The 72,089-nt window shown below is 27.0% G+C and overlaps 8 protein-coding genes across 8 annotated transcripts; all 8 read right to left on the bottom strand.

Moving 5' to 3' along the window:
- Nucleotides 1-6,148: 6,148 nt before the first annotated feature.
- Nucleotides 6,149-11,464, bottom strand: LOC124429002 (gustatory and pheromone receptor 32a-like). The gene is made up of 8 exons (XM_046973703.1): nucleotides 11,328-11,464; nucleotides 11,234-11,257; nucleotides 11,141-11,150; nucleotides 7,440-7,519; nucleotides 6,992-7,174; nucleotides 6,675-6,921; nucleotides 6,342-6,431; nucleotides 6,149-6,250 (listed from the first exon to the last, which is right to left on the bottom strand). The coding sequence occupies exons 1-8, from the start codon at nucleotides 11,462-11,464 to the stop codon at nucleotides 6,149-6,151; spliced, it is 873 nt and encodes a 290-aa protein (XP_046829659.1).
- Nucleotides 11,465-17,327: 5,863 nt separating this feature from the next.
- On the bottom strand, nucleotides 17,328-18,305 carry LOC124428940 (putative gustatory receptor 28b). Its single transcript, XM_046973573.1, has 5 exons — nucleotides 18,169-18,305; nucleotides 17,879-18,092; nucleotides 17,664-17,735; nucleotides 17,513-17,602; nucleotides 17,328-17,429 (listed from the first exon to the last, which is right to left on the bottom strand). The coding sequence occupies exons 1-5, from the start codon at nucleotides 18,303-18,305 to the stop codon at nucleotides 17,328-17,330; spliced, it is 615 nt and encodes a 204-aa protein (XP_046829529.1).
- A 15,809-nt stretch (nucleotides 18,306-34,114) lies between these two features.
- Nucleotides 34,115-37,599, bottom strand: LOC124428858 (putative gustatory receptor 28b). Its single transcript, XM_046973476.1, has 3 exons — nucleotides 37,507-37,599; nucleotides 37,354-37,443; nucleotides 34,115-34,219 (listed from the first exon to the last, which is right to left on the bottom strand). Exons 1-3 carry the CDS (start codon nucleotides 37,597-37,599, stop codon nucleotides 34,115-34,117), a joined length of 288 nt encoding a protein of 95 aa, XP_046829432.1.
- Nucleotides 37,600-39,413: 1,814 nt separating this feature from the next.
- On the bottom strand, nucleotides 39,414-43,104 carry LOC124428803 (putative gustatory receptor 28a). Its single transcript, XM_046973347.1, has 9 exons — nucleotides 43,097-43,104; nucleotides 42,774-42,878; nucleotides 40,943-41,068; nucleotides 40,718-40,827; nucleotides 40,296-40,481; nucleotides 39,969-40,215; nucleotides 39,759-39,821; nucleotides 39,600-39,689; nucleotides 39,414-39,518 (listed from the first exon to the last, which is right to left on the bottom strand). Exons 2-9 carry the CDS (start codon nucleotides 42,846-42,848, stop codon nucleotides 39,414-39,416), a joined length of 1,002 nt encoding a protein of 333 aa, XP_046829303.1. The 5' UTR covers nucleotides 42,849-42,878; nucleotides 43,097-43,104.
- Nucleotides 43,105-43,620: 516 nt separating this feature from the next.
- LOC124428428 (putative gustatory receptor 2a) lies at nucleotides 43,621-45,054 on the bottom strand. The gene is made up of 7 exons (XM_046972480.1): nucleotides 45,034-45,054; nucleotides 44,813-44,940; nucleotides 44,350-44,598; nucleotides 44,040-44,292; nucleotides 43,917-43,985; nucleotides 43,768-43,857; nucleotides 43,621-43,689 (listed from the first exon to the last, which is right to left on the bottom strand). Exons 1-7 carry the CDS (start codon nucleotides 45,052-45,054, stop codon nucleotides 43,621-43,623), a joined length of 879 nt encoding a protein of 292 aa, XP_046828436.1.
- Nucleotides 45,055-47,890: 2,836 nt separating this feature from the next.
- Nucleotides 47,891-49,901, bottom strand: LOC124428370. Its single transcript, XM_046972357.1, has 7 exons — nucleotides 49,844-49,901; nucleotides 49,301-49,404; nucleotides 48,933-49,210; nucleotides 48,620-48,868; nucleotides 48,310-48,562; nucleotides 48,033-48,122; nucleotides 47,891-47,962 (listed from the first exon to the last, which is right to left on the bottom strand). The coding sequence occupies exons 1-7, from the start codon at nucleotides 49,899-49,901 to the stop codon at nucleotides 47,891-47,893; spliced, it is 1,104 nt and encodes a 367-aa protein (XP_046828313.1).
- A 3,309-nt stretch (nucleotides 49,902-53,210) lies between these two features.
- LOC124428294 (putative gustatory receptor 28b) lies at nucleotides 53,211-54,198 on the bottom strand. Its single transcript, XM_046972249.1, has 5 exons — nucleotides 54,059-54,198; nucleotides 53,753-53,976; nucleotides 53,548-53,645; nucleotides 53,393-53,482; nucleotides 53,211-53,312 (listed from the first exon to the last, which is right to left on the bottom strand). Exons 1-5 carry the CDS (start codon nucleotides 54,196-54,198, stop codon nucleotides 53,211-53,213), a joined length of 654 nt encoding a protein of 217 aa, XP_046828205.1.
- A 16,162-nt stretch (nucleotides 54,199-70,360) lies between these two features.
- LOC124428229 (putative gustatory receptor 28b) lies at nucleotides 70,361-71,463 on the bottom strand. The gene is made up of 6 exons (XM_046972134.1): nucleotides 71,420-71,463; nucleotides 71,100-71,348; nucleotides 70,790-71,042; nucleotides 70,662-70,730; nucleotides 70,513-70,602; nucleotides 70,361-70,432 (listed from the first exon to the last, which is right to left on the bottom strand). The coding sequence occupies exons 1-6, from the start codon at nucleotides 71,461-71,463 to the stop codon at nucleotides 70,361-70,363; spliced, it is 777 nt and encodes a 258-aa protein (XP_046828090.1).
- Nucleotides 71,464-72,089: the final 626 nt, after the last annotated feature.

Here is a 72,089-nt window from a genome sequence, read left to right as displayed (position 1 = left end):
TAACGGATCTAATGTTTTAATATCATTCCAATTAACTAAAAAGGATCAGAGGAGATAATAGAATTATTGATAGTTATGATAATGCTTATTTTTTTTTTATTTTCTGCACTAATCGAGTAGTTTCATTTCCATTTAATATAAACCAAAAGTGCACATGTGTATCAGCAATGTGCTATATAGAGAGTATACTTTTTACCTGCGAAAGAGGATTTCTATTGTGACAATTTGTTAAGTACCAGAAATTTTTCAGAACGAAATGAAAGAATCTTGTATTACACAATTCATACTTTTAATGTAAAACGTATAAATAACTTCATCGAATTAGTCCACCTAAAAGAGAAATTATTGTATGTATAATTATACTAATATCTATTGAAAAACTTACTTTTCAAATTGCCTTATCGCAAGTGCAATTAATAAAAATTACTGTGTAAATAATATAAAAGAAGAAATAAAAGACACACACCATCTAGTCCGTAAAAATGTCCTTAGTATTTTTTTAGTGTCCTTAGTTAATATACAAACACACAACTTTACAGTAATAATTTTTTTATTCAATATTCCGATTTTTTATATATACCGGTTAAAATTCTGTTGAGCTCATAGCTGAACTTACAACTATCGAATCCCTAATATATAATAATTGCATCTGTCGTACGTCTCATGACGCTTGCCTGTTTTGATAGCGTGACAGATCATTGCGTGTTTCTACTAATACATAATACTAATATAATTGCTTTAATCATGTATGTAATTTCTTAAAAATTTCCATTATTTACATCCAATTTAGATAAATTTTTCGGTAATTACTCTTTGTAATTGAATGGAAAGTTGAGAATATTTGATGAGAAATATTAGCTATAAAGCAACTTATAAAACTTTAAATACGATAGAGAGGAAGAGAGAGAGAAGAAAATTATGAAATTGATTACACTAGATTTTAATTGATCGAATGATTTGTGATTGTGTTCCGTATTGTGAATTCTTTGAATACTCTTCTGTGTTTTGTGTATACGAATGGCACGGTGGTAACATGTTTTTTACTGGCTTTTCCTGTCTGCTGGCATAGATTCGACAGTATATTATATTTCTACAGGTTTTCTCTCTTCTGTCGTTTGGATGGTATCTTAAGCACACTTATACATTAACAATCGATCCAGAAAAGCGGAAAATTTTTTTTTTAAATATGAAATTACAAATACATAGGATCTGAAGTAATGCGAATATTTATCATATATATTATTTATATATCAATTGTTTTATACATCGTATATAACAAAATATATTATGATAGTATTCATACTTTTTAGCATCAATACGTGTGCTATAAAACCAGCACGTGCCACGCAAAGGTAGTATAAACTAATTATTATAAATTTCATAGTGCTATTAAATTTCTCACAAATGATTAGTGGAATTATCAAAAAAAACTTGTTGTGTTGTGTTCTCAATTTGTATGAGAATAACGAGGTAGGTCGTTACAGTACCGATGAGCTAAAAATAATTAATATTAGTTGTTTATAATATAAATATAAATCTAAATATCGATTATACTAAAATTATGCTTTGAATTTACACTCTGTATCAATGAATAGCCGAGATCAAAGAAGCCGTATGTTGTAAATGACAATGGGTTTTGAATAAGTTGTAGAGTAAAGTCAAGAATCTAGAAGTATGATAAAATATTGAGATTAATTTCTAGTTAATTTGATTTTATTAATTATTACCTCGACACGATATTCATTGCTAGTTGATGGTTCGTACAATTCACATAGAATATCTCAGATGTATTTCCCTACAGAAAATGAAAAAAAGAAAAAAATCAAAGAAATCTTTTTGTATACTTTTACTATATATGTTTACCTGGCTTTTTTTATTTTGATTACGTCTTCATTTGATCTATACTTTCGACGGGTTTCAAATGACGGAGAATCATTCTTCCTCATTCGAAGGACTCTTTTATGTTGAGGTGAATCGATAGTTGTCGTAAGCATACTTCTCAATAATTCATTCAATTGACTAAATTTTATCTTTATACATCTATTTTAAATTTATGATTCGATAATTTAAATTAGATAAATATTGAGGTTTTGTATGACAAACTAAATGATTTACTTGCCTGATCCAGAATACAAAAGTAAAATCAACTAATAACCATGCGAAGTAGGGATAACGTTCGACGTAAAAGAAAATTAATATCCAGTATTTTGTCCTGATCAATATTAACCATTGATAATCAAATACTATCATAATTATAAATATGAAAACCAAGAATAATATTAGATAACATTGTTGCAAAAAACATTTAGACAAATTCATTGGGATATTAAGTTGATTCATAGATCGAATGCAAGTTTCTATTTGTAACGTAAAACGTCTCACTTTCTGTAAAAGATAAAAATGGATAGATTATGATAGCAATTTGGACGAAATCGGTTAATTAAAAGGACAAAAAAATTCACCTTTCTTCTAAGTATTCCAGCGATAATGTTAACAATGTGAAACACATGGCAGGTAAAAATATATAACTGGCCCGTTAATTGTATTAGTAATGGTCGTTCATCTCTAAAAACTTGCGCGGAAGACGGAAATATACTGGCAATCGAAGTGTAGAAAATAATAGAGAAGAAAACGTAAACCATACCAATCACGTTAATATTATTTTCAATGAAATATTCTATCAGACCAGTGGTGAAAATCGAATTCATTATTATCAGTGGCTTGATGCTATGTCGAAATTCCGATGAAATTGACATTTCTAAAATATTCTTCAAGAAAATAACTTATTTGTTACACTTTCTTTTTCGTTTAAAGCACTAATTATTTCAAATAAACCGTTCGATAAACCAGGCGTTTGAAGTTCGCAGAAATTTAATGTATGTAGAACATTCTTTGCAGAGTTTTAATGTGATACATTATTTCCGTTACTACATTCGGATTAGGAGAGGTGGAAACTTTACGCGATATTTCAATAAAATAAATTACAGATATTATCTTTTCATATTACTATAGAAATTAATAAGAAATTATTCATTACGCAGATGTTATCATTTCATATTCATCTTTCTATTATTTCCTTTTTCGTTTCTTTTCTTTATTGACCCAAAAAGATGAAAGGTGTGAGGTAAAACAAAATATAATACTGATTAAAATAATATCGACTACATGCCATGCATTTTTCGCCTAAAGAAACATATTTCTTCATTCCTTATTTATTATGGACGTTGAATTATAGTCTGTGTCGTTGGAGAATACTTTTGGTTTATCTCCCATTTGTATAAGAATAACAAGATAAGTAGTAATCGAACCAATTGCCTATAATATGCACAAAAATACCAAAATTCTCATAAAATCAAAAATATAAGTAACCAAAGGAATTTACACATTTTCAACTTACACTATATAAAAATGAATGACCTAAATCGTAAAATCCACATGCGGTGAATGTCAGACGATTTTGGATTAATTGATAAGTAAAATCGCGAATCTAAAACAAATAATTATACATTTAGTATATATTGTAATTTGATATTATTCACTAACAGGCATTGTCTCTTACTTCATCGCGAAACGTCTTGCTGGTTGAAGGTTCGTATAATTCGCAAAGAATGTCTCCAGTATCCATGACATATAGAAAAATAAATAAAATCAATATGTAATTCTATGAAATTCTCTTCAAGAGTTGTACATTTTGCAAATATTAAATATATGATTAAACAAAAAAGAAAGAAAAAATAAATTGTAAAAGAAACATACTTCTGTCATCGATGTCTCGCATATATTGCTTATTGCAAAAATTTGAATGATGAAATAAAAAATCCAACAGAAACTCTGAAAAAGTTCTCTTATCCATGATTCATATCCATTTGAAATTAATCTGTCGTATAAACTGTGCAATATTATAATAATATATAATACTGATATAGCCGTGGATATAAGAATATGTAATCCGTATGCATCAATTATAGTTCTCCCACATTTTATCAACTCTAAATGGATTTGTCTATAATAGAAAGAATAAAGAGACAATTGTTAAAAATTGAAGAAAAATAATAAATCGTTTTGGGCTAATTATCCATAACTTACTTAACTTTTTTTAATTTCACAATATTCTCATTCGTTTTGTACGTTCCACAAATAGTTGATAACGAAGATTCTTCTTCCCAATTATCTTTCATTCGGAGGACTCTTTTATGTTGTGGTGAATCAGCAGTTGTTGTCAACATATTTAAGAGTGCTGCATTCAATTGACCAAATTTGATCTTTACGTACCTACGTAAGATCATTCGTTAAATTCAGTAACATTAATTTCTTCTTTTACAAAATAGAAAGATTAACTTGCCTGATCCAAAAGACGAAAGTAAAATTAATGACCATCATTACAATGTAAGAATAATTGTCGAAATAATAAAATTGTAACATTAAACTGTTGCCAAATGATAAATTCATGTCGGAGTACCAATACATATCTTCAATTATTAAGCCTGATATAAGAAAAATAACAAGTATGCCTACGATACACTGATACCGTATAAGAGAGGAATAATTTTTCGGTATGTTCAATTCATCAATTCTTTGTATACAAGTTTCTAGTTGTTTTATAAACAATTTTACCCGCTGTGATAATCAATATACCCAATTATTCAACTGTCTTTTTATTTACAATATATTAGTCTTAATAATAGAAAAATCACTAAAATAAAAACTTATCGATTAATAGAAGACATTTTACCTCTGTTCTTATTAATCCAACGGAAATTGTTATGATATAGAGAAGAGGGTTTCCAATGAATGTAATTGCCGATATTATTCTTGCTAGTTTTGACGGTTGAGCATTCTTAAAAATATCAAACGTATTCATAAACGTACAAGATAAGGTAACGTAGTAAACTAAACAACATATGATATAAACTAAACCAATCGTACGTATCGTACGATTAACGAAGTATTCTAATAAGCCAGTGCAAACGATTGAATTCACGATAATCAATGGCAATACTGAACGTTGAAACTTATTTGGTCGAAACATTTAAATTGTTTTTTTAATTTTCTTATTAAATATATCACTTTTCACTTGCAAAATATACTTCAGAGTTACTTTTTTTAGAATTTCAAACCTTTTCTGCTGCTCTTTTAAAATGATACTAATTCGTACAATTGCTTTCCTATTCTTTTTATTATCGAACTGTTTTCGTATTAAATATTATCCTATCTTGTATTTAGCTTGGAATTAAAACTGTCATTTTCATACTCCCATCTTGTCAAATTCGTCCTTGCCTTTTTGATAAATGGAATACATACATATTCATATACTTTACCTTCTTATCAATCAATGAAAATCAATAAGACATTATTTAGGTACATTACCTAGGTTTTAATTTTCATTGTCAGTAATGATCAAATGAAAATATTCATCCTCCTTTTGCCCTATTATTTCATATAGAATTTATTTCTTATTTATTATTAGAACTTTATAACATATAAAAATAAAAAATTTTTTGAATATTTTCACAAATTATTGTTAACATTTTATAATAATACTTTTATAATTTCTGCCATAGATAGAACAAAAGTCAAACTTAGTTATTGATGAACCTTACTTTATTGAATCGTTTGTAATTAATATTATATAAACTGAATGTAAAAAATGCGAATAATTTCACTGCATTTCTGCAACTAGAAAATGAATTACTCTATCTATTATTACAGTTCTGTTTATCTAAATTCTTACATTCTGGGTTGTTTCGAAATATAATTTATAGAAAAAAAATTATTTTGAGAATATCACCAAAGAAGAAATAAAAGATTCAAGCTACAAAGATTGTGAAAGTGTCCTGAGTATATTACCAATATTTTTCGTTAATACACAGACACAGTATTTATTCAATTTTCGGATTAACGTCTATTATATTATTACATATCTAGAAAGTTTGATTCTCTTTCTTCGGATCTACCCTTCGGATCTACATAGCAAACATAATATTTATAATTTCTTGTAATAATATATGAGGTATAAAGGATGTGCAAACATGCTGCAAAAGAAACAAATAAACAGACCACTATTTAAATAATATAAAGATTACTAAGATATTTCGACTCTGCAGATTCTTAGATTAATATGAAGATAACATAGATCTTAAATTTCTCTTTAATCATTAGATGATAACGTTGAATTTGTAGCGGAAAATTCTGGTGGTACGTTTCCAACTTGAATGAGAATAACAAGGTATGTTGTGACAGTACCGATGACCTAAAAATAATTCATGTTAATCGTCTATAATATAAAAATAAATTTAAAAATAAATTTAAAACGAATAATAAAAATTATGCGTTTGACATACAGTACGTATCAATGTATAATCCAGATCAACAAGGCCATATATTGTAAATGACAGTGGATTTTGGATAAGTTGTAGAGTAAAGTCACGGATCTAGAAGTATCATAAAATATTAATAATAATTTGTAGTACATTAGTTTTCATCAATTATTACCTCGGCACGATATTCATTGCTGGTTGATGGTTCGTACAATTCACATAGAATATCTCCGGTGTTCGTCGCATGTAAAGAAATTCAATATATATCAATACCTGTTTTGCTCAATATATCGTTGATATATGAGAAAATAAATTTTATAACAAAAGAAACAAATAATGAATACTTAAAAAACATACCTCCATTACAGTTTCTGCACATACGTGACTTATAATGATGATCTTGATTCCAAAGTAAAAAATCCAAAATAAATAAATCAAGAAATTTGATTTATTCGTACGGTACGAATTAGTTAATAAGTAATAATATATATGGTAAGCTGTACTAGTGATCAAAAAGAAAGCTGTTGATATAGAGAATAACATATGTAAGGCGTAGGCATCGTTTATATTCCTAGCACATTTGATCAATTCTAAATGTATCTCCCTGCGATAAGAAAAAAATATAAAAATAGAGATAAATTTTTTATGAATTTATGGTACATAATGGCAATTACTTGACTTTTTTAATAGTGATAACGTCTTTGCTCGGTTTATCCGTTCGATGAATAATGGATAATGGAGAATTACTGTTCCTGTTCCTCATCCAGAGTACTCTTTTATGTTGCGGGGAATCAATGGTAGTTGTAAGCGTACCTTTCAGTAGTTCGTTTAATTGACAAAATTTTGTTTTTATAATTCTATTTTTGATTTAGGGATCGTTAAAATTTCTTAAATGTTAACTTAGTCATGATAAATAATAAACTTTATACTTGCCTTATCCAAAATGCGAAAGTAACATCGCTTATTAACAATATGATAATGGGATAAATTTCGAGATAGAAGAAATTAAAAATTATTGTGGGATTAATTCCGAATATTTTTATCCAATTATAATCGGCTATTATTACAGTTATTAAGATGAAGGTCAAATATAACATTATATAACATTGTTGTAAAAAATACTTTGACAAATTCATCGGTATATTCAGTTGATGCATAGTTCGAGTACAAATTTCCATTTGCAATATGAAACGTCTAACTTTCTGCAAAAAAATATTGAGATTGTCATAAACTAGAAATCTTAATGAATTGAGTAAATTAGAAGAAAGAACTAAGTTACCTTTCTTCTGATAAATCCAATGATAATGGTTGCCACGTATGTTACATAACCGTTGTAAACATAAAATAGATACATAAGTTGTAAGAGAAGTGATTGTTTAAAGACAGCAGAAAGTATAAAAATCTTAGAAAATACAAAGGTCATGGAAACGTAAAAAATGATAGAGAAGAAGGCATAAATCATGCCAATCGCGTTGATCTTATCACAGACGAAATATTCTATCAGACCAGTGGTAAAAATCGAATTCATTATTATCAACGGTTTGATGCTACGACGAAATTCAACCGAGAGAGCCATTTTTAAAGTATTCTTTAAGAAAACAGCTGTATTTATTTTCTTCCTTTTTCCCAAAAAGAACTAATTATATCAATACAGATTGAAAAACTTGGTATGCCAAACTAGTAGAAAAAGAAAAGAATGTAGAACATTCTCTGCGAAATTTTGATGCGAGACTATGACTATTAGGATTATATCATATACTTTATTCTGACCTACATTCGCCGGAGTTAGTAACTATTTTTTCTATGTGTGCGACAGTTCGATTAAACCCACTTATAGATATTACCTTTTGATCACAAGAGAATTAATTTATTAAAATGTTATCTTTGTTGTTTTTTCCTATCCTTCAATATTTTTCGTTTTATTTTCTTCTTTTAGTGATATATAGAAGGTAAATTACACTTTATAAAACAAAGTATAGTATTAATTAATTTTAATAGCCAACTATGTAATATATATTTATCAAATGAAGAATAATTTTTATTCGTTATTTACATCGTCAATATTAAAATATTCTTTATATTAGGTACATTGAATACATTAAGTTTACCTCAAAGTTGAATTAGAATAACTAGAACGATAGTAATCATACCGATCATACTGAACATGCACAGGGATATTACATTATCATAAAATTAAAGATAATAGAAATCTTTGATTGTATTTTCAATTTACATTATATAGAAACGTATGATTTAAATCGTAGAATCTTCTGGAGGTCAACATCAATTGGTTTTTGAATGAATTGAAACATAAATCATGAAATTGAAGGAAACAATTTTAGATTTTATATAATTTGTAAGCATTCCAATACCAAAAATTGATAAAAATTGTTTCTTACTTTTTCCGATTGGCCGAAGTTTCATAGAATTAGTAATGAATTTCTCCAGGGTTCGCGGTATACAACAAAGCAAGGAAAATTAATATGTGCTTCGATTAACATTTTTAACAGTTGCAATGCATTGTACGTTTTGTAAATATCTGATAGATAATTAAACAAGAAAAAAATAGAATATATATTGTTAATAGTAGCATACTTCCGTTATCGTTTTCTGGTATATGTTGTTTATTGCGAAATTATTGACAGTAAAACAAAAAATCCAATAGATTTTGCATAAGTATCTTTTATCTAATTGTCATATTTTTTCGTAATTCTTATAGCACATAGGTTGTATATGAATATAATGACAATCAATACAGATGAAGATATGGATAAAGTAATTTGTAATCCATAAGTCATGTATATAATTCTGACACACTTTATCAATTTCAAATGAATATATCTTTAATGAGAAGAATAAGAAAAAGTTGTTTAAAAATCGAAGAAGAATAATAAATAGTTTTGGGCTAATTATCAATAACTTACTTGACTTTGTTCAATTTCATATAGTTCTCAGTTGTTTTGTATGTTCGATAAATAGTAGATAATGAAGAGTTATTTTTCTAGTTATTTATTTGAAGTTTTCACTTGTCTTGTGAAAAATCGATAGTTATTGTTAGCATGATTTGGAGGGCAGTATTTAATTGACCAAATAAGATTTTCACATATCTACTAAAGATTATTCGTTATAAATTAACTAATAGTTATTTCATTCGGTAATGAATAAGACAATTAACTTTCTTGATGTAAAGTATAATTGTGAATCAAGTGATCATCATTATTAAAAAATCAATAAAAATTTATCTGTTTTATAATACATTATTTAGGCGTTAGTTTTTATCGTTAGTAGTCAATAAATGAGAACATTTATTCTACTTTGGCCATATTATTTCATATAAAAAATTTCTCATATAAATTAATAAATTATTATTGAAAATTACATTCTTTAATTAAATATCTCTCGTAAATCTTTACAATTTATTATTAATATTTTATAATATCACTTTTATGATTTCTAGGATAGATAAAAAAAAGTCCACCATACTTATTCATTATCCTAACATTATTGTATCGCTTACAAGCATCATGATAATTATGTATGTATGATGTGCATACACTACAGAATAAAACGTCAGTTATGATTCTCGTTATTCTATACTTTTTTATAATATTTCTTACGTTATATGAATAAATAATTGTACATATCGAGCAACTTTGTTTTTAATCATTATGATATAATCCGAATTCGGGAAATGAGAATAATTCCACTAAATTTCTATAACTAAAAAATGAGTTACTCTATCTATAATTACAATCCACCCAAAATTTTGAGTCGTTTCGAAATGTAATTAAATAATGTAATTAAATAATGTAAAAAAACTACTTTGAAAATATCTCCAAAGAATAAATGAAAGATTCAAGCTATAAAATTTGTGAAAGGTTCCTGAGTATATTTTCAATGCTCTTCATTAATACACAGATATGGAATTTATTCAATATTCCGATTAACATCTATTTAATTATTATATGTTGAGAAAGTTTGTTTCGCTTTTTTCAGATGAATTCCACATATAGCATATATAATATTCATTTGAGCAAAAATAATAAAACTATAAAGCATGTGCAAGCTTGCAAAGAAAATATAAACTGGCCACTATTTAAATGCTAAAAAGATTACTACGATTTCCCGACTCTGCAGACTTCTATATTTATATGAAGATAACATTGATCTTAAATTTCTTTCGAATCATTAATTGATAACGTTGAATTTGTAGCGGAAAATTCTGGTGGTACGTTTCCAACTTGAAGGAGAATAACAAGGTATATTGTGACGGTACCGATGACCTAAAAATAATTCATTGTAATCGTCTGTAATAAAAAAATAAATTTAAAAATCAATAATAAAAATTATGCGTTTGACATACAGTACGAATCAATGTATAATCCAGATCAACAAGGCCATATATTGTAAATGACAATGGAATTTGGATAAGTTGTAGAGTAAAGTCACGGATCTAGCAGTATCATAAAATATTGATAATAATTTGTAGTACATTAGTTTTCATCAATTATTACCTCAGCACGATATTCATTGCTGGTTGATGGTTCGTACAATTCACATAGAATATCTCCGGTGTTCGTCGCATGTAAAGAAATTCAATATATATCAATACTTGTTTCGTTCAATATATCGTTGGAATATGAGAAAAAATTTATTACATAAGAAACAAATAATGAATACTTAAAAAACATACCTGCGTTACAGTTTCTTCACATACGTGACTTATAATGATGATTTTGATCCCGAAGTAAAAAAACCAAAATAAATAAATAAAGGAATTTAGAGGTTGCGTACGATACGAATTAGTTAAAAAATAATAATACACATGGTAAGCTGTAATAGTGATTAAAACAAAAACTAGTGATATAGAAAACAAAATGTGTAAGGCGAACGCATCGTTTATATTCTTAGCACACTTGATTAATTCCAAATGTATCTCCCTGCGATTAGAAAAAAATATAAAAATTGAGAGAAATTTTTTATAAATTTGTGGTACATAATAATAATTACCTTGCTTTTTTAATAGTGATAACATCTTTGCTTGGTTTATCCGTTCGATGAATAATGGATAATGGCGAATTACTGTTCCTGTTCCTTATCCAGAGTACTCTTTTATGTTGCGGGGAATCGATGGTAGTTGTAAGCATACCTTTCAGTAGTTCGTTCAATTGACAAAATTTTGTTTTTATAATCCTATTTTTCGTTTAGGGATCGTTAAAATTTCTTAAATGTTAACTTAGTTATGATAAATAATAAACTTTATACTTGCCTTATCCAAAATGCGAAAGTAACATCGGGTATTAACCATGTTACAAAGGGATAAATTTCGAGATAGAAAAAACCAAAAATTATTGCGGGATTATTTCCAAACATTTTTATCCATTTATAATCCATTATTATTATCCCAATTAAAATTAAGACCAAAAATAACATTATATAATATTGCTGTAAAAAATGCTTTGACAAATTCATCGGTATATTCAGTTGTTGCATAGTTCGAATACAAGTTTCCATTTGCAATATGAAACGTCTAACTTTCTGCAAAAAAATTTTGAGATTGTCATAAAGTAGAAATCTTAATGAATTGAGTAAATTAGAAGATCAAACTAAGTTACCTTTCTTCTGATAAATCCAATGATAATGGTTGCTACGTATGTTATGAAACCGTTGTAAACATAAAATAGATACATAAGTTGTAAGAGAAGCGATTGTTTAAAGACTACAACATGTGCAAAAAACTTAAAAAATACAAAGGACATGGAAACGTAAAAAATGATAGAGAAGAAGGCATAAACCATGCCAATCGCGTTGATCTTATCACAGATGAAATATTCTATTAGACCAGTGGAAAAAATCGAATTAATTATTATCAATGTTTTGATGCTGCGTCGAAATTCAGCCGAGAGAGACATTTTTAAAGTATTCTTCGAGAAAACAGCAGTATTTATTTTCTTCCTTTTCCCCAAATGCACTGATTATATCAACACAGATTGAAAAACTTGGTATACTAAGCTTTTAGAAAAGAAAAGAATGTAGAACTTTCTCCGTGAAATTGTGATGCGACACTATGACCATTTGGATTTTATCATATTACGTTCATTCTTTATTCTGACCTACATTCGCCAATGGTAGTAATTTTTCTTTTCCATGTGTGATTGTTCGATTAAATCTACTTATAGATATTACTACTTTTAAATTATTGATTTTCCTTTGATCATAAGAAAAGTAATTTATTAAATTGTTATCTTTGTTATTTTTTTCTATCCTTCAGTAATTTTCGTTTTATTTTCTTGTTTCAATGGTACATAAAAGGTAAAATCCATTTTATAAAAGAAAATATAATATTGTTTAATTTTAATTTCCAGCTATGTACGATATATTTATCGAATGAAGAATAATTTTTACTTATTATTTACATCGTGAACGTTGAAATTTTCTTTATATTATGTGTATTGAATGCATTAGCATTATCTCCGAGTTGATTCAAAATAACAATAAAGGTAGTAATCGAACCGATCATGTAGAACATGCAAAGGGATATTAAATTATCTTAAAATTAAATATAATAAAAATCTTTGATTGTATTTTCAATTTACATTATACAGAAACGTATGATTTAGAATCCGCTGGAAGTCAACATTAATCGATTTTGGATTAATTGAAACTTAAATCACGAATATGAAAGAAATAATTGGAGATTTTATATATTTTGTAAGCATTCCAATACCAAAAATTGTTGAAAATTGTTTTTTACTTTATCGCGAAATTTCCAATTGGTCGAAGTTTCGTACAATTAATAAAGAATGACTTTATTGTTCGCGGTACAGAACAAAATAAGGAAAATTAATATGTGATTCAATTATCATATTTAAAGATTGCAATGAACTGTACGTTTTGTAAATATCTGATACATGATTAAACAAGAAAGAAATAGAATATATACGTTGACCAAATAAGATATTCACATATCTACTAAAGATCATTCGTTATGAATTAGCTAATATTGATTTCATTCTGTAATAAATAAAACAATTGATTTTCCTGATCTAAAATATAATTGTAAAGCAATTGATTGTTACGGTGATTGATAAAGTTTCGTAGTAATATTGTTGTAATATCCAGCTGTATTCTAACGGTAAGTTACAAAAAGAGAACCAAAAAACATTGATAGTAATGAAGATTGATATAAAAAAAATCAGAATTATGCATGCCTTATACTGATATCGAAAAGGAGAAGAATAATTTTTCGGTGGATCAAGTTTATTAATTCTTTGTGCACAAATTTCGAATTGTCCTATAAATAGTTTTATGCGCTATAAAATGGAATTAATTTATCGTACTCTACAAAATATATCACTCTTAATAATTCAATAACCATTTAAAGTAAAAAATTGTCAATTAATCATAACATCTTTATCACTCATTTCGTTAAACCAACGAAAATTATTATTATAACAATATAATTAGAACAAAGGATTGCCGTAGTGATTTATGATCCTTACTTTATTGAATTGCTTATTCGCATTATGATAATCATGTATGTTATGTCAGTATGATGCACATACACTACAGAATAAATCATCAATTATGATTTTCGTTATTCTATACTTTTTTTTTTTATAACGTATACGTTTTTATAACGTATTTCTAACGTTATTCGTACGTAAATAATTGTACATATCGAGCAACTTTGTTTGCAATTGTTATAATAGGAACCGAATTCGCGAAATGAGAATAATTCCACTAAATGTTTACAACTAAAAAATTAGTTACCCTATCTATTATTACAATTCTATCCACCCAAAATTTTGAGTCGTTTCGAAATATAATTGATAAATATTACTCTGAAGAAAACAACAAAAGAAGAAATAAAAGATTTAAGCTATTTAGTTTATGAAGGTGTCCAGAGACTGAAAATTTCCAATGCTTTTCATTAATACACAGATATGGAATTTATTCAATATTCCGATTAACATCTATTTAATTATTATATGTTGAGAAAGTTTGTTTCGCTTTTTTCAGATGAATTCCACACATAGCACACATAATACTCATTTTACTAATAATAATATATCTATAAAGCATGTGCAAGACTGCAAAAAAAAATAAACTCGCCACTATTTAAAAGCTAAAAAGATTACTAAGATTTTTCGACTTTGCAGACTCTTAGATTAATATGAAGATAACATTGATCTTAAATGTCTCACGAATCATTAGACAATAACGATGAATTTTTAATAGAAAATTCTAGAGGTGTGTTTCCAACTTGAATGAGAATAACAAGGTACGTTATGACGGTACCGATGACCTACAAATAATTCATGTTAATCGTCTATAATATAAAAATAAATTTAAAAATGAATAATAAAAATTATGCGTTTGACATACAGTACGTATCAATGTATAATCCAGATCAACAAGGCCATATATTGTAAATGACAGTGGATTTTGGATAAGTTGTAGAGTAAAGTCACGGATCTAGAAGTATCATAAAATATTAATAATAATTTGTAGTACATTAGTTTTCATCAATTATTACCTCGGCACGATATTCATTGCTGGTTGATGGTTCGTACAATTCACATAGAATATCTCCGGTGTTCGTCGCATGTAAAGAAATTCAATATATATCAATACCTGTTTTGCTCAATATATCGTTGATATATGAGAAAATAAATTTTATAACAAAAGAAACAAATAATGAATACTTAAAAAACATACCTCCGTTATAGTTTCTGCACATACGTGACTTACAATGATGATTTTGATCCCGAAGTAAAAAAACCAAAATAAATAAATAAAGGAATTTAGAGGTTGCGTACGGTACGAATTAGTTAATAAGTAATAAAACACATGGTAAGCTGTAATAGTGATTAAAACAAAAACTAGTGATATAGAAAACAAAATGTGTAAGGCGAACGCATCGTTTATATTCTTAGCACACTTGATTAATTCCAAATGTATCTCCCTGCGATTAGAAAAAAATATAAAAATTGAGAGAAATTTTTTATAAATTTGTGGTACATAATAATAATTACCTTGCTTTTTTAATAGTGATAACATCTTTGCTTGGTTTATCCGTTCGATGAATAATGGATAATGGCGAATTACTGTTCCTGTTCCTCATCCAGAGTACTCTTTTATGTTGCGGGGAATCGATGGTAGTTGTAAGCATACCTTTCAGTAGTTCGTTCAATTGACAAAATTTTGTTTTTATAATCCTATTTTTGATTTATGGATCGTTAAAATTTCTTAAATGTTAACTTAGTTATGATATATAATAAACTTTATACTTGCCTTATCCAAAATGCGAAAGTAACATCGGGTATTAACCATGTGATAAAGGGATAAATTTCGAGATAAAAAAAACCAAAAATTATTGCGGGATTAATTCCCAATATTTTTATCCATTTATAACCCATTATTATTTTCGCAATTAATATAAAGACCAAAAATAACATTAAATAACATTGCTGTAAAAAATGCTTTGATAAATTCATCGGTATATTCAGTTGATGCATAGTTCGAATACAAGTTTCCATTTGCAATATGAAACGTCTAACTTTCTGCAAAAAAATTTTGAGATTGTCATAAAGTAGAAATCTTAATGAATTGAGTAAATTAGAAGATCAAACTAAGTTACCTTTCTTCTGATAAATCCAATGATAATGGTTGCTACGTATGTTATGAAACCGTTGTAAACATAAAATAGATACATAAGCAGTAAGAGAAGCGATTGTTTAATGACAGCAGTATGTACAAAATACTTAGAAAATACAAAGGACATGGAAACGTAAAAAATGATAGAGAAGAAGGCATAAACCATGCCAATCGCGTTGATCTTATCACAGATGAAATATTCTATTAGACCAGTGGAAAAAATCGAATTAATTATTATCAATGGTTTGATGCTGCGTCGAAATTCAGCCGAGAGAGACATTTTTAAAGTATTCTTCGAGAAAACAGCTGTATTTATTTTCTTCCTTTTCCCCAAAAAGCACTAATTATATCAATACAGATTGAAAAACTTGTTATGCCAAACTAGTAGAAAAAGAAAAGAATGTAGAACATTCTCTGCGAAATTTTGATGCGAGACTATGACTATTAGGATTATATCATATACTTTATTCTGACCTACATTCGCCGGAGTTAATAAATTTTTTTTTCCACGTATGCGATTGTTCGATTAATCCCACTTATAGATATTACGTTATGATCACAAGGAAATTAATTTATTAAAATTTTATCTTTTTTGCCTTTTCCTATCCTTCAGTATTTTTCGTTTTATTTTCTTCTTTTAGTGATATATAAAAGGTAAAGTCCATTTTATAAAACAATTATCCATCTCATTATGATAATCATGTATGTTACGTCAGAATGATGCACATACACTACAGAATAAATCATTAATTATGATTGTTGTTATTCTACAATATTTTCATAATATTTGTTACGTTATTCACACGTAAATAATTGTACATATCGTACAATTTTATTTGAAATTATTGTAATATAACCTGAATGTGGGAATAGCGAATAATTTCACTGATTTTCTACAACTATGAAATAAGTTATCGTATCTATAATTACAATTCTATCTATCGGAAATTTTACATTCTGATTCGTTTCGAAATGTAATTCATAAAAATTACTTTGAAGATATCATCAAAGAAGAAATAAAAGATTTAATCCAAATAGTTTGTGAAAGTGTTCTTAATATATTTCCAATGGTTTTCGTTAATATACCGAAATATATTTTATTTCGATTAATGTCCGTTGAATTATTACATATTTAGCAACTTTGGCTTGCATTTTTCGGATGCGTCCCACACATTTCAAGCATAATATTCATATTTCTTAGCAATAATATGTGAACTATAAAAACATATACAAGCGTGCTGCGAAAGATATAAACAGGCTACTATTTGAATGCTATAAAGATTACTCAGATTTTTGGATCTTGTAGACTCCTAGATTAATATGATGATAACGTTGATCTTAAATTTCTTATTAATCATTGGTCGATAGTGTCGTATTTTTAAGAAAAACGTCATATGGTACTTTTCCAACTTGAATTAAAATAACGAGGTAACTTGCGATGATACCGATGATCTAAAAATAATCCATATTAGTCATTCAATAGAATATAAATATAAATTTATAAATCGATAATAAAAATTATGCGTTTGACATACATTACGTATCAATGTATAGTCCAGATCAAAAAAGCCAAAGATTGTAAATGACAATGGGTTTTGAATAAGTTGTAAAATAAAGTCATAGATCTAGAAGTATTATAAAATATTGATAGTAATTCGTAGTAAATTCATTTTCATTACTTATTACCTCAGCATAAAATTCTTTGCTGATTGATGGTTCGTTCATTTCACAAAGGATATCTCCGGTATTTGCCGCATGTAAACAAATAGAATATAATATCAATAATTACTTTTTTCATCATTTCGTTGAAATATGAGAAAATAAATTTTATAACAAAAGAAAAAACAATTAATGCTTAAATAACATACTTCCGTTATAGTTCCTGCACATACGTGACTTACAAAAGTGATCCTCAATCCATATAAAGAAATCCAAAATAAATGAATAAAGAATTGAAGGGATTGCGGATGATAGATTTTAGTTAATAAACAGTAATACGTATTGTAAGCTGTAGTAATGATCAAAATAGTAGCTGTCGATATTGAAAATAAAATATGTAAGCTGTACGCATTATTTATATTCCTAGCACACTTGTTTAATTCCAAATGTATCTCCCTACGACAAAAAAAAAGAAATATAAAAAAAATTAGAGAAATTTTTTTATAAAATTATAATATATAATAATAATTACTTGGCTTTTTTAATAGTAATAACGTTTTGGTTCCATTTATCCGTTCGATGAATATCAGATAATGGAGAATTATGTTTCTTATTCCTCATCCGAAGAACTCTTTTATGTTGCGGGGAATGGATAGTAGTTGTAAGCATACCTTTCAGTAGTTCGTTAAGTTGACTTAATTTAATCTTTATATTCCTATTTTTGATTGATGGATCGTCAAAATTTCTTAAATATTAACTTTATTATTATAAGTAACAAACTTTTTACTTACCATATCCAAAATCCGAAAGTAATATCGGTCAATAACCATATGACAGGAGGATAATTTATGAGGAAAAAGAAGAGAAAAATTGTCTGGTAATTAGTTCCGAATGACATTGACCAGTGGTAATTGAAAATTATTACAATTATTAACATGAAAACTAAGAGTAACATTATATAACATTGCTGTAAAAAATGCTTTGACAAATTCATCGGTATATTCAGTTGACGCATAGTTTGAATACAAGTTTCTATTTGCAAAGTGAATCGTCTCACTTTCTGCAAAAGAATAATTGAAGATACCGTAAGGTAGAAATCTCAATAAATTGAACAAATTAGAAGAATAAAGACTTTCACCTTACGTCTGAGAAATCCAGCGATAATGATGACAAAGTGAACCACGTAACCATTATAAATGCAAATTAGATACATAAATTGTGAAAGGAAGAGGTCTTTATTTATATTAATTTCTATGAGAAACGTAAATTTGTAGATTATCGAAAAGTACAAAATAATAGAGAAGAAAACATAAACCATGCCTATAGTATTGATCTTATCACAAACAAAATATTCTATCAGGCCAGTGGTACAAATTGAATTCATTATTATCAACGGTTTGATGCTACGTCGAAATTCAGCCGAAAGAGACATTTCTAAAGTATTCTTCGTGAAAACAGCTATATTTATTTTCTTCCTTTTCCCACAAAAAAACACTAATTATTTCCAACGGACTGTTCGAGTTCAACTTATTATCCAAAGTTTGAAATAAAGAAATGAATGCGAAACATTCTTTGTAGAGTTTTGATGTAACACTCTGACCGCATAAAACTCATTGCTTGCATTATATAATATTACGTTCGTATTGAATATTATTCTGACCTACGTTCGCGTTCAAAAAGATAAGAAATTCTATTTTCTTTTATGCCATTATTCGATGAAATCCACTTACAATTATTATCTTCTTAATATTTAGAAATTAATAAAAAATTATTCATTACACAGATGTTATCTTTTCCTGTTCTCTAGTTTTTTGTTTTTTCTTTCTTTCTTTTGTTGAAGTATAGAATTTAAATGACATCAAGTAAAACAAAACATAATACTGCTTAAATTTGTACTATGTTCTATACATTCATCGAATAAATAAACATTTTAATTCATTGACTATATCGTCGGCGTTGAATTATAATTCGTATTGTTGGACAATACTTTCGGTATGTCTCCAACTTGAATAAGAATAATAAGATAGGTAGCAATCGAACCGATCATCTAAAATATACATAGAAATCTTAAATTATTGTAAAATTAAAGAAAATAGAAATTATTGATGATATTTTTAACTTACACTGTATATAAACGTATGATCTAGATCGTAGAATCTGCAGGCAGTGAACTTCAATTGATTCTGGATTAATTGAAACATAAAATCACGAATCTGAAACAATTAGATTTTATAGATTTTATATATTTTATATGGATTCCAATATTAAAAATGAATAAACCTTGTTTCTTACTTCGTTGCGAAACTTCCGGCTGGTTGAAGGTTCATACAATTCATAAAGAATGTCTCCAGTGTTCGCGGCATATAATAAAATAAGAGAATTCAATATGTACTTCTATTAACATCTCGCAAAGTTTCAAAAGATTGTATATTTTGTAAATATTAGATATATTAGTAAAAACAAAACAAAAAATTGAACAAAATAAGAATAATTAAAGGAAACATACTTCTGTCATCGTTTTCTTGCATATATTGTTTATTATAAAAACTTTCATGATAAAATGAGAAATCCAATAGAAATGTGCATTAAAGTCTTTAATCCAGTTATCATATTTGTTTGTAATTAGTATAGCATATAGATTGTATAACACTATAATGATAATTACAAAGGATGAAGACATTGATAGAAGAATTTGTAATCCATAAGCCTCATTTATAATACCAGCACATTTTATTAATTCCAAATGGATTTGTCTTTAATGAAAAGATTAAGAAAAAATTGGTAAAGATCAAAACAGAGAAAAATAACAATCTATTTCGGAATAATTACTTACTTGATTCTCTTTAATTTTATAAGATTTTCATTCGCTTTATACATTCGATAAATAGTAGATAACAAGGAATCATCTTCCCAGTTATCTTTCATTCGAAGAACTCTTTTATGTTGTGGAGAATCAATAGTTGTCGTCAGCATGCTTCGCAGTACAACATTTAATTGACCAAATAAAATTTTTATATACTTATTTAAGATAATTCGTCATGATTTGGCAAATATTGATATTATTTTATAATAAGTAAAACGATTGACTTGCCTGATCCAAAAGATAAAAGTAAAGTCGGTGATCATCGCTACGATGGCAGGGCAAGTTTCGAAATAGTAAAATTGTAATATCAAACTGTTGTTTAACGATAAGTTGAAATAAGAGAACCAAAAAATATTGGTAATAAAGAAGCCTGATGTCGTTAAAATCAAAATTATGCCTGCGATACACTGATACCGAAAAAGAGAAGAATAATTTCTTGGTAGATGAAGTTCATCAATTTCTCGTGTACAAATTTCGAATTGCTCGATAAACAGTTTTAATCGCTGCAAAATGGAATTAATTTATCGTGTTGCACAAAATTTATAGCTCTTAATAAATCAATAACTACTCGTAGAAAAAAGTGTCGATTAATCCTAAAATCTTTACCTGTCTTCTCATTAAACCAGCGAAAATTATTATAATATAAAGAAAGGCGTTATTGACATATGAAAATTTTGTTGTTATTTTTGAAATTTCTGTCGCTTGATCATTCATAAAAAAATTCATTATTTGCTTCAACGTAAAAAATAATGTAGCATAATAAAATATACAACAAAATGCATAAATAAAGCCAATTCTTCGAATTGTTCGATTAACGAAGTATTCTAGTAGACCAGTACAAATAATCGAATTAGCGATTATCAATGGCATAACGGAACGTTGAAACTCTTTCGATTGGAACATTTTAAGGATTTTGATTTTTTTATTGAATTCACTTTTGAATCACTTATTGAATTACTTTTCACTTTCAAAATATTTTAATTCATTAATTATATCATCGACGTTGAATTATAATTCGTATTATTGGATAATACTTTTGATATATCTCCAACTTAAATAAGAATAACAAAATAGGCAGCAATTGAATGAAAAAAAATTGTACTCTTCGTAAAATGTCAGACGACTTCTTGCTCCAATTTACAAATGATACTTATGCTTTCTATTCTTGTTATATTCGAATTGTTTTCGTAATAGATGTTACCGTGACTTGCATTTAACTTGGAATAAGAATTATCACTTTCATACTTACCCTACTGTTTCCATCATGTCAAATTTGTCCTTGTCTCTTTGATAGAATGATGTCATACATATTCATGTATAGTACCTCATTATCAAATGAAAATCAATAAGAAATTATTTCTTCAGTAAAACATTATCTTGATATTAATTTTTATTGTTATGAAAATAATCAATAAAGAATTCTCCATTGTAATATTATTTTATTTGAAAAATCACTAATAAATTTTTAAAAAATGCTTTTGTACTTTGTACAATTGACGGAACGCAGGTTGTTATATGAATATACAGTGTATTGTAAGAATATAAAATCATTTTTTTTTGAATTGCTTACTTGTATTATGGTCATTTTGTAAGTCGTAATAATACTGAATAATGAAGATATTAATTATGTTTTTCATTTTTCTATACTTTTTTATGCAAATAACTTTATCGACCGAACAAAAAGTAAAAAGATTAACAATCATTTTATTATATATAGTGTGTGTCTTAAGTTCCTTTTTATAAAATTCGATATTACAACTAGTCTTAGTTCCAATTAGTCTAACTGACGTAACCAACCTTTATAAAATATTAATAAATTATTTAGTTTTTTAACAATGACAGATATGTTTCTATCATAATTATTAGACATTATTAGAAATTTAAGTATAATTTTAAAGCATACTCTTAAAGTAATTATACTAGTTACGAAATTATGTTAGAATGAACTTTATGGGTAATATCCTCTTATTCCATAGAAATTAATAAGAAAGTATTAATCGCGCAAATGTTATATTTTCCTGATCTTTTATTTATTTCCCATTTTTTCTTTTCTTTTTGTTATCATGTAAAACAAAATATGATATTGTTTAAAAGATAATTCATTAAGTGCGATATATTTGCGGAATAAAGAAAGGATTTCATTTATTATTTACATCGTTGACGTTGAAATATTCTTCATAATAGATATATTAAAAACACTAGGTTCACCTCCGATTTGAATCAGTATAACGAGATATGTAGTAATCGAACCTATTATCTAGAACATATGCACGAAAATATTAAATTCCTATAAAATGAAAAATAAAAGAAATCAATGATCATATTTTCAACTTACACCGTATATAAATGTATGATCTACATCGTAAAAACCGCACGCAGTAAACTTCAAACGATTTTGGATTAGTTGAAACATAAAATTACGAATCTAAAATAATTATAGATTAATAATTATAGATAATTATAGATTTTATATATGTTATATGTATTCTAATATTGAAAACTGATAAAAATTGTTTCTTACCTCATCGCGAAATTTTCTGCTGGTCGAAGGTTCATATAATTCGTAAAGAATGTCTCCAGTGTTCATGGCATATAAGAAAATAAAGAAAATCATTATATACTATTAAGAAAGAAAAAAGAATAGGAATTATTAAAGAGAATATACTTCTGTCATCGTTGTCTGGCATATGTTGCATATTATAAAAATTCGAGAAATCAAAAAGAAAATCCAATAGAAATGAGCAACGGACTCTTGAATCCAATTATTAAATATGTTTACAAATAAGTTAGCGTATAGATTGTATAACAATATAATTATATCTACGACAGATGAGAACATGGATATAAGTATTTGTAATCCATAAGCCTTGTTAATAATTTCAGCACACTTTATTAATTCCAAATGGATTTGTCTTTAACGAAAAGAATAAGAGATAATTGGTAATAATCAAAAAAGAATAATAAATCGTTTGAGACTAATTGTCAATAACTTACTTGATTCTTTTTAATTTCATCAGGTTTTCATTCGTTTTGTACGTTTGATAAATAGTAGATAACAAAGAATCATCTTCCCAATTATCTTTCATTCGAAGCATTCTTTTATGTTGAGGAGAATCAACAGTTGTTGTCAGAATGCTTTGGAGTACAGTATTCAATTGACCAAATTTGATCTTTATATACCTATTTAAGTTCATTCGTTATGTTTAATAAAATTAATTTTGTTTTTATAAAAAGAAAATGATTGACTTACCTCATCCAGAAGACAAAAGTAAAGTCGATGATTATCATTACGATGGTAGGATAACTTTCGAAGTAATAGAACTGTAATATCAAACTATAGTCTACCGATAAGTTTAAATGGGAGAACCAAAAAATATTGGTTAACATTATGCCTGATATGATAAAAATTAAAATTATGCCTGCGATATATTGATACCGCAAATGAGAAGAATAATTTCTCGATATGTTAAGTTCGTCAATTCTTTGTTTAGAAGCTTCCAATTGTTCTATGAACAATTTTATCTGCTGTAAAAACGAACTAATTTATTAAGTTATTCAAAAATTTATATATATAATTTATATGTATATAATATCGTATATAATACATAATTTAATAATCACTTAAAAAAAAAGTTTCTTCGATTAATTATAAACATTCTACCTTTCTTCTCGCAATACCAGCACAAATTGTTAGGATATAGAAGAAGATGTTATAAAGAAACGAAAGTTTGGTCACTATTCCTAATACGTTTGTTATTTGAAGACCCATAAAAATATTAATTATATCCAAAACCGAAAAAAATGAGAAAATGTAGTAAACTGAATAACAAATGATATAAATAAATCCAATCACTCGAATAGTTCGATCAACGAAATATTCTAATAAACCAGAGCAAAAGATCGAATTCACGATAATCAATGGCATAATGGAACGTCGAAACTCTTTCGATTGAAACATTTCACAAGACTTTTTGATATTCTTATTGAAAATAACACTTTTCACTTTCAAGAAAAATTTTGAAGTTTCTTCTCTTAGAATTTCTTTTTAAAAAATTCACTGTTTGCTGAAGTTTTCGAACATAACTAATTCTTACTACCAGTCTTCCTATTCTTATTATACTCGAACTGTCTTCCTATTAAATATTATAATCGCATTTAGCGTGGAATAAACACTACTTACTTGTCTACTCATCCTACTATTTTCTGCGACCTTGTCTTTACGATGAAAGCTATCCATACATATTCACATGCATTATCTCGTTATCAAATGAAAATCAATAAGAAATTATTTATTAAACAGAGCGTTATATTGACTTTACATTTTGTCATTATTAAAGTAGATTACGAACAAAAACACTTATTTTTTGGCATTTTATTTCATATAAAAATTCACTCGTAAATTTTCTTATAATATTTTTATCGTTTCTTTAACAAAATGAAAAATTATTGTAGTGATTTATGATTCTCTTCTTATTGAATAATTTACTTGAACCATGATAATTATATATGGCATTATGATACCGACACAATGAAGAATAAAGAATTTAATTATGTTTTTTATTAATATCATCACTTTTTTATAACATAAATTATACGCACATAATTGCACCAACCGAACATATGAGTGTTGCAATTAAGATTATATAGACCTATTATCGAATAGGCGGTGCAATGTTTTATCATTTTCAAAGAAAATATTACTAACCGTAAAGAAAAGAATATTATTTTATATAAATCTTAGATTTATTTCAGATTTTTGTTGTAATACTAACAATGTAAAAATAAAATATTTTCAGCCTAGGAGAATCATATAATTATTACATAAAATATAACAATTCAGTAGCACTTTCTTTGGTTTTTTTACAGATATAATTAACGAAAGGATCTTCATCGAATATTGTAAGCAACATAAAATCATTGTAATGAATAAAAAAATCAGTTCATTACTATTACGTATTTCTGGTTCTTTGCGTATAAATTGTATAAAACGTGTGAAAAAAGTACTGAAAAAGAAACAAGTAATTGAAGACAATAATTAAAGTAATAATTAAATGTTATAAATATATAACTTATACACTATTCGTGAAATGAATGATTATTTATATTCCAAAATTAACGAATTAAACAAAAAAACATAGGTCATCGAGAAGTAAAAAATTATAGAGAAACAAGCATAAAACATACCGATAACATTAATCTCATCATCAACGAAATATTCCATTACACCAGTGGTAAAAATCAAATTCATTATTATCAAAGGTTTGAAATTCCGCCGATAGAGACATTACTGAAATATTCTTTGTGGATATTACTTTATTTATTTTCTTTTTTTGTTCAAAGACACCAATTATTTCAAATACATTAATCGAAAAACATAAAATGTCGGAAACACTAATTATATCAAATACACTTTTCGAAATATTTGATATACAAAGTTCGTAAGAAAGAAGAAAATGAATAATATTCTTTTTTAAATTTTGAAGTAAAACTTATGAAAGCTTACAACTCATTGCTTCTATTATACCTTATAACGGTAATATCGGATATTATTCCAACCCACTTTCGCTTTCGATTGAGTGGGAAATATTTTTTTACTTGATGCGATCGTTCGATTAAACCCACTTACAAATATTACTTTCTTACCGTATAGAAATTAATAGAAAGTTATTATATATGCTGATGTTATCTTTTTCTGTTCTTCTCTCTTTGTTTTTTTTTCTTTTTTGGAATAAGGCTTTTATAACAAGGGTAAATCGGCAACGAGACGTAACGGAACATAACGTGAATTGAAAAAAAAAGAGATAAGTATATACAAATAGGAGAGAAAGAAAGAAAATGAGATAGAGCATAAACTATGCGCTTTTATTTATATTGAAGATGTGACAATTGATAAGAACCCTAATGATAAGAATCTATACATAATGGAGCATAAAATAATATTCTATTATTTTACCTAGTGAATAACTTTTATTACCACTCTGATCGACGTTCTTTTAGCTTTTATCGCAGCAACGTTTATCGTACAAACATAAACGCATCCTTAAGAAAAATAGGAAGAGAATATATATATATATATATATATATATATATATATATATAATATGCGGAATTAAAGATGAGAAATTAAATAAAATGGACTAAATTAATTTTCACTTGTATCATGATGTATGATATTTTTATTGGAGCAGAAATTACGAAAAAGCGTGATATAAAACAAATATAATACTGCATAAAACATTGTCTTATATATTTGTCGAATAAAGAAATAATAAAATTCACTTATTACATCATCGATGTCGAATTATAGTTTGTATTGTTGAAGATTACTTCAGGTTTACCTCCGACTTGAATAAGTATAACGAGATAAGTAATAATCGAACCTATCATCTAAAACATCCACATATATGTATATATATATTAAAATCTTATCAAAATAAATATTAAAAGAAATCAAAAATATATTTTCAACTAACGCTATATATAAATGTATAACCTAGATCGTAAAATCCGCAGGCGGTAAACATCAAACGATTTTGGATTAATTGAAATGTAAAATAACGAATCTGAAACAAAAGATTGTACGTTTAATATATAATTCGATATTATACAATGACAGTTATTGTTTCTTACTTCATCGCGAAATGACTGGCTGGCCGAAGGTTCATATAATTCGCAAAGAATGTCTCCAGTAGTTAAGGCATATAGAAAAATAAAGAAAATTAATATGTATTTCTATCAAACTCTTTCAAAGTTCTAAAAGATCATAAATTTTGTGAATATCAGATATATTATTAAATAAATAAGAAAGAAAGAATTACTTATTAAAAAGAACATACTTCTGTCTTAGTCATCTCGCACATGTTGCATATTGCAAAAATCTGGATGATAATAAAGAAAATCCAATAGAAACGCTTACAGAATTCTCTTATCCAAGAGTGATGTTTGTTTATAATTAAGGCGACATATAGACCGTGCAAGAGTGTACTGGTATATACAACGTGTGTTATCGTGAACATAAGAAGTTGTAATCCATAAGCTTTATTTATAATTCTGGCACATTTTATCAATTCCAAATGGATTTGTCTTTAATTAGAAAAATAAAAGAAAATTATTAAAAATCAGAGAAGAACAATAAATCGTTTCGTACTGATTCGTCAATGATTTACCTGACAATCTTTAATTTCCTAAGATTTTCATTCACTCTGTACGCTCGATAAATTGTAGATAATGAAGGATCATCTTCCTGGTTATCATTTATTCGCAGGATTCTCTTATGTTGTGGAGAATCGATATTTGTTGTCAGCATACTTTGGAGTACAGTATTCAATTGACCAAATATGATCTTTATATATCTATGCGAAATCACTCGTTATATTTAATAAATATTCGTATCTTTTTGTAATAAATAAAATGATTAACTTACCTTATCCAAAAGATAAAAGTAAGATTTGTAATTATAATTACGATGGCAGGATAATTGTCGAAATAATAAAAGTGTAATATTAAACTGTAGTCCAATGATAAGTTGACATCCGAATACCAAAATATATCGTCAATAATTAAGCCTGATATAAAGAAAATGACAAATAAGCCTGTGATACACTGATATCGAAAGAAAGAAGAATAATTGTTCGATAAGTTCAGTTCATAAATTCCTCGTGTACAAGTCTCAATTTGTCCTAGGAATAATTTTATTTGCTGTAAAAATGAATTAATTTATCGAATTATTCAATATTAGTTGTATCTATTATATATCAGTCTTAATAATACAATAATCATTTAATGAAAAACTTGTCTCCTAATTAAAAACTTTCTACCTTTATTCTTTTTAAACCAAGGAAAATTGTCATGACGTAGAGAAAGGCATTTTGAATAAACGTAAATGTGGACATTATTTTTTCTATATCTGACTCTTGAGACTCCTTAAAAATATCCAATTTATCCTTAAATGTATAAAATAAGATACTGTAATAAACTATACAACAAACGACATAAACAAAACCAATTGTACGAATCATTCGATCAACGAAATATTCTAATAAGCCGGTGCAAATAATTGAATTTGCTATAATCAATGGCATAACGGACCGTTGAAACTGTTTCGATCGGAACATTTTAAAGGATTTTAAAATATAAAATAATTTTGAAAAAACATATTAAACTTTTTTCCAAAAATACAACTTGTCACATTCAAATATAATTTTTTAATTTCTTCTCTTATTTTCGAAGTGTCTACTTGTTGGAGTTCTCAAATGATACTAATTCTTATAACCAGTCTTTCTTATATTATTATGACTTGAATTACTAGCTTTCAACTCAATCTACTTTTTTCTATTAAATTAGATTTTTTTCTTTCTTATCTTTTCGATGAAAGGCATTATTACATATTCATACACCTCACCTCGTTATCTGATGAAAATCAATGAGAAATTATTTATTAAGCGGAAATTAGATTGACATTAAATTTTATTGCTGTTAAAATAGATCACAAATAAGGGTAATTATTCTTCTATGATGTTTTATTTTATATAACAATTTATTCGTCAATTTTTATAACACATTTATCTTTTTTACAATGGACAGGATAAAGGACTATCGCCTTTACGATTATTTTATAATCCTTTTTTTTATTAAATCGCTAACTTAAATTATAATAAAGACATATATTATTATGACATCGATATGATAATAGGAAAGTTAATTACATATTCCATTATTTTATACTTCCTTTTTATAACGAAACTGATATGATATTAATTAATACAGTGAAAACTTATACTGAGACATTCTCAACTTGAATGAGAATAACAAGATAAGTTATAACGGTACCGATCACCTATATATAATAAAAATATTAGTTGTCTATAATTTAAATATAAATCTAAATATCGGTTGTGTAAAAATTATACTTTGAACGTACATTACGTATCAATGTATGATCAAGATCAAAAAAGCCATAAGATGTAAAAGTCAATGGATTTTGGATAAGTTGTAGAATAAAGCCACGAATCTAGAAGTACCACAAAAATAATATTAATTTTTCGTTAATTACTTTTATCAATTATTACCTCGGCACGAAATTCCTTGCTAGTTGACGGTTCGTATAATTCACAAAGGATATCTCCGGTGTTCGTCACATGTAACGAAATATGATATAATATTAATACTTATTTCGTTTGATATTTTATTGAAATATGAGAAGAAGTATTTATAACAAAGAAAAAAAACAATGAATATTAAAGGAACATACCTCTGTTACAGTTCCTACACATATAAGACATACTATGATGATATTGAATCCAAAGTAAGAAATCCAAAATAAATGAATAAAGAATTGTAAGGATAGCAGATGGTAATTCATTGTCATTAAAAAATAGTATACATTGTAACCCAGAGTAGTGATAAAAATAAAAGCTGTAGGTACAGATATTAAACTATGTATGCTATATACATCGTTTGTATACCTAGCACATTTGATTAATTCCAAATGTATCTCCCTACGACGAAATATGAAAAATGAAGGTCAAAAAAATCTTTTTATAAAATTGTACTATATAATAATATATACTTTGCTTTTTTTATTTTTATAATATCTTCGTTTGATTTATACGTTTGGTGAATATTATATGACGAAGAATCGTCCTTCCTGTTATTCCACATTCGAAGAATTCTTTTATGTTGAGGCGAATCAATAGTAGTCGTAAGCATGTTTTTCAGTAGTTCATTTAGTTGACTAAATTTTGTCTTTATATACCTATTATTAGTTTAAAGTTCGTTAAAATTCCATAAATAATCAGTTTTATTTTGCAATAGATTAAACGATATACTTGCCAGATCCAGAATACGAAAGTAACATCAGTTATTAACCATATGAAAAAAGGATAACATTCCAAGTAAAAAAAAATAAATATTTTCCAATAACTACCTTCGAATGATATTAACCATCGATGATCAATCGCTATCATAATTATTAGGATGAAAATCAAAAATAAAATAAGATAACATTGTAGTAAAAAATATTTAGACAAATTCATCGGTATATCGAGTTGATCCATAGTGCGTATACAAGTTTCTATTCGCAACATGAGACGTTTCACTTTCTAGAAAAGATAACGAAAAATGTCATAAGATAAAAATCTTGTTGAATTTAATAAAATAAATATAAACGAAGAATTTTACCTTTCTTCTGAAAACCCCAGTGATAATGTTGACAATAAGAAACACATAGCTGCTATAAATATGTAACTGATGCAATATTTGTATAAACAACGATAGTTTTAATCTACATTCTTCTTTCGGAAATGAAATTATATTGGCCATAGTAACATAGAAAATGATTAAGAAACAAGCATAAGCCATACCAATCATGTTAATCTTATTATTAACAAAATATTCCACCAGTCCAGTGGTGAAAATTGAATTAATTACTATCAACGGTTTGATGCTATGTCGAAATTCTGCCGAGAGAGACATTTTTTAAATATTCTTCGTGTAAACACCTCTAATTATTTTTTTTCTCTTCCTTCGAACGCACTAATTATTTTCAATCTAACTAATCGAAGTAAATGAAACACTAATTGAGTAATTTAGTATCCAAAATATGTAGAAATGAGACGAATACGAGAATATTCTTTGTGGAGTTTTAATATGAGACTATGACTCCTCATATCTTATCCTTTGCAGTATACCTTATTATATTTTTATTAGATGTTACACTAATTTACATTCATATTTGAAGAGATAGGAATCATCATTTTCTTTGGTGCGATCGTTCGATGAAACCTACTTATACATATTACTTCTTTACCACGTAGAAATGAATACGAAATTATTCAAAAAGCAGATATTATCTTCTTTTGTTCTAGTCTGTCGTTTCATTAGAGTATACATTTTCATTTGATAAAAAGTATTGATTTGAATTTTTATAAATTATCAATATTAAAAGTTACAAATGATGATCAAAATATAATTATAATTATCAAATAATTATCAAAAATTATGATAATAATCTCTGATTATTTCGTTTAATCAGTAGTTTCGGTATCAAATATATAAAGAATTTAATTGTACTGCTCCAATTAAAAATTAAATAGTCATATTAATAATTATAATAACATCTATTAAAAAAGCTTACCCTCTGATTTGGCTCTTCGAAAGTATAATTCCTATTAATCATTTTTAAAATAGTACTCGAGAAGAAATAACAAACTAATATCAATTCAGGAATAAAAATTTTCCAATTAGTGTATATTCAAATCATTTAGCAAATAATATATGTGCTATAAGAACATAACACACATGTATTGCCGAAGAAAAGAATATGAATCATAAATATTTGAATGTTGTAAAAATTACTAAGATTTACTGATATTTTGTATAATTCTAGATTAATCTGCACGTAATAATAAACTTAAATTTCTCATAGATTATTAGTCGATAACGTCGAATTTTGAAGGAAAATTTGTGACGATACCTTTCCAACTTGAATAAGAATAATGAGGTAAGTTATGACGGTACCGGTCATCTAAACGTAATAAAAATATTAGTTGTCTATAATTTAAATATAAATCTAAATATCGATTGTGTAAAAATTATACTTTGAACGTACATTACGTATCAATGTATGATCAAGATCAAAAAAGCCATAAGATGTAAATGTCAATGGATTTTGGATAAGTTGTAGAATAAAGCTACGAATCTAGAAGTACCACAAAAATAATATTAATTTTTCGTTAATTATGTTTATCAATTATTACCTCGGCACGAAATTCCTTGCTAGTTGACGGTTCGTATAATTCACAAAGGATATCTCCGGTGTTCGTCACATGTAACGAAATATGATATAATATTAATACTTATTTCGTTCAATATTTCATTGAAATATAAGAAAAAATATTTATAACAAAAGAAAAAAATAATGAATATTAAAGGAACATACCTCCATTATAGTTCTTGCGCATAAATGACTAATTATGATGATTTTAAACCCAAAATAAAAAATCCTATTTAAAAAAATGAAAAATTTTCGATGATGCACAAAGTAATCTTCAGTCATTAAGAAATAGTATAGATCGTAACCCAAAGTTGTGATAAAAATAAAAGTTGTTGTAACAGATATTAAAATATGTAAACCATACGCATCGATTGTATTTCTAACACATTTGATTAATTCCAAATGTATCTCCCTACGACGAAATATAAAAAATATAGGTCAAAAAAATCTTTTTATAAAATTGTACTATATAATAATACATACTTTGTTTTTTTTATTTTTATAATATTTTCGTTTGATTTATACGTTCGGTGAATATTATATGACGAAGAATCGTTCTTCTTGTTATTCCACATTCGAAGAATTCTTTTATGTTGAGGCGAATCAATAGTAGTTGTAAGCATGTTTTTCAGTAGTTTATTTAGTAGACTAAATTTTGTCTTTATATACCTATTATTAGTTTAAAGTTCGTTAAAATTCCATAAATAATCAGTTTTATTTTGCAATAAATTAAACGATATACTTGCCAGATCCAGAATATGAAACTAATATCGGCTATTAACCATACGAAAAAAGGATAATATTCGACGTAAAGAAAAATTAATATTGTCATGTGTCTATTCTCAAATAATATTAACCATCGATGATCAATCACAATAATAACTATTATGATGAAAATCGAAAATAATATAAGATAACACTGTTGCCAAAAGTATTTAGACAAATTCATTGGTATATGCAGTTGACCCATATTTCGAATACAAGTTTCTATTTGCAACATGATATGTCTCATTTTCTGCGAAAAATAACGAAAATTGTTATAAGGATAAAAATCTTGGTGAATTTAATAAAATAAAAGAACGATCACCTTTCTTCTGAGAACTCCAGCAATAATGTTGACAATGATAAACACATAGCGGCTATAAACATGTAACTGATATGTCATTAGTATTAATGATGATTTGAGACACAAATCTTCTATTGCAAATGAAATTTCATTGGCCATAATAATGTAAAAAGTGATAGAAAAACAAGCATAAACTATACCAATCGTGTTAATCTTATTATCGACAAAATATTCTATCAGACCAGTAGTAAAAATCGAATTTATTATTATTAATGGTTTGATGCTACGACGAAATTTATCCGAAAGAAACATTTCTAAAGTATTCTTTGAGAAAACAATTTTATTTATTTCCTTCTTCTTTTCCCAAACGCACTAATTATTTCCAACTGACTGATTGAGTCATTTGTTATCCAATATTTGCGGAAAAGAAATGTATATAGAACATTATCCGCAGAGTTTCAATGTGACACTACGATTGCTCGGAACTAATTACTTAGTTTACTTTTTATTTGAGAGGTGAGAAGAGCTCTCTTTTCCTCTGAGCTATCGTTCGATTAATTTCACTTACAGGTATTACCTTTTATCTCATAAAAATTAATAAAAAATTATTTATTACATAGATGCTATCTTTTTCTGTTCTTCAATATTTTTCTCTCTTTTTATTGACCCAGAAAAAATAAAAAGGGATATATTAAAATAAAATATGATATTATTTTAAATTGATGTCAATTACATGTGATACATTTATCGAATAAAGAAATATTTTAATTCATTCATCATATCATCGACGTTGAATTAGAATACATATTGTTAGACAATATTTTAGGTTTATCTCCAATTTGAATAAGAATAACGATATAAGTAATAATCAAACCAATTGCCTATAACAAATATTAAATTTTTATAAAATGAAAGATAAAAGATATCCAAAGATAGCATTTTCAACTTACACTGTATATAAATTTACGATCTAAATCGTAGAATCCGCAGGCGGTGAAAATCAAACGATTGTGAACTAGTTGATACGTAAAATCACGAATCTGAAACAAAAAATTGTTCATTTAGCAATATGATTTTTTATGCTGCCATTCATTTTTACTTACTTCATCGCGAAATTTCTTGCTGGTCGAAGGTTCATACAGTTCATAAAGTATATCACCAATTTTCTCAGCATATAGAAAAATAAGAGAAATCATATAATATGTATTTTTATTAATATCTCTTATCATTCCAAAAGATTTTACATTTTGTAAATATCATTTATATTTATGGATAAAAGAAAGATGCAATAAATTAAAAAAAAAAAACGTACTTCCGTAATCGTTGCCTCACATATATTGCTAATTGAAAAAATCTCGATAACATAAAAAAGAATCCAATATAATAGCTCATAGAAATTTTCTATCCAATTGTCCAATTCGTATCCTGATACGTTAATGTATAAGTCATGTAATAATGTAATTAGAAATACAACCGATGACGACGTGGATATAAGCATTTGTAATCCATAAGCATCATTTATTATTCTGGCACATTTTATTAATTCCAAGTGGATTTGTCTTTAATCAAAAGAATAAAAGGAAATTATTAAAAATTAAAGATAAATGATAATCCGTTTTGTACTATTAGACAGTAACTTACTTGACCCTCTTTAATTTCACAAGGTTCTCATTCGCTTTGTACATTCGATAAACAATAGATAACGAAGAATCATCTTCCCAATTGTCTTTCATTCGGAGCACTCTCTTATGTTGTGGAGAATCGATAGTTGTTGTCAGCATACTTTGAAGTACATTATTCAATTGACCAAATTTGATTTTTATATATCTGTTTAAAATCATTCGTTACAGTTTAGTAAATATTAATTTCTTTTCGTAATAAATAAAATAATTGTCTTGCCTGATCCAAAAGATAAAAGTAAAGTTGCTAATCATTATTACGATGGTAGGATAATTGTCAAAGTAACAATAGTGTAGTATTAAAATATTATTGTGTGATAAGCTCTTATGGACGTACCAAAATATATCGAGTAAAATTAAACTTGATATGATAAAAATGAAAAATACACCTGCGATACATTGATATTGGAAAAGAGAAGAATAAATTGTCGATATGTTTAATTCATCAATTTTTCGTGTACAAATTTCCAATTGTTCTATAAACAATTTTATTTGCTGTAAATATGAATCAATTTACCAATTTTTTCGATTATTTCTTATTTCTTGTATATAATATATCACTTAATAACATAATAATCATTTAAAGAAAAATCATGTTTACTAATTAAAAAGATCTTACCTTTTCTCTAACTAAACCAGCAAAAAGTGATATAACATAGAAAAAGAAGTTACTAAAATATTCGATCATGCTAATTATTACTGCCGTTTTTGTTAATTGGTCTTCCGCCAAAATATCAATTAAATTCTTTAATGTATAAGTTAAAATACTGTAGTAAACTGAACAACAAATAACATAAACAAAACCAATCGTACGAATCGTTCGATTAACGAAGTATTCTAATAACCCAGTGGAAACGATCGAATTCGCAATAATCAGTGGCATAACAGATCGTTGAAATTCTTTTGATCGAAACATTCTAAAAGATTAAAATTTTTTTTTTTTTTTTTTTGAAAATGCAACCTTTCACTTTCCAAAAAAAAATTTCTTTTCCAATTTATAAGAAACTACTTGCTGAAGTTTTCGAATGATACTAATTCTTATTACCAGTCTTTCTATTTCTATTATACTAAAATTTTTTCATGATAGATATTATTATGACATCAATTTAGCTCGGGATAAAAACTAGAAATTTCCTACTCACCCTATTTTTCATTTCTTATCATTTGTCCTTGTCTTTTGTATGAAAGGTATTCATACATATTTATATATATTACCTCGTTATCATATAAAAGTCATTAAGAAATTATCTATGAAGCAGATCGTAGTATTGAAGTTAAATTTTATTTTTTTATCCTGCTTTACCCTTCTATTTTTTATATAGATCCAATCGTAAATTTTTATAATTACATTTGTAACAATCGAGAAAAAAAAGGACTGGTGCAATGATTTATGATACTTTTTTTAATGAATTTTCGCCTTGAATTATGGCAACGATGAATATCATAATAAAACCAATACACTGAAAAATAAATAAATTAATTATACTTTTCATTATTTTTAATTTCTTTTTGTTGTATAATATAATTATAGAATATATAATGATTGTTCTATGTAAAATTCATTTGCATAAAAATCATCCGCTTTTCTGTATTTAATTGATTCCAAAACAATAGAAGAAATTAGTAGAACTCATATTTTCTAAATATAACAAAACATTTTAAATATAAAGAGAATTACGTTACCTATGTTGACCAAGGTCACTATGTTAAGCCAATGAAAAATGATTAAAACGCATTTCGATATTGCCTTACTTTTATTCCATTAAATAAATTATTAGATTTAAAGATATAGTTATATGTTTTATCTATTCGATTATGTGATTAATATTTTTTTCATAGACACATTTCCTTTGTAAAAAATATTGTATTAAGAGTAGTATTGCAAGATAAAAGTATGAAGATAAATGGTATATGAATTAACAAAGTGCCATTTGGAGAGTATTTTTATCAATTCATATATAATATTTCCTTAGTATATTCATATTTTTTAGCAATAATATTTGTGCTATAATAACAGCAGATTTGTTATAAGTAAATATAAACAAATTACTATAAATATTGTAAACATTACAAAATACTGTTAAGATTACTAAAATATTTTGATGCTTTTTATAGTTTCAGATAAATCTACATCTAACAATGATTTTAAAATTCTCATAAATCATTACCCGTGAAGGTCGAACTTTCAACGAAAGTATATGATGATACATTTTCAATTTGAATGAGAATAATGAGGTAAGTTATAACAGCACCGAACATCTAAAAATAATGAACATTAATCTGTAATTTTAATATAACTCTAATAATCAATAATATAAATTTTGCTTTGAACGTACACCATGTATCAATGTATAATCGAGATAAAAGAAACCACAAGTTGTAAATGACAGCGGATTTTGAATAAGTTGTAGAGTAAAGTTACGAATCTAGAAATATGATAAAATATTGATATTAAATTATTAATAAATTTGTTTTTATAAATTTATTACCTCAGCACGAAATTCCTTGCAAATTGACGGTTCGTACAATTCACAAAGGATATCTCCGGTATTTGTCGCATGTAAAGAAATATGATATAACATCAATATTTATTTCATTTAATATTTCGTTGAAATATGAGGGGAGAAAAAATTTATAACAAAAAAATAAAATAATAAATAGTTACAATAATTAATAAATAATTAATACCTCTGTTATAGTTGTTGCACATATATGACTTACAATGATAATCTTGAAACCAAAGTAAGACATCCAATATAAATAAGTAAAACATTGTAAGAGATCCGTATAATAGCGTTTAATTATTAAATAATAGTAAGCATTGTAAGTTGTAATAGTGATTAAAATGAAAGTTGTTATTAGAGAGAACAGAGTATATAAGCTATACGCTTCGTTTGTATTTTTAGCACACTTGATTAATTCCAGATGTATTTCCCTTCAACAAAAAATGAAAAATATAAAAAATCAAAATAATTATTTTATAAAATTGCGCTATAAATAATTACCTGACTTTTTTTATTTTCATAACGTCTTCGTTAGATTTATAAGTTCGATGAATATTTGATAACGGAGAATCGTTCTTGCTGTTACTCCTATATTGAAGGACTCTTTTATGTTGCGGCGAATGAATAGTAGTTGTAAGCATACCTTTCAATAGTTCGTTCAATTGACTAAATTTGATTTTTATATACCTATTTTAAGTTCAAGATTCACTAAAATTTGACAAATACTGAGTATGTTTTGCTATAGATCAAATGATTTACTTACCTTATCCAGAATACGAAAGTAACATCGATTACTAATAATATAATAAAGGGATAACGTTCGAGGTAAAAGCAAATAAATATTTTCCAATAACTAGACTCTATTAATATTATCCATGAATAATCTAAAACTGCCATAGACATTACGATGAAAACAATAAATAAGATAAGATAATATTGTTGCCAAAAAGATTTAGACAAATTCATTGGTATATTCAGCTGATCCATTGTTCGAATACACGTTTCCAGTTGTAATGTGAAACGTCTTACCTTCTGCGAAAGATAGTGAAAAATGTCGTACTGTAAAAATTTTGATAAATTAAATAAATTAGAAGAACAAACAAATTCACCTTTCGTCTAAGAATCCCAGTGATAATAGTGACAACGTAAAATAAGTAATCGATGTAAACGTATATTTGTAGCGTTAGTTGTGCAATTGTCGGTTGATTTTGTTCAAATATTGTAATAGGTAGCGATAATGAATAGATCAGCGAGAAATAGAAAACAATAGAGAAACAAACATAAATTATACCGATTGCGTTAATCTTAATATCGACGAAATATTCCAGCAGACCAGTAGTAAAAATCGAATTCATTATTATCAATGGTTTGACGCTACGTCGAAATTCCGCGGATAAATACATTTCTAAGATATACTTCAACAAAAATAATGTCATTTATTTTCTTCCTGTTAATTAATTATTTCAAACACACTAATCGAAGAACTTGGTATTCAAAGAAAAAAAAAAAGAAAATGTAGAACATCCTTTGTGGAGTTTTGAAATGACACTACAACTGAGCACAATTCATTGCCTGCATTATATTTTATTACGCTTTCATCGAATATTTTGACCTACATTCACGTTCGGAAACGTAGAAACATTATTTTCCTTCTATACATCGTTCGATAAAATCCATTTATAACTATTATCATATTACCATGTAAATATTGTTCAACACACAAATGTTATTATTTCCTGATCTACTCTCTATTTTTTTCTTATTTTACTTTTTTTTATGATGCCGCAGAAAAAATGAAAAAGCATGATGTAAAACAAAATATTGTACCACATAAAAAATTGTCCATTACGTGTGATACATTTATCGAATGAAAAAATATTTTAATTCGTTCGTTATATTCCTAACGTTAAATTATAATTCGTATTGTTTAAAAATACTTTAGGTTTATCTCCAACTTGAATAAGAATAACGAGATAGGTAGTAATCGAACCTATCGCCTAAAACATGTTAATATATATTAATTTCATTATAAATTCTTATGTAATGAAAGATATTCAAAAATTGCATTTTCAACTTACACTATATATAAATGTACGATCTAGATCATAGAATCTGCAGGCGGTAAACGTCAAACGATTTTGAATTAGTTGAAACATAAAATCACGAATCTGAAACGAAAGATAATACATTTAATATGTAATTCGATATATTATACACTTACACGCATCGTTTCTTACCTCATCACGAAATTTCTTGCTGGTCGAAGGTTCATACAATTCGTAAAGAATATCTCCAGTGTTCTCGACATATAGAAAAATAAAAAAAAAAAATCAATATATGTTTTTATTAAACTCTCTCAAAGTTTCAAAAGATTATATGTATTTTTAATATCAAATATAAGGTTAAATAAAAGAAAAAGAAAAATTGATTTATTAAAAAGAACATACTTCTGCCATTGTTATCTCACATATGTTGTTTATTGCAAAAATCTTGATGACAAAATATAAAATCCAATAGAAATGCGAACAGAACTCATTCATCCAATTGTCATAATTGTTTGTAATTGAAATAGCGTATAGACTGTATAAAAATGTAATAGTAAATATGACGCATGAAGATATTGATGTAAGAATTCGTATTTCATAAGCTTCGTTTATAATTCTGGCACATTTCAATAATTCAAAATGGATTCTCCTGCAATCAAAAGGAATAAGAGGAAATTCCTTATCGAAGAAGAATAATCAATCGTTTCAGATTAATTATCAATAACTTACTTGATTCTCTTTAATTTCACGATGTTCTCATTCGCTTTGTATATTTGATAAACAGTAGATAACGAAGAATCATCTTCCCAATTATCTTTCATTCGGAGCACTCTCTTATGTTGTGGAGAATCGATAGTTGTTCTCAGCATACTTTGAAGTACACTATTCAATTGACCAAAGTTGATTTTTATATATCTGTTTAAAATCACTTGTTAAAATTTAGTAAATGCTGATATATTTGATAATAAATAAATCGATTGACTTGCCTGACCCAAAAGACAAAAGTAAAGTCGATGACCATCGTTACGATATAAGGATAATTATCGAAATAATGAAATTGTAATTTTAAAATATAATTGAAAGGTAAGTTGATATAGGAGTACCAATATATATTATCAATAATTAAACCTACTATCATAAAAATAATAAACACTCCTATGATACATTGATAAAGAAAAAGAGAGGAATAATTCTTCGGTACATTCAGTTTATCAATTTCTCGTGTACAAATTTCCAATTGTTTTACGAACAATTTAATCCACTGTAAAAATTAAGTTTTTTTTATTAAATTACTATCGTTATATATAAAACATCAGTCTTAATAATACAATAATCACTTAAAGGAAACATTTATCAATTAATAAAAAAATATATACCTTTCTTCTCGAAATACCAGCAAAAATTACTATGATATAGACAAAGGCATTATTAATAAACCGAAATCTGGTGATTATTTTTCCCACTACTGTTGCTTGAACACGCGTAGAAATATCCAATATTTCCTTAAATAGATAAAATAAAATACTATAGTAAACTATACAACAAATGGCATAATAAAATCCAATCATCTGAATCGTTCGATCAACGAAATATTCTAATAGGCCAGTAGAAACGATAGAATTAGTGATAATCAACGGCATAATGGTACGTTGAAAATCTTTCGACTGGAACATGTTAAAAGATTTTAGTTTGTTTTTTTTTTTTTTTTTTTAATACAACTTTTCAATTTCAAGAAAAAACGTTTAGTTTCTTCTCTAATTTGTAAAAGACTACTTGCTAGAGTTTTCGAATGATACTAATTTTTACTACATGTCTTTCAGTTCTTATCACGCTTGAGTGCTTTTATAATAGATATGTATTATTATAATTTGCGTTGTTAGCTTGGAATAAAAACTTCCATTTTCATACTCATCCCGCTTTTCCATCACGTAAAATATTTTCTTTGCTTTTGTTATTTCGATGAGATGCATTCGTCCATATTTATACACATTATCTTGTTATGAAAAGAAAATCAATAAGAAATTATTTCTTAAACGAAACGTTATATTGACGTTAATTTATATTGTTATTAAAATAAATTACGAATAAGCGTAATATATATATATATATAAATGATTAACTGTTAAACATCTCAAATATAAGCCTATTAGATGTACTTACTATATTTGGTTTAATGAGACGAGTCAGTTTTACAATTCAAATTCTAAAGAAAAAGTAGAGGATTTAGCTATGCTTTCAATTAGAATCACAGAATTAGAGTTATAAACTAATCAGCAATAATTTATTTCTTTCTGACATTGAAATGGAGGTATATAAACATATAAATCTTGAATTACGAATCTCTTATTTGAAAGATTTGATATTTTTCAAAATTTTACTGGGACATTACAACGTTAATTTATTGTTTATATTCTTGAATAATCGCCTAAAATATACACATATATATTAAATTCTTATATAATGAAAGACAAGAAATATCCAGAAATTGCATTTTTAACTTACACTATATATAAATATTTATATTTATATATAAAGGTTTAGATCGTAGAAACCGCAAGCGGTAAAAAATTTCTTGCTGGTCGAAGGTTCGTACAAAAATGTCTCCAGTGTTCACGACATATGGAAAAATAAAAAAAGTCAATATCTACTTCTATTAACATTTTTTGCTATTGTAACTTTGCACAAATTGTAAATTTGTTAAAATTAAAAAAAAAAAAAAAAAGAAAAAAATTGTTAAAAAGAACATAATTCCGTCATCGTTGTCTCGCATACGGTTTAATAATTGTTGACTTATTTTGTCATAAATAAAAACATTGACTTGCTTGATCCAAAAGACAAAAATAAATTCGATCACCATCGTTATGATGAGAGAATAATTATTGAAGTAATAGAATCGTAACATTGAATTGTACTCGAAAGATAATTCGATATCGCTTAACCAAAAATTATCATTTACAATTAAGCCTAATATAATAAAAATTAACAATATGTTTGCGATACACTGATATTAAAAAAGAGAAGAATAAGTACTCGATATGTTCAGTTCATCGATTATTTGTGTACAAATTTCCAATGGTTTTATGAACAATTTTATTCGTTTGTAAAAACGAATCGATTTATCGATTTATTTAATTATTTCTTGTATATAATATATCACTTAACAATACAATAAAGAAAAAAATTATCATTTGAGTGGAAATATTTTACCTTTCTCCTCGTTATATCATCGAAAATTGTTATGATATAGAAAAAGGTGTTACCAACAAATGTAATTGTGGGCATTATTCTTGTCACAACTGATCTATCAGCACCCTTAAAAATATCTAATATATTCTTAAACTTATAGAATAAAATACCATAATAAAATGAACAACAAACAACATAAACAAAGCTAATCGTATTAATCGTTCGATTAACAAAGTATTTTAATAAGCCAATGCTAACAAACGAATTCGCGATAACCAATGGCATAACAGAACGTTGGAAATTTTTTAATTGAAACATTTCACAAGACTTTTTAATTTTCTTACTGTAAACACTTTTCACTTTCAGGAAATATTATATTTTGAAGTTCCTTTTCCTATGAATTTATCACGACTCCTTTCAGGAGTTTTCGAACGATACTAATTCTTTCTATTAGTCTTTCTGCACTTGTTATACTTATACTCAAGTGTGTTCGTAATAGATATTACTATGACTTGCATTATTAGCTTGAGATAAAAATTATTAATTTTCTGCTTACCCAACCTCTTCCATCGTGATAAATATCTTCTTCGTCCTTGTCTTTTCGATGGAAAACATTAATCAATATGCATACAGTTTACTTCGTTATCAAATAAAAATCAATAAGAAATTATTTATTTAAACGGAACGTTATATTGACTTTACATTTTATCGCTATTAAAGCTGCTAAAGATGTCAAAACTTTTATTCTTTTTCTTTTTGACATTTTATTTCATATAAGAATTGATTGGTAAATTATTATAATTATACTTGTATTATTTGTACAATAGATGAAACGAAGCTCTGTAATAAAAATTAACTCAATGATTTATCATTCTCCTATCATTGAATCGGTTACTTGTATCATGATAACCATGTATGTCGTTATAATGCCGATACACTGAAGAATAAAAAAAATTATTAGATATTTTATTCCTATTACTCTTTTACAGCGTTATACGTAAATTATTGTACCAACCGAACAAATGTGTTTGCAATTAAGATTATATAAACCGTAAGCGGAAAACACGTTACGACATTGCATCATTTGTAAAGAAAATATTTCTATCTGTAAAGGAAACAATATTAATTCATTTAAATTTTGAAATATTTCATAGAAATATTAACCTCCTTTTGTATCTCGAAATCCGTATTTTGCCCATAAAATGTATGAATAATTTCGTTGGTGCGTTCAGCCTAGAAAAGTCATAGTCATATAAAATAGAACGACGAATCAATGCTCTTTCATACCTCTTTTGTTGTTTTATCACAGATGTAATTAATTATAAAGATCTTTGTCGAATATTGTAAACATAAGAAAATTGTGTGAATAAATTCAAAAATCATTTCGTACATGTTACGTGATTTCTCCCGATACTTCGCATAAAGTCTATATAACACAATTATGTCAATCATAACACACATTGCCATTTCTAGGGATATCTGTATGCCATACATATTACTAAGATTGTTGGATACTCTGTATAATTCCAGATGAACCTGTCTGAAAATATCAAATTTTCACGTATATTATAAATAATACTTTGTTCAATAGGCTCACCTGATTGTTCGTAACAACATTCTACTCTTATTTATTTTGTGACTCGAAATTTGTAATTGCGACTGCCTTTGTCTTAATGACGGTGCAACGATAAATAATTTTTTCGAATCGACAGGAAGAGATCGTTCTATAGAAAAAGAACCATCAGCTTCTCTGTGTTCAAATAATTCCGAAATAACAGAAGAAACAGGCAGCATATTGATATCGGCAAGAAGTTCGTTCACTCGTTTAAATTCCGATTTGATGCACCTATGTATTTCAAAAATTTACAATTTACAATAAAAACGGATTAATAGTTAAAACTATTACGTACTTTATAATTGTAAAAAACTCGATCACCAGTAAAAATTCGATCATGAAACCATATATATGTAGAAACATTGAGTAATATATCATGAATGATTTATAAATCGGCTGATTTGTTAAAATTTGTTCTAAAATAATTATTATAAAGAAGACGAACAAATAAATGATAACGATCATTATGTCCATTATCGTTCTCTTGTAAATACTGTTGAAAGATGTTGATGAGCCTAATACTTGAAGCGTTTTATCAACTTCGTCTATCTTTTTAGCACATAATTTCAATGCCTATGTATTGTTGGTTTTAAGAAAATCATTGAATAATTTTATAGAAAAAATCATAAATATTAATATATCATACATATCTATTGTAGGACTCACCTCGCTCCGATATAATCCCATTATAAGTATCATATATATCATTATATGATATATTATAGCTATAATATGAAGTATAAATCCATCTAATTTATATATACTAATGTTGGTTTTCCATTTATCGCGATGAAATGTTCCGACATAGTGCAAATAGCAAAGTGTCGTCGAATAAAGAAAACTAAGTATAGGTTTGGAATATCCACGAAATCCGAAAATACGCAATCCAAAAATATTGCTTAGAATATAGATCGGCCATAAAACATCGCTTATACTTTTCGATGGAATTTTCTCAATTCTAGAGACTTCCCGAACATCTTTTCTTCTAAATCTTTTAATTAAATTTTTCATGGAGTATTTCGTTGTCTTCTTTAATCACCGACAATCAAATCAATTTGTTTGTATAATAAATAAATTAATTTGCAAAGATTCAAGCTTTTAATTCTTTTTGCTTCTATTCTCTTCTTTTATTTTGTGAGAAACGAATGGAATCCGGTGAGATGTGTTTGAAGGATACTATAATAATGCGTTACAGTTCTTCGAGTGCCGCTATAGAGCTCATCAAATCAATAACGCTGTCTATTTCCTTGATATCATTTTTTATCATTATCTTTGGTCATTATCTTGAGTAATTCATAGCAATATCTAAGACGTTGAAAAGATAAAGAGACAAGTACCTAATTATAATCTAGCTGGAGAAATTTCAATACCTTTTTTTTATTATATTTCTTATTAGATTATTGTTTTTAAAAATGAAAAGTTAACGTGAAAATTAAACAATAATAGCAATATTGTCAACCAATCTGTCTAGATATAATTAAAATTGCACATGTTAAACAAGGTCATTATAATAGATCAATGAAAAATAATTAAAATATTGCATATTTTAATATTACTTTTAACGCATAAATGCGCCTTCTCAGATATTTACAGAACTATCTCCTAAATGTATGAACGATACACGTACACAAGTTCAATACTTTTTTCTACAGTACTTTCGCCTAAGAACCATATATCTCTATCGCATATATTTGTCCCTGGGAATTCCTTGGATAATCGTTATGAAAATGAGTAGATAAAAAGAATTTAGGAATTATTAGTAAAGTATTTAGTTTTCGATAATGTGTGAGTCGGGCACCTACCTTTCAAATATCAATACAATAATCCTGGATCCAAATGATAATTAGAATGAAGGATCATGCATGAGATTGGTTAAACATTTTGAACGAACTATTCTGACATGTCCACTACCAATAAGAATATTGCTTTCCCATTCCAGATACTTTTTACTTAAATTCCTCCCTTTCCATTTCCCTTTCCTAATTCACTAATACCTTCGTGGATAGTTCGAGAGAAATTTATACACAGTCGCACTCATTGGTAAGATAACCAAGTCTTATCAATATCACAGGCTATGCTCCAAATGGAAGTATCTAGCACAAACTAAATCGTAGCAGTTTACCTTACATTCTTCCGACTCACAGTGAGTGATATTTTGCTGACGGCCTCCCATGGTAACCTATCCTAATATCGTTCTACCCTTATTCATTGTGACCAGTGGGTTTATACCTCTGACTATTAGGAAAATATGAGGAAACTTTCTCCGTGTAAATTGACTATCATCGCTTGTCCGGTGCGAGACGCGTGTCTGGAAACACTCTAGTAATTGCATCCCTCACGACGCAACAATTACTTTACTTTTATTCTACGAGAAAAATCATCTATGTACATGATCGTATAATCAATCATATTTACTATTTAATTATTCGATTAATAACTACACTTCATAATCATATTTATTTTGTAAAAAATTATATTTAAATAGTATTGCAAGATGAGAATTTAGAAATTATCGAGAAATTAGTTACTTTTGTATAATATTTTGACCTACATTTACGTTCAGATAAGTGGGAAATGTCTTTTTCTTTGATGCGATAGTTCGATGAAACCCACTTATAGGTATTAACTTTCTTGCCATTAGAAATTAATATAAAATTATTCAATATTCAGATGTTATCTTTTTCTATTCTTCTCTGTTTTCTCCATTTTCCTGTTTTTCTTTCTTTAAATGAATCTTCTATCGCATGAAAAAATCAAATGATAGTTGGGGAAGTAGCAATAATACTTGTTAGAGTTAGATTAGGCAAATGAAGCGATCAGACATACCATCATACATAAATCATATTACTTTACGTACATAAGTGACATCGGAGAAGAGTAATTAAATACGAACGATTTGTTTCGAAAATATAATTTCTCATTTTTAAAATAAATGTTAAAGTTTCCTTCCTTATTTTCAAGCGAATACTTTTGCCGAAGTTTGATAGTAGCACTGATTCTTACTATCAGTCTTTATGTTCTTTTTTGTACTCGAATGATTTCATAACAAATATTATTTGGCATTGTTAGCTTGGGGAAAAAAACTGCACCAATTTCCTATATACTCTACTTCTACTATCTTGTTAAATATTTTCATCGTCTTCATCTTTTCGATAAAAGATATACAATAGAAAGATATACAATAGATAGACAATACAAAAAGATATACACTACCACATAATCAAATGAAAATCAATAAATCATTATTTCTTAAGCAGGATGTTATATCGGAATTAATTTTTATAGATATTCAAATAAACAATAAATGATTAGATATTATAATTATTATTTATTAATCTATTATTAATAAATTATTTCTTGAGCAAAAAGTTATATCGGAGTTAATTTTTATAAGTATTAAAGTAAACAAAGCACAATATTTTAATTTACTCTTTTTATATCATATAAGAATACACTTATAAATTTTTAAATTAACACTTTTATCGTTCCTACAATAAACAAAATGAAGGACTACAATAGAGATTTATGACTTTCCTTTTACTGAATCGGTTACTTGTATCATGATAACCATGTATGTCGTTATAATGGCAATGCACTGAAGAATAAGAAAAAAAATTATATTTCTCATTTTCATAACATGACTGTACATAAATAATTATACAAACCGAACAAATGTGTTTGCAATTAAGATTATATAAACCGAATGCGGTATAAGCGTTATGATGTCGCATCATTTGCAAAGAAAATACTTCTACCTGTACAGAAAAAGATATTAATTCATTTAAATTTTGAAATATTTCATAGAAATATTAACCTCCTCTTGTATCTCGAAATCCGTATTTTGCCCATAAAATGTGTGAATAATTTCGTTGGTTCGATCAGCCTAGAAAAATCGTAAAGTAGTTACATAAAATAGTACAACGAATCACTGCTCTCCCATACCTCTTTTGTTGTTTTGTCACAAAAATAATTAACGAAAAAAATCTTAGTCGAATGTTGTAAAAACAACAAAAGCGATCTAATGAATTGAAAAATCAATTCGTGAGTGTTACTTATTTCTTCCTTGTATGTCACATAAAAATTATATAGCACATATGTGTTGAGCATAATACACATTGCCATTTCTAGGGATATCTGTATGCCATACATATTACTAAGATTGTTGGATACTCTGTATAATTCCAGATGAATCTGTCTGTGAATATCAAATTTTCACGTATATTATAAATAATACTTTGTTCAATAGGCTCACCTGATTGTTCGTAACAACATTCTACTTCTATTTATTTTGTGACTCGAAATTTGTAATTGCGACTGCCTTTGTCTTAATGACGGTGCAACGATAAATAATTTTTTCGAATCGACAGGAAGAGCTCGTTCTATAGAAAAAGAACCATCAGCTTCTCTGTGTTCAAATAATTCCGAAGCAATAGAAGAAATAGGTAGAACACTGATGTCGGCAAGAAGTTCGTTCGCTCGTTGAAATTCCGATTTGATACACCTACGTATTTCAAAGTTTTCCAATTAATAATAAAACTGAATTAATGCATGAAACCATTACATACCTCACAATGGTAAGGAATTCGATCACCAGTAAAAATTCAACCATAAAACTATACGTATGTAAAAATATGAAGGAACATATTTTTAACGGCTTAATAAACGGCCAATTTTTTAAAATTTGCCCTACGACCTTTATCATAAAAAAGACGAACAAATAAATGATAATTATCGTTATGTCCCTTAATGTTCTATTGTAAATGTTGTTGAAAGATGTTGATGAGCCTAATGCTTGAAGCGTTTTATCGATCTCGTTTATCTTCTTAGCACATAATTTCAATGCCTGCTTATTATTCGTTTCAAGAAAATCAGTGAATAATTTTATAATAAAAATAATTAATATTAATATATCATACACAGTTCATGGACTTACCTCCTTTTGACATAATCCTATTATAAGTATCGCAACTATCACTATAAAATGTACGGTAGATGTAATATGAAATATAGTTTCGTGTACATCAATTATTCTGTTGTCTGACCAATAAAAACGAGATATAAAATATAGACAGCAAAGTAACATCGAATAAAAGAAATTAAGTATTGGTCCGGAACGACCTCGAGAAAATCTCAAAAACCGCAATCCAAAGATAATGCTCAGAATATCGATCGGCCGCAAAACATCACTCATACTTTTTGATCGCTCATAATTTAATTTATCAACTTTTGAAATACGTCGAACATTTTCTTTCTTTCTAAATCTCTCAAATAAATTTCTCATATTTATTTCGTTTTTTTCTCCCATAGTCGACAAACACAAATCACAATTAATTGTAAAGTAGAAAAATAAATTTTAATATATCGCAGTCTTTACACTATTTATCTTTGTTTTTGTCTCTTATTTCATGACACTCTAACAGAGTCCGATAAAATGTCTTCGAAGGATATTATAGTAATGCGTGAAAGTCTCTCAAACGTGGCGCTGCGATACTCATCGAGACAAGAACGCTCTCTATTTGTTTGATATCTCTCATTATCTTAAATAATTCATAACAGTGTTTAAGATGATGAAACTATAAAAGAACAAATGTCATAATATAGCTGATGATCAATACCTTTTATTATTATATTTTTTGTTAACAGCATTAATATTTTGTATAAATCGATGTATGTAAATATTATAATGGAAAAACGATATGAATAAATCATGATAAAACTTTTCTAGTAATTTTTCCCAAATGATGAGTAAGGTTTAAATATCCGTAATAATTATATATAATAACATAAAAACAAAAAATAACATTGCATAACACTGTTGTCCAAAGAATTTTGACAAATTCATTGTAATGAATCAAATTCAGTTGTTCCATGGATCGAACACAAGTTTCTATTTGCAACTTGAAACGTTTTATCTTCTGCAAAAAGTAACAAAAGATGATGTAAGAAAAATATATCAATAAATTGAATAAATTGCAGATATGAAAAACTTCACCTTTCTTTTAAGAATACCAGCGATAATTGGGATAATATAAAACATATAATCATTATAAATGTATAATCGATGCGTTATTTGTATAAGTAATGGTTGTGTAAGTAAATGTGGAAAATGAACATAGATAGAATATCGAAACGTAAAAAATGATAGACATGCAAGTATAAACTATACCAAACATGTTAATATTAATATCGATGAAATATTCTACTAGATCAGTGTAAAAAATCGAATTGATTATTATCAACGGTTTGATGGCATGTCGAAACTTTACTGATGAAAACATTTCTAAAATATTCTTCAAGGATTCAACTATATTTGAAGTCTTCCTCTCTTCTCGAAGAAACTGATTATTTCAAAAACACTGATCGAGAAGTCCTCAAAATCCTTTAGTACAAAAAAATGCAGTATATACAATGTTGAGTTTCGAAATGGTACTTAAAACAACTCACAACGCTTTATTCGCATTATTTCTTATTAAGATCTTATCGGATATTATTGTTATGACCTAGTTCGAATGTTATGACTCGCGTTCGAATAAATAGGAACTGTCTTTTTCTTTGATGCGATCGTTCGATGAAACCCACTTATAGGTATTAACTTTCTTGCCATTAGAAATTAATATAAAATTATTCAATATTCAGATGTTATCTTTTTCTATTCTTCTCTGTTTTCTCCATTTTCCTGTTTTTCTTTCTTTAAATGAATCTTCTATCGCATGAAAAAATCAAATGATAGTCGGGGAAGTAGCAATAATACTTGTTAGAGTTAGATTAGGCAAATGAAGCGATCAGACATACCATCATACATAAATCATATTACTTTACGTACATAAGTGACATCGGAGAAGAGTAATTAAATACGAACGATTTGTTTCGAAAATATAATTTCTCATTTTTAAAATAAATGTTAAAGTTTCCTTCCTTATTTTCAAGCGAATACTTTTGCCGAAGTTTGATAGTAGCACTGATTCTTACTATCAGTCTTTATGTTCTTTTTTGTACTCGAATGATTTCATAACAAATATTATTAGGCATTGTTAGCTTGGGGAAAAAAACTGCACCAATTTCCTATATACTCTACTTCTACTATCTTGTTAAATATTTTCATCGTCTTCGTCTTTTCGATAGGAGACACACATTACCATGTAATCAAATGAAAATCGATAAAAGATTATTTCTTAAGCAGGAGGTTATATCAGAGTTAATTTTTAAAGGTATTAAAGTGTGTTTAGGTGTTAAACGTGTTAAAATGTGTTTAGGTGTTAAAGTAAACAAAACCCAATTATTTCGATTTACCGTTTTATAAGTATTATATAAGAATACACTTGTAAATTTTTAAATTAACACTTTTATCGTTGTTACGGTGAACAAGTTAAAGGATCATTCTTTTATTGAATCGTTTATTTGTATCATGATAATCATATATGTCGTTATAATGCCGATACACTGAAGAATAAATAAGTAAATTATATATCTCATTATATTTTACTTCACTTTTAGAACATGATTGTAAGTAAATAATAATACTAACCGAACAAATGTGTTTACAACCTAAATTATATAAACCGAATGCGGTATAAGCGTTATGACGTCGCATCATTTGCAAAGAAAATATTTCCACCTGTAGAGAAAATATTATTAATTCATGTAAATTGTGAAATATTTTATAGAAATAACAACCTCCTTTTCAATCCCGAAATCAGTATTTTGCTCATAAAATGTATGAATAATTTCATTGGTTCGCTCAGCCTAGAAAAAGCATAAAATCGTAATATAAAATAAGACTACGAATCACTGCATTCCCATACCTCTTTTGTTGATTTATCACATACATAATTAACGATAAAAATCTTAGTTAAATGTTATAAACACAACAAAAGTATTCTAAAGGAAACTAAAATCAATTCTTGAGTGTTACGTATTTCTTCCTTGCACTTCACATAAAACGCATATAATGTGTACGTGTTAAGCAAAACACATATTGCAATTTCTAAAGATATCTGTATGCCATATATATTACTAAGATTTTTGGATACTCTGTACAATTCCAGATGAATCTGTCTGAAAATATCAAATTTTTATTATTTAATTTATCATAATTTAATTTATCAACTTTTGAAATACGTCGAACATTTTCTTTCTTTCTAAATCTCTCAAATAAATTTTTCATGCTTATTTAGTCGTCTTTGCCAATCGTCGACAAACACAGATCACAATTACTTGTTGAATAGAAAAATAAATTTTAATATATCGAAGTACTTTTTCTTTTTATCTTTGTTTTCGTCTCTTATTTTGAAACTTGAAGCAGTGTACGATAAGATGTCTTCGAAGGATATTATCGTAATGCGCGATAGTATCTCAATTGTGGCGTTGCATACTCATCGAGTCGATAACACTCTCTATTTCATTAATAATATTATCTTGAATAATTTATAACAATGTTTAAGTCAGTGAAAGTATAAAAGGACGAGTATTATAATTCAGTTGAGGAAAATTCAATGCCTCTTATTATTATATTTTTTATTAATAACATATATTTTTTATAAAATAAAAATAAAATAGAAGGATTAAACATGAAAATAAAACAAAAGTAACAGTACTGATAATGCAATGAAAAAAAAAATCACTTTGTAAACAGAAATGAAAAAGAAATAAACATATGCAGCTATTTTGTATATACAAATTTCCTGATTGTATTCACACTTTTTAAATATTTGTGCTATAAAAAAGTACATGTGATCGATGAGAAGTATAAACGGCTTACTATATATATTTAATGCTATAAACAGTACTAAAAATTTCTACACTTAATATAGCTCTAGATATATCGAAAAATAATCTTATATTTCTCAATCATTATTAGTTGATAACGTTGAATTTTTAATTAAAATTTGTGGTACGTCCCCAACTTGAATGAGAATAACGATGTAAGTTGTAATGATACCGATCAACTAAAAATAACAAACATTAGTTATCTATAATGTTAATATAAATCTAAATGTCAGTAGCAAAAATTATGCTTTGAACGTACATTACGTATCAATGTATGGTCTATATCAAAAAAGCCATTAATCCTAAAAATCAGTGGGTTTTGAATAAGCTGTAGAGTGAAATCACTAATCTGTAATTATAATAAAGTATTGATAGTTATTAATTTCTCGTAAATTTGTATTAATCAATTATTACCTCTACACGAAATTCGTTACTGGTTGACGGTTCGTACAATTCACAAAGAATATCTCCGGTGTTTATCGCATGTAAAGAAATAAGATATAACATCAATACTTATTTCGTTCAGTCTTTGGTTGAAATTTGAAGAAAAAAAATACATTATCGTAAAAAAAAATAATGAACACTTATAAGAAACATACCTCGGTGATAGTTCGTGCACATTCATAACTTACTATAGCGATCTTGATCGCAAAATGAGAAATCCAATATAAAAAGTTGAAAGTTATCAGTTTTTCACCGTGGTTCGTAGAAATTAAGAAACGAAACAGATTGTAAGATGTAATGGTGATTAAAATTAAAGATGCTAATGTAGACAATAAAATATGTAAACTATAAGCATCGTTTATATTCCTAGCACACTTGATTATTTCCAGATGTATCTCCCTTCGATAAGAAATAAAATATATGAAAAATTAATACAACAATTTTATACAAATCGACCGTAATTATACGGTTATTAAATTACTTCGCTTTTTTTATCCTTATAACGTTTTCGTCCAATTTATACGTTTTACGAATATCATTTGATGCATGCTTATCCTTTCTAATATTCTTCCTTCGAAGAACTCTTTTATGTTGTGGCGAATCAATAGTAGTCGTTAACATGTTTTTTAGTAGTTCATTCAATTGATTAAATTTCATCTTAATACAACTATTTATAGTTTAAAACTCATTAAAAATAGTATATCTAACAATTTTGCGAAATATAGAACAATTTACTTGCCTTATCCAGAATAAAAAAGTAAAATCGTTGATTACTAGTACAATAGCGGGAAAACGATATAGATAAACGATGATAAAAATTTTCCAGTAATTCATACCGTATGATAGTAAACTTTGAATATCAATTATCATCATAATTACTAATGTTAAAACAAAATATAACATTACATAACAATATTGCCAAAAATATTTAGATAAATTTATTGGAATATTTAGTTGTTCCATGATTCGAATACAAGTTTCTATTTGCAACTTGAAACGTTTTGTCTTCTGCAAAAAATAACAAAAGATGATGTAAGATAAATATACCAATAAATTGAATAAATTACAAGTATGAATAACTTCACCTTTCTTCTAAGAATACCAGCGATAATAGAGATGATATAAGACATATAAATATTGTATACGTATAACCGATATGTTATTTTTATAAACAATGATATTTCTCCAAAAATAAATATGTCAAAAGAATATAAATAGATCATTGAGACATAAAAAATGATAGAGAAGCAAGTATAAACTAAACCAATCATATTAATATTAATATCGATGAAATATTCTACTAAACCAGTGGAAAATATCGAATTCATTATTATCAACGGTTTGATGCCACGTTGAAACTCTGCCAATGTAGACATTTCCAAAATATTCGTCAAGGTTTCAACTGAATCTGTATTTTTTTTTTCTTTTCAAAAAAAAAACTAATTATTTCAATTTTTTTAGATGAAGAGAATGCAGAACATTCTTAGTATTGATATGACACTTACGATACCTCACAACACTTTGCTCGCATTATATTTCATTACATTCGTAGTTGACATTTTCCTGACCTATGTTCGCATTCAGTAGAGGGGGAATTCACCTTCTTTGTCTAATCATTCGATTAAATCCACTTATACCTATTACTTTTTTATCATATAAAAATAAATAGGAAATTATGGAATACTTAGATATTAGCTTTACACATTCTTCTCTCATCTTTCTGTCCTTTCGCTTTTTCTTTTTATCGATTTACAGATGAAAAGATGTATTATATTACAAAATATGATATTACATAAAACATTGTCTATTACGTACGATACATTTTCGAATAAAGAAACATTCCGATTTATTCATTATGTCGTTGACGTTGAATTATAAATTGTATTATTGATATATACTTCAGGTTCACCTCCAACTTGAATAAGTATGACAAGATAGGTAGTAATCGAACCAATCGCCTACAACATACGTAGATATCTTACATTGTTATAAAATGAAAAATAAAAGAAATCAAATTTGTATTTTCAATTTACACTGTACATAAATGTATGATCTAGATCGTAAAATCCGCAAGCAGTAAACTTTAAACGATTTTGGATTAATTGCATCATAAAATCACGAATCTGAAAGAAACAAATAGATTTTATATATTTTGTGTATATTACTAAATTAATAATTGATAAAAATTATTTCCTACTTGATCGCGAAATTTCCTACTGGTCAAAGGAACATACAATTCATACAGAATCTCTCCAGTGTTTGCGGCATATAAAAGAAATAATGAAAGTCAATATATATCTTCTTACATCTCTTACATTTAAAAAGGATTCTACATTTTGTAAATATCAGATGCAAGATTATGCAATGAAAAGAATAGAAATTGTTAAAAAAAAAGCATACTTCTGTAATCGTTGTCTCACATATATTCACTTTTACCAAAGTCATAATGCAAAAATAAAAAATCCAACTTAAATGCACGTATAACTTTTTTATAAAATTATCATATTTGTTTGCCATTGAGATAATGTACAGATCGTATAACAATATCGTGATAAATACGATGGATGTAAATATAGATATAAGAATAGGTAATCCATACGCTTCATTTATGATTCTGGCACATTTCATTAATTCCAAATGGATTTGTCTTAAATAAAAAAAAAATAAGAAAGAACTGTTAAAAATCAGAGAGGAATAATAAACCACTTCGTACTAATTGTCAATGACTTACTTGATTCTTTTTAATTTTACAAAGTTTTCATTCGTTTTGTATGTTTCATAAACAGTAGATAACGAAAAATCATCTTCCCAGTTATTCTTCATTTTGAGCACTCTTGCATGTTGTGGAGAATCGATAGTTGTTCTCAGCATACTTTGTAGTACAGCATTTAATTGACCAAACTTAATCTTTATATATCTACTTGAGATCACTCGTTAGGTTTTAATAATTGTTGACTAATTTTATAAGAAATAAAAACAATGACTTGCCTTATCCAAAAGACGAAAGTAAAATCGATAATCAACATTATGATGACAGGATAAAAATCGATATAAAACAACAGCCACATCGAACTATAGTTTGAACATAACTTTGTCTTAGAAAACCAAAAAATTTCAGTTGCAGTTAAATCTAATATTACGAAGATTAAAAATGAATATATGACACACTGATGCCAGAAAAATGAGGAATAATTTTTCGGAATGTTCAGTACATCCATTCCTCGTATACAGGATTCTATTTGTTCTATGAACAATTTTATACACTGTAAATATTAACCAATCAATCTTTAAAATACAGGAATCACAGAAGCAAAGAAATTCATATTAAAAAATAAAAAAATTTTTACCTTCCTTTTCGTAAAACTATTGAAAATTGCAATGTTATAGATGAAAATATTACTAAAATAATTCAAGATCATAATTATACTTCTTAATTCTGATCCTTTACTTTCCATTAAATTATCAGGTATATTCATAAACGTAAAGAATAAGATATTGTAGAAAACAAAACAACAAACGACATAAGCAAAACCAATTATACGAATCGTTCGATCAACGAAATATTCTAACAGGCCAGTACAAACGATTGAATTAACAATAATCAATGGCATGACGGAACGTTGAAACTCTTTCGATCGAAACATTTTTAAAATTTCTTTGATTTCCTTTATTAATAATCACACTTTACATCTACAATTATAATTTTAAACTTTCTGTTCTTATTTTTAACTGACTCCTCGCTAGAATTTTCGAGCGATACTAATTCCTATTAGCAATTTCTGTTCTCTTTATACTTGAGTGTTTTCATAATACATAACATTATGACATATCATTATTACGAAAAACTACCATTTTCTTACACTCCCTATCTCTTCCATCATGTTAAATATTTTCTTCGTCCTTGTCTTTTAATGGAAAGCATTCATCTATATACATAGGCATTACCTCTTTATCAAGTGAAAATCAATAAAAAATTATTCATGAAGCGAAACGTTATATTGTCCTTAACTGTCATCACTATTAAAATAGCAAACGAATTAAAATATTTAATCTTCTTAACAATTTTATTACATATAAAAAATTACTCATAATATTATATAATAACACTTGTATAGTTTGTAAAATTGACAGAAAGACCATCGTAGTGATTTATCATCCTACTTTTATTGCAACGGTTATTTGTATGATTATAAATATGTATATCGTTATAATTTCCATACACTGAAAAATAAAAAAATCATTAGATATTTTATTATTATTATTCTTTTACAGCGTAATTATACGAAAATTATAGTATCAACCGAACAAATACACAATATTTGCAATTAAGATTATATAAATTGAACGTGGAATATGCATTATGAAATTATATTAACTTATTAATTAAAAAAAATTATCAATATTGAAGAAAAAAACTACCCAGAAGTTCCAATATTATTACATATAATGTAATTTTAGCGAAAAAATTATAAATGATTTCATTGTCTTCACCAACTAAAAAATGATTTATCTTATGCTCGACCATAATTGTACACATCGTAAAACTTATTTCTTTAGTTGTCTCATTGCAAAGGCAATAAGAAAAAATCGCTGTGATAATGGTAGTGAAGAAGAATTGAGCATCAATTTCCATATTGCATTCAAACATTTAAGTACTTGTGCTAGATAAAAAATACATAATTTAGAAAAGTACCATAAATGGATAATTGTAAATATTTAATGCTATAGAGATTACTAATATATTTCAACCCTTAATATAGTTCTAAACGCATCTATATCTAAGAATGATCGTAAATTCCTCAATCATTATTAGGCGATAAAGTTGAATTTTTATTTAAATCTTGTTGTGATACGTTTCCAATTTGAATGAGAATAACGATGTAAGTTGCAACGGTACCGATCACCTAAAAATGATAAACATTAGCTGTCTATAATTTTAATATAAATCTGAACATCGTTGATAGAAATGATGCTTACGTTACGTATCAATGTATAATCGAGATCAAAAATGCCACAGCTTGTAAGGATCAATGGGTTTTGAATAAATTGCAAAATAAAATCACGAATCTAGAAGTATAATAAAATATTGATATTAACTTTTCGAACTTTTCCAATTATCAATTATTACCTTCATACGTATTTCGTTACTGATTGATGGTTCGTACAATTCGCAAAGAATATCTCCGGTTTTCGTCGCATGTAAAGAAATATAATATAACGTCAATACATATTTCGTTCAGACTAGTTAAAATTTTATGAAAAAAAATTATAACAAAAAATATAAAGAATACTCATAAGAAAAATACCTCAGTGACTGTTTGTGAACATATATGACTTACTAAAATGATTTTCATGGCAAAGAAAAAAGTCCAAGAAAGAAAAGAATAATTTTGTTCGATTTGTAGTATATCGTTCGTAGATAATAAGAGATAGAACAAATTGTAAGACATAATAGTGATTAATATTAAAGCTGTTGATATAGAGAATAAAATATGTAAGCCATAACAATCGTTTATATTCCTTGCACACTTGATTATTTCCAGATGTATCTCCCTTCGATATGAAATGCAATATAGGAAAGATTAAAACAGCTGTTTGATATATATATAATATTAAATTATCAAAAATTAATATTAATAATTACAAATATTATAGTTGCACCATATAATAATTACCTTGCCTTTTTTATCTTCCTAACGTCTTCCTTCGATTTATACTTTCCACGAATATCATCCAAAACAGGCTCGTTCTTCCTGATATTCCCCCTTAGAAGGACTCTTTTATGTTGCGGCAAATCAATGGTAGTCGTTAACATGTTTTTTAGTAGTTTATTCAATTGACTAAGTTCCAACTTAATAAAACTATATATAATTTAAAACTCGTTAAAAATAGTATATCTAACAATTTTTCGATACATAAAACAATTTACTTGCCTCATCCAAAATATAAAAGTGAAATCGTTGAATATCAATGTGATAAGTGGAAAACGATATAGACAAATCATGATAAAAGTTTTCCAATAGTTCATCCCATATAATAGTAAGTTTCGAACATCCTTAATAATTATATATAATAACATGCAAACAAAAAATGAAATTACAAAACACTGTTGCCCAAAGAATTTAGACAAATTCATCGGAATATTTAGTTGTTCCATGGTTCGAATACATGTTTCTATTTGCAACGTGAAATGCTTTGTCTTCTGCAAAAGATAACAAAAGATGTTGTAAAATAAAAATATTAATAAATTGAATAAATTACAATAAAGCAATACTTCACCTTTCTTCGGAGAACACCAGCGATAATGATGAGGACATAAATCACATAACTGCTATATACGTATAACCGATGCGATATTTGTATTAGGATTGGTTGTGTATGGTTATAAGTAAATACGTTAGAAGAATATAGATAGAATATCGAAACGTAAAAAATGATAGACATGCAAGCATAAACTATACCAAACATGTTAATATTAAAATCGATGAAATATTCTGCTAGACCAGTGCAAAAAATCGAATTTATTACTATCAACGTTTTGAAGCCACGATGAAATACCATCAATGAAGACATTTCCAAAGTATTTGTCAAGGACTTAACTTAATCTATATACTTTATTCTTCTCGAAAAAAAGAACTAATTATTTCAGTCACACGGATTGGAAAACTTTATACACAAAGTTCTTTTAGACCAAGAGAATGCAGGACATTCTTTGCTGAATTTTAATATGACACTTATGACACCTCATAAGGCTTTGCTCGCATTATATCTTACTACATTCATAGTTGATATTTTCCTGACCTATGTTCGCATTCGGTGGAGTGGGAATTCTCCTTCTTTGTGTAATCATTCAATTGAATGCACTTGCATATATTACCTTCTTATCGCATCAGAATGAATAGAAAATTATAGAATACTTAGATATTAGTTTTACATATTGCACTCTTCTTTATGTCTACTCGCTAATTGTGCTAATTTTGTCTACAGCATTGTCTTTTTATCGATTTACAGAACAAATGAAAAGGCGTGATATAAAAAAAAATATATTTTTTAATAAAACATTGTCTATTACGTGCGATATATTCTCGAATAAAGAACTACATTAATTTATTCATTATTTCATCAATATTGAATTATAAATCGTATTAATGGTTACATATGCACACATATATTAAATTCTTATAAAGTGAAAAACAAAATAAATTAAAAGTGAATTTTCAACTTATGCTATATATAAACGTATGATTTAGATCGTAAAATCTGCAAGCGATAAAGTTTAAACGAATTTTAATTAATTGAAAAATATTTGGATTGGACATATAAATAATTAGTTGTAATTTCTTATAATAAAATTCGTGTAGTTTGTAAATTTGACAGAACAATAGATCGCTGTAATGATTTATGATCCTTCTTTTATTTCATCGGTTACTTGAATCATTATAACCAAGTATGTCGTTATAATTCCGATACACTGAAGAATAAAAAAAATTATTAGGCATTCTATTATTCCTTTTTTTTTACAATCCAATTATCGTAAATAGTTGTACTAACCGAACAAATATATTTGCAATTAAGATTATATAAACCAAATGCGGAATATACATTACGACATTGCATCATTTGCAAAGAAAATATTTCTACCTGTAAACAAAACAATATTAATCTACATTAATTTCAAAATATTTCCCAGAAATATTAACCTCCTTTTGTATCTCGATGTCCGTACTATTACTATAAAATGTGTGAATAATTTCGCTAGTGTGTTCAGCCTAGAAAAATCATGAAATAGTTATATAAAATTGAATACCGAATCACTGTTCTCTTATACCTCTTTCGTTGTTTTGTCACACATGTAATTAAGGATAAAGATCTTCATTCCATATTGCAAACAACACCAAATCGTTAAAACGAATTGAAAAAACACTTTGTGAATATTATACGTTACTTTCTTGTACTCTACATAAAAGGAATATAACATGTACGTATTTAGAAAAATACATATCGCAATTTGTAGGGATATCTGTATGCCGTACATATTACTAATATTTTTGGATATTCTGTATAATTCCAGATGAATTTGCCTGTGAATATCAATCCTTTAAATATATTATAAATAATACTTCATTCTTTCGACTTACCTGATAGTTCGTAACAATTTTCTACTTCTACTTATTTTATGATTTGCAATTTGTAATTGTGACTGCGTTTGTCTTAATGACGGTGCAACGATAAATAATTTTCTCGAATTTACAGGAAGAGTTCGTTCTATAGAAAAAGAACCATCATTTTCTTTATGTTCAATTAATTCAGAAGCAACAGAAGAAATAGGAAGCACACTGACATCGCCAAGAAGTTCGTTTGCTCGTTGAAATTCCGAATTGATGCATCTAGGTATTTCAAATATAATATTCCAATTTATAACAATAATAATGAATTCAGACTTAAAATTATTACCTACCTTATAACGGTAAGGAATTCGAAGACCAGTATAAATTCGACCATGAAAGAATACATATATACGAAGATGAAAACTACCATGGACCGGTTATAATTCGTTTGATGTGATAAAGCCATACCGAGGATAGTTATAATTAAAGAGAGAAACAAATAAATAATAGCGATTACTATACCTATAACCGTACTTTTGTAAATGCAATTGAATAATGCAGATGAGTCTAACGCTTGAAGTGTTTTGTCAATCTCGTTTATCCGTTTTGTACATAATTTCATCGTCTATTTATTGTTCAATTCACGAAAATTACTAACAAACATTATAGAGTAAAATTGTTAATATTAATATATTGTAAAGAATTCTTAAACTCACCTTGCTGTGATATAATCGCATTATAAGTATCAGAAATATTACTGTTTGATTAATGATAATTACAACATAAGATATAATTCCATCTAATTTATACATCGTAGTATTGTAAACCCATCGTACATGAAGTAACCGACAGACAGAATACAGACACCAAAGTGACATAGAATAAAGGAAACTAAGTATTGGTCTTGAATGACCTCGGGGAAATCCAAAAACACGCAATCCAAAGATATTGCTTAGAATATAGATTGGCCGTAAAACATCATCCATACTTTTCCATGGTGCTTTGTAAATTTTGAAGATACTTCGAATTTCCATTTTTCTTATAATTCTCTCAATTAAATTTCTCATAGCAACTTTGTTGTCTTCTTTATAGTCGTCAACAATCGAAACAAGTTTGTTTGGATAATAGATAAATTAATTTGAAAAGATCGAATTCTTTATGCTTTTCGTATCTGTTTTTTTCTCTTATTTTATAAAACACGAAGGAAGGATATCTCCGATGAGATGCCTTCGAAGGATATTATGTTAATGCGTATATGTATGTATTTCTCGAGTATGACGCTGTAAAACTCATTATGTCAGTAACGTTGTCTATTTCATTGATATATCTCTTTATCTTGAATAATTCATAGCACTGTCTAAGACAGTGAACGCATAAAAGATCAAATATCATAAACTAGGTGAGGAAAACTTAATAACTTTTATTGCTATATTATTTATTATCTGCATTAATAAAATGTATAAAAAAAAAAAAAATAACAAAATTGAACATGATAATAAAACGAGAGTAACAGTACTGAAAACGAAACTTCCTATTTATAAAAAAAATTACATTGAACGTGTTGATCAAAATCGCTACAATGATGAATGATTAAATTGCATTTATTGCCTTACTTTAAGTCCTTCTGTAGGAAAATCATTAGTACGTCCGGTCTTTCCTAATTGATCTGTTCAACCTTTACAAGATGTTAATGTACTAATTAATTTTATTAACACCAATTAAAATTTTTGTATCGTAAGAAATATAATAATATAACATCAGCCCAACGTATTAAAAATAATCCAAAAATTTCATAAGTATATTGACAGCTGCGATATCGATTATTTTTATTTATTTGGTATACTATAGGAATATATCTACTTTCGATTAAATATGAACTAAAAGTTGTATATGTGAGCATGTCCGAGTGAACACGTACACAAATGAAATGATTTCAATTACATTAACTTATGAATTAAAAAAAATTATCAATATTGAAGAAAAAAACTACGCAGAAGTTCCAATATTATTACATATAATGTAATTTTAGCGAAAAATTATAAATGATTTCATTATCTTCGCCGACTAAAAAATGATTTATCTTATGATCTACCATAATTGTACACACCGAAAAACTTATTTCTTTAGTTATCTCATTGCAAAGGCAATAAAAAAAAACGCTGTGATAATGATAGTGAAGAATTGGGCAACAATTCTCATATTGCGTTCAAACATTTAAGTACTAGTGCTAGATAAAATATACATAATTTAGAAAAGTACCATAAATGGATAACTGTAAATATTTAATGCTATAGAGATTACTAATATATTTCAACCCTTAATATAGTTCTAAATGTATCTGTGCCTAAGAATAATCGTACAATTATCAATCATTATTAGGCGATTAAGTTGAATTTTTATATAATTCTTGTTCTGATACGTTTTCAATTTGAATGAGAATAACGATGTAAGTTGCAACGGTACCGATCACCTAAAACTAATAAACATTAGCTGTTTATAATTTTAATATAAATCTGAACATCGTTGGTAGAAATGGTGCTTACGTTAAGTATGAATGTTTAATCGAGATCAAAAATGCCACAGTTTGTAAGGATCAGATGGTTTTGTATAAGCTGTGGAATGAAACCACTTGTCTGAAAGTATCATAAAGTATTGATAGATATTGATTTAAATAAATTTGTATTTATCAATTATTACCTCGGCACGAAATTCGATACTGGTGGTTCGTACAATTCGTAAAAAATATCCCCATAAAAATATTCACGACATATATAAAAAATAAGGAAAATTATTATTTTCATATCTTAAACTTAAAAATAATTGTACATTTTGTAAATATCAAATATATGGTTAAATAAAAAAAAGAATAAAAATTGTTCTGAAGAACAAACTTCTGTAATCGTTGTCTCACATATATTAGGCTTTGTGAAAAAATTATTCATTAAGTGAAACACTATATTGATATTAACTGTCATCACTATAAAAGTAGCTAACAAATTATATTATGTATTACATATATGTTCCATTTATTACATATATGTAGTTAGCTGTAATTTTTATAATAACATTCGTATAGTTCGTAAATTTGACAGAACAAAAGACGACTGCATGTCAAAAACGGATGATTTATGATCCGTTTTTTACTATATCGGTTACTTGTATCATTATAACCAAGTATGTTGTTATAATTCCGATACACTGAAGAACAAAAAAAATCATTAGAATTTCTATTATTCTTTTTCTTTTTACAATCCAATTATCGTAAATAATTGCACTAACCGAACAAATGTGTTTGCAATTAAGATTATATAAACCAAATGCGGAATATACATTACGACATTGCATCATTTGCAAAGAAAATATTTCTACCTGTAAAGAAAACAATATTAATCTACATAAATACCAACCTATTTCCCATAATTATTAACCTCTTTTTGTATTTCGATGTCCGTACTGTTACCATAAAATGTGTGAATAATTTCATTACTGTGTTCAGCCTAGAAAAATCATGAAATAGTCACATCAAATTCAATACCAAATCACTGATCTCTCATACCTCTTTCGTTGTTTTGTCACACATGTAATTAACGATAAAGATCTTCATCCCATATTGTAAACAACAAAAAATCGGTACAATCAATTGAAAAATCACATTGTAAATATAATATGTTTCTTTCACGTACTCAACATAAAAGAAGTATAATAAATATATATTTAGAAAAATACACATTGCAATTTCTAGGGATATCTGTATACCATACATATTACTAAGATTTTTGGATACTTTGTATAATTCCAGATGAATCTGTCTGTGAATATCATACTTTTAAGTATATTATAAATAATACTTTATTCTTTCGACTCACCTGAGAGTTCGTAACAACGTTCTACTTCTATTAATTTTCTTACTTGTAATTTGCAATTGTGACTGCGTTTGTCTTAATGACGGTGCAACGATAAATAATTTTCTCAAATTAACAGGAAGAGATTGTTCGATAAAAAAAGAACCATCATTTTCTCTATGTTCAAGTAATTCAGAAGCAATAGAAGAAATAGGTATCACGCTGACGTCGCCAAGAAGATCGTTTACTCGTTGAAATTCCGATTTGATGCACCTACGTATTTCACACATAATATTATTATTAATAAGAACAATAATGAATTGACACTTAAAATCATTACCTACCTTACAATGGTAAGGAATTCGAAAATCAATAAAAATTCGACCATGAAAGCATATATATGTAAGAGGAAGTAAACTATTATGGTCGATTTATAATTCATTTGATCTGTTAAAACCATACCAAACATAGTTACTATTAGAAAGAAAAACAAATAAATAATGGCGATTACTATGTCCTTAATCGTTCTTTTGTAAATGCAGTTGAATAATGCAGATGAGTTTAATGCTTGAAGAGTTTTGTCGACCTCATTTATCCGTTTTGTACATAATTTCATCGCCTATTTATTGTTCGATTTACGGAAATTTTACTGATGAATATATTAGACTAAAATCATTAATATTAATACATCATAAGGATTTCTTGAACTCACCTCGTTCTGATATAATCGCATTATGAGTATCACAAATATCACTATTTGATTAACAATAATTACAACATAAAATATAGTTCCGTCTATTTTATAGATATTAGTTTTGTTAATCCATCCTACATAATAAAACCGGCCGACAAAATACAGACAGGAAAGTGACATAGAATAAAGGATACTAAGTATTGGTCTTGAATGACTTCGTGGAAATCCAAAAACACGCAATCCAAAGATATTGCTTAGAATATAGATTGGCCGTAAAACATCATCCATACTTTTCGATGGTGCTTTGTAAATTTTGAAGATACTTCGTATTTTCATTTTTTTTATAATTCTCTCAATTAAAATTCTCATAGCAACTTTGTTGTCTTCTTTATAATCGTCAACGATCGAAATAAGTTTGTTTGGATAATGGATAAATTAATTTTTAAAAGATCGAATTCTTTATGCTTTTCGTATCTGTTTTTTTCTCTTATTTTATAAAACACGAAGGTAGGATATATCCGATGAGAAGCCTTCGAAGGATATTATGTTAATGCGTATACGTATGTATTCCTCGAATATGACGCCGTAAAACTCATTAAGTCGATAACGTTGTCTATTTTATTGATATATCTCTTTATCTTGAATAATTCATAGCACTGTCTAAGACGGTGAACGTATAAAAGGTCAAGTATCATAAACTAGATGAGGAAAACTTAATAACTTTTATTGCTATATTATTTATTATCTGCATTAATAAAATGTATAAAAAAAAAAAATAACAAAATTGAACATGATAATAAAACGAGAGTAACAGTACTGAAAACGAAACTTCCTATTTATAAAAAAAATTACGTTGAACGTGTTGATCAAAATCGCTACAATGATGAACGATTAAATTGCATTTATTGCCTTACTTTTAGTTCTCCTGTATAAAAATTATTAATACGTCTGATCTTTCCCAATCTATACAAGCTATCTGTCCAACCTATACAAGGTGTTAATCTGCAAAATAATTTTATTAACACCAATTAAAATTTTGTATCGTAAGAAATCTAATAATATAACATCACTCCAATGTATTAAAAATTATCCAAAAATTTCGTAGTTATGTTGACAGCTACGTTATCGTTTATTTTTATTTATTTACCATACTATTCGAATATATCTACTTTCGATTAATTGAATATGAACTAAAAGTTGTATATGTGACCATGTCCGAGTGAACATCTTCACAAATGAAATGATTTCAATTACATTAACTTATCAATTAAGAAAAATTATCAATATTGAAGAAAAAAACTGCCCAGAAGGTCCAATATTATTACATATAATGTAATTTTTGCGAAAAAAATTATAAATGATTTCATTGTCTTCGCCGACTAAAAAATGATTTATCTTATGATCGACCATAATTGTACACATCAAAAAACTTATTTCTTTAGTTATCTCATTGCAAAGGCAATAAAAAAAAAACGCTGTGATAATGGTAGTAAAGAAGAATTGGCACCAATTTCCATATTTCATTCACACATTTAAGTACCTGTGCTAGATAAAAAGTACATCATTTATTCTCCTTCTTTGTGTAATCATTCAATTAAATCCACTTGCACATATTATCTTCTTATCGCATAAGAAAAAATAGGAAATTATGGAATACTTAGATAATAGTTTTACATATTGCACTCTTCTTTATGTCTACTTGCTAATTGTGCTAATTTAGTCTACAGCATTTTCTTTTTATCCAGTTACAAAACAGATAAAAAGACGTAATATAAAAGAAAATATATTTTTTAAAAAAACATTGTCCATTACGTGCGATATATTCTCGAATAAAAAACCAAATTTATTCATTCATTATTTCGTCAACGTTGAATTATAAGTCGTATTACTATAGAATACTTTAGGTTCACCTCCAACTTGAATAAATATGACAAGGTAGGTAGTAATCGAACCAACCATCTACAACATAAACAGATATATTAAATTCTTATAAAGTGAAAAACGAAATGAATCGAAAGTGTATTTTCAACTTACGCCGTATATAAATGTATGATTTAAATCGTAAAATCCGCAAGCGGTAAAATTTAAGTGATTGTGGATTAATAGAAACATAAAATCACGAATCTGAAAGAAACAGATAGAATTTATATATTTGATATATATTCCAATATCAAAAATAGATGACAATTATATCCTCTACTTGATCGCGAAATTTCCTTGTGGTCGAAGGTTCGTACAATTCATAAAGAATCTCTCCAGTGTTCGCGGCATATATAAAAAATAAGGAAAATCAATATTTACATATCTTAAATTTATAAATTATTGTACATTTTGTAAATATCAAGTACATGATTAAATAAAAAAAAAAAGAAAAATAGAAATTGTTGAAAAGAACATACTTCTGTAATCGTTGTCTCACATATATTAGTTTTCGCGAAAATCATGACGCTAAAACAAAAAATCCAAAACAAATGCATATATAACTGATTTATCCAATTGTCATAATTGTTTGTCATTAAGATAACGTATAGATGGTATAACACAGTCGTTATAAATACGGCGGATGATAATGTGGATACAAAAATTTGTAACCCATAAGCCTCATTTATGATTTTGGCACATTTCATCAATTCCAAATAAATTTGTCTTGAATGAAAAAAATAAAAAATGGATAAAAATCACAGAACAATAATAAAACGTTTCAGACCAATCGGTAATATCTTACTTGATTTTTTTTAATTTTACAAGGTTTTCATTCATTTTGTACGATCGATAAACAGTAGATAACGAAGAATCATCTTCCCAATTGTCCTCCATTCGAAGAACTCTTTTATGTTGTGGGGAATCGATAGTTGTTGTCAGCATACTTTGAAGTACAGCATTTAATTCACCAAATTTATTCTTTATATATCTGCTTATGGTCATTTGATATAGTTTAGTAATTGGTAAATTATTTTGTAATAAATTCAAACCTTGACTTGCCTGATCCAAAAGACAAATGTAAAGTCGGCAATCAGCATTAAAATGATAGGACAAATGTCGAGATAATATATCTGTAAAATCAAACTATAGTCTAAGCTTGATAATAATTTTATCTCAGAAAACCAAAATACTTCGGCCACACATAAACCTGGTATAATAGAAATTAACAATACATATGCGATACATAGATATCGAAAAACTGAAGAGTAATTTTCCGAAATGTTCAGTTCATCCATTCCTCGTGTACAGGATTCTATTTGTTCTATGAACAATTTTATACTCTGTAAATATCAATCAGTCAATCTAAATAATACAGTAAACACTTATAGAAATTCTCATTAACTAATCGAAGAATTTCTACCTGTCTTCTCGTAAAACCGCTTAAAATTGTTATGTTATAGATAAAAGGATTATAAAACAATTGCAATAAGGTAATTATTTTCATCAATTCTGTTCCGTGACATATCATAAAATTACCAAGTATATTTCTCAACGTAAAAAATAAGAAATTATAGAAACAAAAACAACAAATGACATAAGCAAAACCAATCGTACGAATTGTTCGATCAACGAAATATTCGAATAGACCGGTACAAACAATTGAATTAACGATTATTAACGGCATGACGGAACGTTCAAGCTCCTTCGATCGAAACATTTTAATATTTACGTTAATTGTCCGTTTAAATATTCACACTTTTCATCTCCCGATATAATTTCATGTATTCTGTTCTTATTTTCATGTGACTCCTCGCTGGATTTTTCGAGCGATACTAATTCCTATTAGCAATTTCTATTCTTATTATACTTGAGTATTTTCATAGTAGATACCATTATGACGCACTGAAAACTACCACTTTCCTATTCATCTTATCTCTTCCATCATCTTGAATATTTTCTCTGTCCTTGCCTTTGACGGACAGCATTCATCGATATACGTTCGCGTTATATTCACTTTATCAAGTGAAAATCAATAAAAAATTATTCATTAAGTAAAACGCATTATTGATATTAACTGTCATCACTGTAAAACTAGCTAATGAATTAAATTATTTATTCTCCTTTATCACTTCATTACATATAAGTAATTAGTTGTAATTTCTTATAACATTCGTGTAGTTTGTAAATTTGACAGAACGATAGATCGCTGTAATGATTTATGATCCTTCTTTTATTTCATCGGTTACTTGTATCATTATAACCAAGTATGTCGTTATAATTCCGATACACTGAAGAATAAAAATAATTATTAAGAATTCTATTATTCCTTTTTTTTTACAATCCAATTATCGTAAATAATTGCACTAACCGAACAAATGAGTTTGCAATTAAGATTATATAAACCAAATGCGGAATATACATTACGACATTGCATCATTTGCAAAGAAAATATTTCTACCTGTAAACAAAACAATATTAATCTACATTAATTTCAAAATATTTCCCAGAAATATTAACCTCCTTTTGTATCTCGATGTCCGTACTATTACTATAAAATGTGTGAATAATTTCGCTAGTGTGTTCAGCCTAGAAAAATCATAAAATAGTCACATAAAATTCAATACCAAATCACTGATCTCTCATACCTCTTTCGTTGTTTTGTCACATATGTAATTGACGATAAAGATCTTCATCCCATATTGTAAACAACACCAAACCATTATCATAAATTGGAAAGTTACTTTGTGAATATTATACGTTTCTTTCTTGGATTCCACATAAAAGTAGTATAACATGTACGTACTTAGAAAAACACATATCCCAATTTCTAGGGATATCTGTATACCGTACATATTACTCAGATTTTTGGATACTTTGTATAATTCCAGATGAATCTGTCTGTGAATATCATACTTTTAAGTATATTATAAATAATACTTTATTCTTTCGGCTCACCTGATAGTTCGTAACAACGTTTTACTTCTATTTATTTTTTGACTTGCAATTTGCAATTGTGACTGCGTTTGTCTTAATGACGGTGCAAGGATAAATAATTTTCTCGAATTTACAGGAAGAGTTCGTTCTAAAGAAAAAGAACCATCATTTTCTTTATGTTGAATTAATTCAGAAGCAATAGAAGAAATAGGTAGCACACTGACATCGCCAAGAAGTTCGTTCGCACTTTGAAATTCCGATTTGATACATCTAGGTATTTCAAATATAATATTCCAATTTATAACAATAATAATGAATTCAGACTTAAAATTATTACCTACCTTATAACGGTAAGGAATTCGAAGATCAGTAAAAATTCGACCATGAAAGAGTATGTATGTAAGAGGAAGTAAACTATTACATCCGATTTATAATTAAATTGATCTATTAAAATCATTTCGAAGATAATTATTAATAAGGAGAGAAATAAATAAAAAATAGTGAATACTATGTCCTTAATCGTTCTTTTGTAAATGCAGTTGAATAATGCAGATGAGTTTAATGCTTGAAGAGTTTTGTCGACCTCATTTATACGTTTTGTACATAATTTCATCGCCTATTTATCATTCGATTCACGAAAATTTTACTGATGAATATTATAGAGTAAAATCATTAATATTAATATATAATAAAGATTTCTTGAACTCACCTCGTTCTGATGTAATCGCATCATAAGTATCACATATATCACAATTTGATTAATAATAATTACAACATAAAATATAGTTCCGTCTAATTTATACATATTAGTTTTGTTAATCCATCCTACATAATAAAACCGACCGGCAGAATACAGACAGCAAAGTGAAATAGAATAAAGGAAACTAAGTATTGGTCTTGAATGACCTCGGGGAAATCCAAAAACACGCAATCCAAAGATATTGCTTAGAATATTGATTGGCCGTAAAACATCATCCATACTTTTTGATGGTGCTTTGTAAATTTTGAAGA

This window comes from Vespa crabro, chromosome 1, assembly GCF_910589235.1.
Source record: "Vespa crabro chromosome 1, iyVesCrab1.2, whole genome shotgun sequence".
NCBI lineage: Eukaryota > Metazoa > Arthropoda > Insecta > Hymenoptera > Vespidae > Vespa > Vespa crabro.
Note: the sequence above shows the minus strand (reverse complement) of the source record. Positions and strands in the feature narration are given on the sequence as shown.

Coding starts and splice junctions, on each gene's coding strand:
- LOC124429002 (XM_046973703.1), bottom strand. CDS start 11,464: ATGCTTACAACTACCATCGATTCCCCGCAACATAAAAGAGTACTCTGG. Junction 11,258..11,327: donor ATCACTATTAAAAAAGCAAG/GTAATTATTATT, acceptor TTCTAATCGCAG/GGAGATACATTTGGAATTAA. Junction 6,432..6,674: donor GTGCAGAAACTGTAATGGAG/GTATGTTTTTTA, acceptor TGATACTTCTAG/ATCCGTGACTTTACTCTACA.
- LOC124428940 (XM_046973573.1), bottom strand. CDS start 18,305: ATGCTTACAACTACTATCCATTCCCCGCAACATAAAAGAGTTCTTCGG. Junction 17,736..17,878: donor ATGGATTGAGGATCACTTTT/GTAAGTCACGTA, acceptor TCTATTTGTTTA/CATGCGGCAAATACCGGAGA. Junction 17,430..17,512: donor ACTATACATTGATACGTAAT/GTATGTCAAACG, acceptor GATTATTTTTAG/ATCATCGGTATCATCGCAAG.
- LOC124428858 (XM_046973476.1), bottom strand. CDS start 37,599: ATGTTATATCATATTTCTTTACATGCGACAAATACCGGAGATATCCTT. Junction 37,444..37,506: donor GCAAGGAATTTCGTGCTGAG/GTAATAAATTTA, acceptor TCATATTTCTAG/ATTCGTAACTTTACTCTACA. Junction 34,220..37,353: donor ATTATACATTGATACATGGT/GTACGTTCAAAG, acceptor TATTTGTTATAG/GCAATTGGTTTGATTATTAC.
- LOC124428803 (XM_046973347.1), bottom strand. CDS start 42,848: ATGCCCACAATTACATTTGTTGGTAACACCTTTTTCTATATCATAACA. Junction 41,069..42,773: donor ATGATATAACGAGGAGAAAG/GTAAAATATTTC, acceptor TATCTATTTAAG/GAAATATTGGATATTTCTAC. Junction 40,828..40,942: donor CTGGTATTTCGAGAAGAAAG/GTATATATTTTT, acceptor TAATTTTTACAG/TGGATTAAATTGTTCGTAAA.
- LOC124428428 (XM_046972480.1), bottom strand. CDS start 45,054: ATGGGATTATATCGGAGCGAG. Junction 44,293..44,349: donor ATGTTGTTACGAACAATCAG/GTGAGCCTATTG, acceptor TGATATTTTCAG/ACAGGTTCATCTGGAATTAT. Junction 43,690..43,767: donor ATTGCAAACACATTTGTTCG/GTTGGTACAATA, acceptor TTTATTCTTCAG/TGTATCGGCATTATAACGAC.
- LOC124428370 (XM_046972357.1), bottom strand. CDS start 49,901: ATGAGAGATATCAAACAAATAGAGAGCGTTCTTGTCTCGATGAGTATC. Junction 49,405..49,843: donor GATGAGTATCGCAGCGCCAC/GTTTGAGAGACT, acceptor TTTATTGGTCAG/ACAACAGAATAATTGATGTA. Junction 49,211..49,300: donor TAGGATTATGTCAAAAGGAG/GTAAGTCCATGA, acceptor AATAATAAGCAG/GCATTGAAATTATGTGCTAA.
- LOC124428294 (XM_046972249.1), bottom strand. CDS start 54,198: ATGTTAACGACTACTATTGATTCGCCACAACATAAAAGAGTTCTTCGA. Junction 53,646..53,752: donor CGCTATAGTAAGTTATGAAT/GTGCACGAACTA, acceptor GAACGAAATAAG/TATTGATGTTATATCTTATT. Junction 53,483..53,547: donor GTAACGAATTTCGTGTAGAG/GTAATAATTGAT, acceptor TTATAATTACAG/ATTAGTGATTTCACTCTACA.
- LOC124428229 (XM_046972134.1), bottom strand. CDS start 71,463: ATGGTCGAATTTTTACTGATCTTCGAATTCCTTACCGTTATAAG. Junction 71,043..71,099: donor ACGTTGTTACGAACTATCAG/GTGAGCCGAAAG, acceptor TGATATTCACAG/ACAGATTCATCTGGAATTAT. Junction 70,731..70,789: donor GTGACAAAACAACGAAAGAG/GTATGAGAGATC, acceptor TGATTTTTCTAG/GCTGAACACACTAGCGAAAT.